The following is a 68,621-nucleotide window of genomic DNA, read 5'->3' on the forward strand; positions in this document are numbered from 1 at the left end:
TATAACTTTGGCAAATGTAGGCTATTTCAATGTATGCGGCACCTCCAGAACCTTTTGCTCGGATATGATTCTATAAGGAAATAAATTATGAAGTGCAACGCTGAAGAGGTGAGAGTTGCAGTCTGATGTCAGTGAGTGAGTGAGAGGCTAATCTCTTACCACAGCAATGGCCACATGTTGGTCTATATACCCTCTAAAAAATAAGGGGTTCAACAAGGTTCTTCTAAGATTCTCAAAGTTCTTCAAAGAAGTTTAGGGTTCTTGGCACTGAAAATTGCCCCCAAAAGGTTCTTCCAAGAACCCCATAGGAGGTGGAGTTCATCGTGGGGGTTCTTGCAGGAACCTAACTGCCCAACTGAAACGTTTGCATTTTAATTTGAAAGGACAGCAGGTGCAGTCACTTAACTGAACATTTTTAACCTGTTAAGCCTATAGGGGCGCTATTTCATTATTGGATAAAAAAACGTGCCCGTTCTAAGCATTATCGTTAACATTTAGCAGGCAACACTTTCACAAAAAAACAGAAAAGCATTCAAATAAAATAATTTACCTTTGAAAACATCTGAAGTTCTTCAATGAGGAGACTCTGTTAGATAGCAAATGTTCAGTTTTTCCTGAAAGATTATTTGTTTAGGAGAAATCGCTCCGTTTGGTGCGTCACGTTTGGCTACCAAAAAAAACTGTATCCAGGAGTGTATTTATCCCGGCAAGCTCATTAGCATAACGCAACGTTAGCATTATCGTTAGCATTTAGCAGGCAACACTTTCACAAAAACCAGAAAAGCATTCAAATAATAATTTACCTTTGAAGAACTTCAGATGTTTTCAATGAGGAGACTCTGTTAGATAGCTAACGCTAAATGCTACGCTAGCTAGCTACTGTTACACAAATGATTGTTTTCCTATGGTTGAGAAGCATATTTTGAAAATCTGAGATGACAGTGTTGTTAACAAAAGGCTAAGCTTGAGAGCTAGCATATTTATTTCATTTCATTTGCGATTTTCATGAATAGTTAACGTTGCGTAATGGTAATGAGCTTGAGTCTGTATTCACGATACCGGATCCGGCTGTGCCATCAGAGTCCCTGGGTTCGCGCCCAGGCTCTGTCGTAACCGGCCGCGACCGGGAGGGCCGTGGGGCGACGCACAATTGGCCTAGCGTCGTCCGGGTTAGGGAGGGCTTGGTCGGTGGGGATGTCCTTGTCTCATCGCGCACCAGTGACTACTGTGGCGGGCCGGGCGCAGTGCGCGCTAACCAAGGTTGCCAGGTGCACGGTGTAGCTGGCTTCCGGGTTGGATGCGCGCTGTGTTAAGAAGCAGTGCGGCTGGTTGGGTTGTGTATCGGAGGACGCATGACTTTCAACCTTCGTCTCTCCCGAGCCCGTACGGGAGTTGTAGCGATGAGACAAGATAGTAGCTACTACAACAATTGGATACCACGAAATTGGGGAGAAAAAAAAAAACATTTATAATGAGTATTTCTGTAAATTTTCAACTCATAGGACTTCATGTTACACAATATGTTTTCATATTTATATCAAAAAATCTCAATCTCGCGCATTATGTTCAGTAGTTCCAAAAACATCCGGTGATTTTGCAGAGAGCCATCACCGGATGTTTTTGGAACTACTGAACATAATGCGCGAGATTGAGATTTTTTGATATAAATATGAACTTTATCGAACAAAACATACATGTATTGTGTAACATGAAGTCCTATGAGTGTTATCTGATGAAGATCATCAAAGGTTAGTGATTCATTCTATCTCTATTTCAGATTTTTGTGACTCCACTCTTTGGCTGGAAAAATGGCTGTGTTTTTCTGTGACGTGGCTCTGACCTAACATAATTGTTTGTGGTGCTTTCGCTGTAAAGCCTCTTTGAAATCGGACACTGTGGTGGGATTAACAACAAGATTACCTTTAAAATGGTATAAGATACTTGTATGTTTGAGGAATTTTAATGAGATTTCTGTTGTTTTGAATTTGGCGCCCTGCACTTTCACTGGCTGTTGTCATATCGATCCCGTTAACGAGATTTCAGCCCTAAGAAGTATTAAGATCTCCTCAATTTAAAGTAAGGTTTGTCCCTTGTATGATCTTTTCATATTTGTGCAAATCTTTCTAAAATGGACACAATTCAATGAATATCAACCAACAGAGGTAAAAATATGTAGGCTATAATAATATGTTGAAGGCTAGCTGTATTGGGTGCAGATGACTGAACTGCTCACCTTGTGTCTGTCTGCAGGTATACATACCAGAAGGCATACAAAGGTATGTTATGCAGATCACATTTACCATCCTCCTCCCTTACCTCTTCAATGAATATCCCATAGGCCTTTACATTATGGACAATGTATGTGTATGAAAACGTATCAAAACAGTTTTTTTCATTCACATTTACCACAGGTATGAATGTTGTCGTGTGCATGTTTTGTTAAACATCTGTATAATTACTATTTCTGGATTCACAGACTTCACCCTCCCTACACCTCTGGATATAACAGGAAACTTGTTCAAACACCATGCACTGCAAAATCGTTCTGGCTATGGAGAACATCAACACTAACATCAACACGCCAGAGGATATACCCATTATACTTGGGGCTTTTACAAAATGTAAAAAATATGAATTTATTTTTACAGTGCATATTTAGATTTTTTAATTCTGCTTTGCCACTAAAATCGTAATAAACACTGACAACTAAACAATTGAGTTATTTTTATGCTGATTAATAATAATAATAAATGGGGCTATTATTAAACTATTAAAGGGGGTTCTTTGAAGAACATATAGAGGTTCTCCCACAGATTCAATTTGAAGAACCCCTAAAAGATCTTCCAGGAACCTTTTCTTTTTACAGTGTAGGCTACAATGTTGCCCAAATCATAAACCTGGGTCGGCCCGACACGAATCAATTATCAGCACGTTTTCACATTACGTTTTTTAGGAGGCAGCCAGGAGAATTACAGAGTCAACTTCAATTAGCCTAACTTATAATTTGCATATTGCAAAAAGTGAAAATGATTTTGCATGCCACAAGAGATAACAGATCCTCGCAAATGGGTTCCGGAAGGACACGGAGGTGCCGGATCCTGTTCCGGTACAAATTAAGCACTGTTACGTTTGTGTGTGTGTCATGGATGTGGCTATTTCATTTTGTATCTGCCATGTCCAAGAAAACAATGGCTAAACATTGATACCCCTCCCTGTTTTTAAATGGTTTTATAATAAACTATATTTTGATCTGTTCCCAAAACTTCCACACTCCACAGACAAATAATTTACTGGAAATAATTTTTCAATCAAACAAATGTGGTGAAATACATAACATTAAATGGTTTATCAGCTTGAAAAAATATGTAAAATTGGGCAGTCAGAATCCCCGTTGTCTGGTTGTCTGGTTACTTGGTGGCATGATGGTAATTTGATACAGACCAAGCGTATAGAGAGATCTCCCTGTCTTCACACCTACCTCTATCCACATCCCTCCCTCTATCCGCCTGTCCCTCACTCCCCATATCCCTCTCTCTCCTCGTGGAGCTACTCTGGCAGATGGGAGATGAAAGGGGGAGCAGGGGGGATGGGAGAACAAGAACAGGTGGGCATGAAGAAAGAAAAGGGCTGAGCGGTCAACAGGGGCTAAAAGAAAGGGGGAGGAAACTCCAACTTGTACTTGCAGAGGAGGAAATAAGCCTCCATTTGAGCTTATTTTTCAAAGTAAATAAGTATTGAACATATTTTCACAATCTAGTTTAACAGAACAAGTCATGAATCTTCCTTTCCCCACTCTGATCCGATGTCTAAAGCAAAGGAAAGGCAGAGAGGTAAAAATCAAACCCAATAAAATTGTATTTTTGGTTGCGGACACATATTTTGTAGATGTTATCGCAGGTGTAGTGAAATGCTTATGTTCCTCACTCCAACAGTGCAGTAATACATAATAATACAATACGATACACGCAAATCCCAAAAATAAAAAATTATCGAATTAAGAAATATAGTAATATTAGAACGAGCAATGTCCAGAATATAAATATACAGTGCCTTCAGAAAGTATTCAAACCCCTTGACTTATTCCACATTTTGTTGTGTTACAGCCTGAATTCAAAAAGGGAATCTCCACACAATACCCCATAATGACAAAATGGAAACATGTTTCTAGAAATGTTTGCACATTTTGTGAACAATGAAATAGAGAAATGTCTCAGTTACATAAGTATTCACAGCCCTGAGTCAATACTTTGTAGAAGCACCTTTGGCAGCGATTACAGCCGTGAGTCTTTCTGGGTAAGTTGCTGAGAGCTTTCCACACCTGGGTTGTGCAACATTTGCACATTTTTCTTTTCAAAATTCTTCAAGTTCTGTCAAATTGGTTATAGAATAGAAACATTAACTCATGTTCTCTGGAATGCTCTTTAGGTTATATCACCCAAAAACATTGTAAATCTCCTCTGTCAGTGTTACCTCATACAGGCCCATCCTCAGTAAAACACACACAAAATAGTTAACAGAATACTCTATTCTGTCGAATAAAACAACCATTATAATGCAATACAAGCATTTTAACATAATCTTGCAATTACCCTCACATTTCCTCCAGACGGGCCACTTGGCATTCAGGCCAAAGAGTTCAATATATTTATTTATTTATTTCACCAGGTAGGCAAGTTGAGAACAAGTTCTCATTTAGAATTGCGACCTGGCCAAGATAAAGCAAAGCAGTTTGACACATACAACGACACAGAGTTACACATGGAGTAAAACAAACATACAGTCAATAATACAGTATAAACAAGTCTATATACGATGTGAGCAAATGAGGTGAGATAAGGGAGGTAAAGGCAAAAAAAGGCCATGGTGGCAAAGTAAATACAAATAGCAAGTAAAACACTGGAATGGTAGATTTGCAATGGAAGACTGTGCAAAGTAGAAATAAAAATAATGGGGTGCAAAGGAGCAAAATAAATAAATAAATTAAATACAGTAGGGAAAGAGGTAGTTGTTTGGGCTAAATTATAGGTGGGCTTGGTACAGCTGCAGTAATCTATGAGCTGCTCTGACAGTTGGTGCTTAAAGCTAGTGATGGAGATAAGTGTTTCCAGTTTCAGAGATTTTTGTAGTTCGTTCCAGTCGTTGGCAGCAGAGAACTGGAAGGAGAGGCGGCCAAAGAAAGAATTGGTTTTGGGGGTGACTAGAGAGATATACCTGCTGGAGCGTGTGCTACAGGTGGGAGATGCTATGGTGACCAGCGAGCTGAGATAAGGGGGGACTTATAGGTGTCATCATACCAGAGAATCTTGTTGGTCTAAGAATCTTTCTATTGGCAAACTCCAAGCCGACTGTCATGTGCCTTTTACTGAGGAGTGGCATCCGCCTGGCCACTCTACCGCAAATGCCTGACTGTTGGAATGCTGCAGAGATGGTTGTCCTTCTGGAAGTTTCTCCCATCTCGACAGAGGAACTCTTGAGCTCTGTCAGAGTGACCATTGGGTTCTTAGTCACTTCCCTGACCAAGGCCGTTCTCCCCTGATTGCTCAGTTTGTCTGGCAGCCAGCTCTAGGAAGAATCTCCAAACTTCTTCCATTTAAAAATGATGGAGGCCAATGTGTTCTTGGGGACCTTCAATGCTGCAGACATTTTTTGTTACCCTTCCCCAGATCTGTGCCTCGGCACAATCCTGTCTCGGAGCTCTATAGACAATTCCTTCGACCTCATGGCTTGGTTTTTGCTCTGACCTGCACTGTCAACTGTGGGACCTTATATAGACAGGTGTGTGCCTTTCCATATTAAGTCAAATCAATTGAATTTACCACAGGTGTATTCCAATCAAGTTGTAGAAACATCTCAAGGATGATCAATGGAAACAGGATGCAACTGAGCTTAATTTCCAGTGTCATAGCAAAGGGTCTGAGTACTTAAGTAAATAAGAGATTTCTGTCCATTATTTTAATACATTTACAAAAATGTCATTATGGGGTATTGTGTGTAGATTGCTGAGGATTTTTTTATTTAATCCATTTTAGAATAAGGCTGTATCGTAAAACAAAATGTGGAACAAGTCAAGGGGTCTGAATACTTTCCGAATGTCGGAAGGTTACATACACCTTAGCCAAATACATTTAAACTCAGTTTTTCACAATTCCTGACATTTAATCCTCGTAACAATTCCCTGTCTTAGGTCAGTTAGGATCACCACTTTATTTTAATAATGTGAAATGCCAGAATAATAGTTGTGATTTATTTCAGCTTTAATTTCTTTCATCACATTCCCAGTGGATCAGAAGTTTACATACACTCAATTAATATTAATATTCTCACACAAATGATCAATGAACCCACCAGGTACAACCCCAAATCCGTAAACACAGGCATCCTCATAGATATCATCCTAACCAACTTGCCCTCCAAATACATCTCTGCTGTTTTCAACCAAGATCTCAGCGATCACTGCCTCATTGCCTGCATCCGTGATGGGTCTGCGGTCAAACGACCACCCCTCATCACTATCAAACGCTAACTAAAACACTTCAGCGACCAGTCTTTCTAACAGACCTGGCCCGGGTATCCTGGCAGGATATTGACCTCATCCCATCAGTAGAGGATGCCTGGTCATTATTTAAAAGTGCCTTCCTCACCATCTTAAATAAGCATGCCCCTTTTAAAAAATGTAGAACCAGGAAAAGATATAGCCCTTGGTTCTCTTCAGACCTGACTGCCCTTGACCAGCATAAAAACATCCTGTGGCGTTCTGCATTAGCATCGAATAGCCCCAGTGACATGCAACCTTTCAGGGAAGTTAGGAACCAATATACACAGGCAGTTAGGAAAGCTTATGTCAATAAGCATTTTTCTACGGCTGGCCATGCTTTACACCCCCCCACAGCAACTTGCCCAAGGCTCCCCATTTCTCCTTCACCCAAATCCAGATAGCTGATGTTCTGAAAGAGCTGCAAAATCTAGCTTGGCTAGGGGTTAAGGTTAGGGATAGAGGTTAAGGTTAGGGTTAGGTTTAGGAGTTAGGGGTTAAGGTTAGGGCTAGATAACATGCTAGCTAAGTAGTTAAAGGGTTAGGTTTAGGAGTTAAGTTAAAGGGTTAAGGTTATGGTTAGGGTTAGGGGAAGGGTTAGCCAACATACAAGTGGTTGCAAATTAGCTCAAAAGTAATATTACTTAATTATTATCAAATTAGCTAATTATTTCAAATTCTAAAGTTTTCCAAATTCGAACACACAACCTTTGGGTTGCTAAATGTTCACGTTACATGCCCACCCACCCATCCTTCCCGACCAACCTCTTTCCTCTCTCCTACCAGGACCCCTATAAATCAGCCGGCTAGACAATCTGGACACTCTCTAAAATTAAATGCTGAAATGTTTGCAACCCCTATCACCAGCCTGTTCAACCTCTCTTTCATATCGTCTGAGATTCCCAGAGATTGTAAAGCTGCCGTGGTCATCCCCCTCTTCAAAGGGGGAGACACTCTAGACCCAAACTGCTACAGACCTATATCTATCCTACCTTGCCTTTCTAAGGTCTTAGAAAGCCAAGTTAACAAACAGATCACAGACCATTTCGAATCCCACCGTACCTTCTCCGCTATGCAATCTGGTTTCCGAGTTGGTCATGGGTGTACCTCAGTCACGCTCAAGGTCCTAAACGATATCATAACCATAACCATAAGAGACATTACTGTGCAGCCGTATTAATCGACCTGGCCAAGGCTTTCGACTCTGTCAATCACCACAATCTTATCTACAGACTCAACAGCTTTGGTTTCTCAAATGATTGCCTCGCCTGGTTCACCAACTACTTCTCTGATAGAGTTCAGTGTGTCAAATCGGAGGGCCAGGGTTCAATTCTCAGGCCGACTCTCTTCTCTGTATACATCAATGATGTCGCTCTTGCTGCTGGTGATTCTCTGATCCACCTCTACGCAGACGACACCATTCTGTATACCTCTGGCCCTTCTCTGGACACTGTGTTAACTAACCTCCAGACAAGCTTCAATGGTATACAACTCTCCTTAAGTGGCCTCCAACTGCTCTTAAATGCAAGTAAAATTAAATGCATGCTCTTCAACCGATCCACTGGCTCCAGGTTAACAAAAAGTCTCTGCTAGGTAAAGCCCCACCTTATCTCAGCTCACTGGTCACCATAGCAGCACCCACCCGTAGCACGCGTGCACATCTACCATTCCAGTGTTTAATTGCTATATTGTAATTACTTCGCCACCAGGGCCTATTTATTGCCTTACCTCATTTGCAGACACTAACCATGACCCAGAAAATACAGTGCCTTGCGAAAGTATTCGGCCCCCTTGAACTTTGCGACCTTTTGCCACATTTCAGGCTTCAAACATAAAGATATAGAACTGTATCTTTTTGTGAAGAATCAACAACAAGTGGGACACAGTCATGAAGTGGAACGACATTTATTGGATATTTCAAACTTTTTTAACAAATCAAAAACTGACAAATTGGGCGTGCAAAATTATTCAGCCCCCTTAAGTTAATACTTTGTAGCGCCACCTTTTGCTGCGATTACAGCTGTAAGTCGCTTGGGGTATGTCTCTATCAGTTTTGCACATCGAGAGACTGACATTTTTTCCCATTCCTCCTTGCAAAACAGCTCGAGCTCAGTGAGGTTGGATGGAGAGCATTTGTGAACAGCAGTTTTCAGTTCTTTCCACAGATTCTCGATTGGATTCAGGTCTGGACTTTGACTTGGCCATTCTAACACCTGGATATGTTTATTTTTGAACCATTCCATTGTAGATTTTGCTTTATGTTTTGGATCATTGTCTTGTTGGAAGACAAATCTCCGTCCCAGTCTCAGGTCTTTTGCAGACTCCATCAGGTTTTCTTCCAGAATGGTCCTGTATTTGGCTCCATCCATCTTCCCATCAATTTTAACCATCTTCCTTGTCCCAGCTGAAGAAAAGCAGGCCCAAACCATGATGCTGCCACCACCATGTTTGACAGTGGGGATGGTGTGTTCAGCTGTGTTGCTTTTACGCCAAACATAACGTTTTGCATTGTTGCCAAAAAGTTCAATTTTGGTTTCATCTGACCAGAGCACCTTCTTCCACATGTTTGGTGTGTCTCCCAGGTGGCTTGTGGCAAACTTTAAACGACACTTTTTATGGATATCTTTAAGAAATGGCTTTCTTCTTGCCACTCTTCCATAAAGGCCAGATTTGTGCCCTATGGACAGAGTCTCCCACCTCAGCTGTAGATCTCTGCAGTTCATCCAGAGTGATCATGGGCCTCTTGGCTGCATCTCTGATCAGTCTTCTCCTTGTATGAGCTGAAAGTTTAGAGGGACGGCCAGGTCTTGGTAGATTTGCAGTGGTCTGATACTCCTTCCATTTCAAAATTATCGCTTGCACAGTGCTCCTTGGGATGTTTAAAGCTTGGGAAATCTTTTTGTATCCAAATCCGGCTTTCATCTTCTTCACAACAGTATCTCGGACCTGCCTGGTGTGTTCCTTGTTCTTCATGATGCTCTCTGCGCTTTTAACGGATCTCTGAGACTATCACAGTGCAGGTGCATTTATACGGAGACTTGATTACACACAGGTGAATTGTATTTATCATCATTAGTCATTTAGGTCAACATTGGATCATTCAGAGATCCTCACTGAACTTCTGGAGAGAGTTTGCTTCACTGAAAGTAAAGGGGCTGAATAATTTTGCACGCCCAATTTTTCAGTTTTTGATTTGTTAAAAAAGTTTGAAATATCCAATAAATGTTGTTCCACTTCATGATTGTGTCCCACTTGTTGTTGATTCTTCACAAAAAAATACAGTTTTATATCTTTATGTTTGAAGCCTGAAATATGGCAAAAGGTCGCAAAGTTCAAGGGGGGCGAATACTTTCGCAAGGCACTGTATAAAAAACTATCGGCCTATATCGAATCTTCCATTCCTCTCAAACATTTTTGAAAAGGCTGCTGCGCAGCAACTCACTGCCTTCCTGAAGACAAACAATGTATACGAAATGCTTCAGTCTGGTTTTAGACCCCATCATAGCACTGAGACGGCACTTGTGAAGGTGGTAAATTACATTTTAATGGCATCGGACCGAGGCTCTACATCTGTCCTGGTGCTCCTAGACCTTAGTGCTGCTTTTGATACCATCGATCACCACATTCTTTTGGAGAGATTGGAAACCCAAATTGGTCTACACGGACAAGTTCTGGCCTGGTTTAGATCTTATCTGTCGGAAAGATATCAGTTTGTCTCTGTGAATGGTTTGTCCTCTGACAAATCAACTGTAAATGTCGGTGTTCCTCAAGGTTCCGTTTTAGGACCACTATTGTTTTCACTATATATTTTACCCCTTGGGGATGTTATTCGAAAACATAATGTTAACTTTCACTGCTATGCGGATGACACACAGCTGTACATTTCAATGAAACATGGTGAAGCCCCAAAATTGCTCTTGCTAGAAGCATGTGTTTCAGACATAAGGAAGTGGATGGCTGCAAACTTTCTACTTTTAAACTCGGACAAAACAGAGATGCTTGTTCTAGGTCCCAAGAAACAAAGAGATCTTCTGTTGAATCTGACAATTAATCTTAATGGTTGTACAGTCGTCTCAAATAAAACTGTGAAGGACCTCGGCGTTACTCTGGACCCTGATCTCTCTTTTAAAGAACATATCAAGACCATTTCAAGGACAGCTTTTTTCCATCTACGTAACATTGCAAAAATCAGAAACTTTCTGTCCAAAAATGATGCAGAAAAATTTATCCATGCTTTTGTCACTTCTAGGTTAGACTACTGCAATGCTCTACTTTCCGGCTACCCGGATAAAGCACTAAATAAACTTCAGTTAGTGCTAAATACGGCTGCTAGAATCCTGACTAGAACCAAAAAAATTGATCATATTACTCCAGTGCTAGACTCCCTACACTGGCTTCCTGTCAAAGCAAGGGCTGATTTCAAGGTTTTACTGCTAACCTACAAAGCATTACATGGGCTTGCTCCTACCTATCTCTCTGATTTGGTCCTGCCGTACATACCTACACGTACGCTACGGTCACAAGACGCAGGCTTCCTAATTGTCCCTAGAATTTCTAAGCAAACAGCTGGAGGCAAGGCTTTCTCCTATAGAGCTCCATTTTTATGGAACGGTCTGCCTACCCATGTCAGAGACGCAAACTCGGTCTCAACCTTTAAGTCTTTACTGAAGACTCATCTCTTCAGTGGGTCATATGATTGAGTGTAGTCTGGCCCAGGAGTGGGAAGGTGAACGGAAAGGCTCTGGAGCAACGAACCAACCTTGCTGTCTCTGCCTGGCCGGTTCCCCTCTTTCCACTGGGATTCTCTGCCTCTAACCCTATTACAGGGGCTGAGTCACTGGCTTACTGGGGCTCTCTCATGCCGTCCCTGGAAGGGGTGCGTCACCTGAGTGGGTTGATTCACTGATGTGGTCATCCTGTCTGGGTTGGCGCCCCCCCTTGGGTTGTGCCATGGCGGAGATCTTTGTGGGCTATACTCGGCCTTGTCTCAGGATGGTAAGTTGGTGGTTGAAGATATCACTCTAGTGGTGTGGGGGCTGTGCTTTGGCAAAGTGGGTGGGGTTATATCCTTCCTGTTTGGCCCTTTCCGGGGTTGTCCTCGGATGGGGCCACAGTGTCTCCTGACCCCTCCTGTCTCAGCCTCCAGTATTTATGCTGCAGTAGTTTGTGTCGGGGGGCTAGGGTCAGTTTGTTATATCTGGAGTACTTCTCCTGTCCTATTCGGTGTCCTGTGTGAATCTAAGTGTGCGTTCTCTAATTCTCTCCTTCTCTCTTTCTTTCTTTCTCTCTCTCGGAGGACCTTAGCCCTAGGACCATGCCCCAGGACTACCTGACATGATGACTCCTTGCTGTCCCCAGTCCATCTGACCGTGCTGCTGCTCCAGTTTAAACTGTTCTGCCTTATTATTATTCGACCATGCTGGTCATTTATGAACATTTGAACATATTTGCCATGTTCTGTTATAATCTCCACCCGGCACAGCCAGAAGAGGACTGGCCACCCCACATAGCCTGGTTCCTCTCTAGGTTTCTTCCTAGGTTTTGGCCTTTCTAGGGAGTTTTTCCTAGCCACCGTGCTTCTACACCTGCATTGCTTGCTGTTTGGGGTTTTAGGCTGGGTTTCTGTACAGCACTTTGAGATATCAGCTGATGTACGAAGGGCTATATAAATAAATTTGATTTGATTTGATTTGTATATATATATTTTTCGTTTTTTCTACTGTATTATTGACTGTATGTTTGTTTATTCCATGTGTAACACTGTGTTGTTGTGTGTGTCAATCTGCTGTGTTTTATCTTGGCCAGGTCGCAGTTGGTAATGAGAACTTGTTCTCAACTAGCCTACCTAGTTAAATAAAAGGGGAAATAAAAAAATATTTGGTAGCATTGGCTTTAAATTGTTTAACTTGGGTCAAACGTTTCAGGTAGCCTTCCCACAATTTGTTGGGTGAATTTTGGCCCAATCCTCCTGACAGAGCTGGTGTAACTGAGTCAGGTTTGTTGGCCTCCTTGCTCGCACACACTTCTTCAGTTCTGCCCACAAATTTTCTATTGGATTGAGGTCAGGGTTTTGTGATGGCCACTCCAATATATTGACTTTGTTGTCCTTAAGCCATTTTGCCACAACTTTGGAAGTATGCTTGGGGTAATTTTCCATTTGGAAGACCCATTTGCGACACAGCTGTAACTTGATGTTGCATCAATATATCCACATAATTTTCCTGCCTCATGATGCCATTTATTTTGTGAACTGCACCAGTCCATCCTGCAGCAAAGCACACCCACAACATGATGCTGCCACCCTGTGCTTCACGGCTGGGATGGTGTTCTTCGGCTTGCAAGCCTCCCCCACTTTCCTCCAAACGTAACGATGGTCATTATTGCCAAACAGTTCTATTTTTGTTTCATCAGACCATAGGACATTTCTCAAAAAAGTACAATCTTTGTCCCCATTGCACAGTTGCAAACCGTAGGCAGGCTTTTTTGGAGCAGTGGCATCTTCCTTGCTGAGCAGCCTTTCAGGTTATGTCGATATAGGACTCGTTTTACTGTGGATATACTATTGTACCTGTTTCTTTCAGCATCTTCACAAGGTCTTTTGCTGTTGTTCTGGGATTGATTTTCACACCAAAGTACGTTTATGTCTAGGAGACAGAACACGTCTCCTTCCTGAGCGGTATGAAGGCTGCATGATCCCATGGTGTTTATACTTGCGTACTATTGTTTGTACAGATGAACGTGGTACCTTCAGGCATTTGTAAATCGCTCCCAAGGATGAACAAAACTTGTGGAGGTCTACAATTTATTTTCTGAGGTCTTGGCTGATTTCCCCATGATGTCAAGCAAAGAGGCACTGAGTTTGAAGGTAAGCCTTGAAATACAGTGCCTTGCGAAAGTATTCGGCCCCCTTGAACTTTGCGACCTTTTGCCACATTTCATGCTTCAAACATATAAAAAAATAAAACTGTATTTTTTTGTGAAGAATCAACAACAAGTGGGACACAATCATGAAGTGGAACAACATTTATTGGATATTTCAAACTTTTTTAACAAATCAAAAACTGAAAAATTGGGAATGCAAAATTATTCAGCCCCTTTACTTTCAGTGCAGCAAACTCTCTCCAGAAGTTCAGTGAGGATCTCTGAATGATCCAATGTTGACCTAAATGACTAATGATGATAAATACAATCCACCTGTGCGTAATCAAGTCTCCGTATAAATGCACCTGCGCTGTGATAGTCTCAGAGGTCCGTCAAAAGCGCAGAGAGCATCATGAAGAACAAGGAACACACCAGGCAGGTCCGAGATACTGTTGTGAAGAAGTTTAAAGCCGGATTTGGATACAAAAAGATTTCCCAAGCTTTAAACATCCCAAGGAGCACTGTGCAAGCGATAATATTGAAATGGAAGGAGTATCAGACCACTGCAAATCTAACAAGACCTGGCCGTCCCTCTAAACTTTCAGCTCATACAAGGAGAAGACTGATCAGAGATGCAGCCAAGAGGCCCATGATCACTCAGGATGAACTGCAGAGATCTACAGCTGAGGTGGGAGACTCTGTCCATAGGACAACAATCAGTCGTATATTGCACAAATCTGGCCTTTATGGAAGAGTGGCAAGAAGAAAGCCATTTCTTAAAGATATCCATAAAAAGTGTTGTTTAAAGTTTGCCACAAGCCACCTGGGAGACACACCAAACATGTGGAAGAAGTTGCTCTGGTCAGATGAAACCAAAATTGAACTTTTTGGCAACAATGCAAAGCGTTATGTTTGGCGTAAAAGCAACACAGCTGAACCACCATCCCCACTGTCAAACATGGTGGTGGCAGCATCATGGTTTGGGCCTGCTTTTCTTCAGCAGGGACAGGGAAGATGGTTAAAATTGATGGGAAGATGGATGGAGCCAAATACAGGACCATTCTGGAAGAAAACCTGATGGAGAATGCAAAAGACATGAGACTGGGACGGAGATTTGTCTTCCAACAAGACAATGATCCAAAACATAAAGCAAAATCTACAATGGAATGGTTCAAAAATAAACATATCCAGGTGTTAGAATGGCCAAGTCAAAGTCCAGACCTGAATCCAATCGAGAATCTGTGGAAAGAACTGAAAACTGCTGTTCACAAATGCTCTCCATCCAACCTCACTGAGCTCGAGCTGTTTTGCAAGGAGGAATGGGAAAACATTTCAGTCTCTCGATGTGCAAAACTGATAGAGACATACCCCAAGCGACTTACAGCTGTAATCGCAGCAAAAGGTGGCGCTACAAAGTATTAACTTAAGGGGGCTGAATAATTTTGCACGCCCAATTTGTCAGTTTTTGATTTGTTAAAAAAGTTTGAAATATCCAATAAATGTCGTTCCACTTCATGATTGTGTCCCACTTGTTGTTGATTCTTCACAAAAAAATACAGTTTTATATCTTTATGTTTGAAGCCTGAAATGTGGCAAAAGGTCGCAAAGTTCAAGGGGGCCGAATACTTTCGCAAGGCACTGTACATCCAGAGGTACACCTCCAATTGACTCAAATTACGTCAATTAGCCTATCAGAAGCTTCTAAAGCCATGACATTTTCTGGAATTGTCCAAGCTGTTTAAAGGCAAAGTCAACTTAGTGTATGTAAATGTCTTACCCACAGGAACTGTGATACAGTGAATTATAAGTGAAATAATCTGTCTGTAAACAATTGTTGGAAAAATTGCTTGTGTCATGCACAAAGTAGATGTCCTAACCGACTTGCCAAAACTATAGTTTGTTAACAAGAAATTTGTGGAGTGGTTGTAAAACGAGTTTTAATGACTTCAACCTAAGTGTATGTAAACTTCCGACTTCAACTGTATATATAAATATACATGTTTGTATATGGGGGATTGGAATTGATGCAGACAATTACATTGATGGAAGCTACGATCTATCTACAATATTAAAGCTTATCTACCACCTAAAAAAAAAATAACATTAGGCTCCTTAATTAAGAGCACATCTCGGACTGAGCTGCATATAAAGGTGAACTTTTTTGTTGGTTGGTATTAATTGGGGCCAATGTGTGTTAAAATGCTGGTGTAAAGGCTACAACGTTCTACACTCTTTTGGAATTCTTGATCTCGTTTCTTAATCGTTTGATGGGGTGATTGAAATGAAAAGACAGTTTTGCAGAACAGCCTACACTGCAGCTCAGGCAAGGCTGCCCTCTAGTGACAACATTGTCACGTTCATCCCTGCCTTGACTTGCTTGGTTAAAGCTACAATATACAACTTTTGGGGGACCTGACCAAATTCACATAAAAATGTGAGATACAGATCTGTCGAGCTCATTGAAAGCAAGACTAAGAAGCGGTAGACCTGTTCTATTTATGCTATTTCTATGCTTCCCTTCTTTTGTGTGTGTGCATATTTTACAAATTTTTGTACACCAGCTTCAAACAGCTGAAAATACAATATTTACAATATAAAAGGACTATGAGAAACAAGATTCTTTGGTATGATGAAACCAAGATTGAACTCTTTGGTCTGAATGCCAAGCGTCATATCTGGAGGAGACCTGGCACCATCCCTACGGTGAAGCATGGTGTTGGCAACATCATGCTGGGGGAATGTTTTTCAGCGGGAGGAACTGGGAGACTAGTCAGGACCCAGGAAAAGATGAATGGATCTTTTATGAATACCTGCTACAGAGCGCTCAGAACCGCAGACTGGGTTAAAAGTTCCCCTTCCAACAGTTTAACAACCAGAAGCAAACAGCAAAGGCAACGCCAGAGTGGCCTGGGGACAAGTCTCTGAATGTCTTTGAGTGGCCCAGCCAGAGCCCGGACTGGAACCCACTCTAACATCTCTGGAGAGACCTGAAAATATATGTGCAGTGACGCTCCCCATCCAACCTGACAGAGCTTGAGAGGGGCTGCACCAAATACAGGTGTGCTAAGCTTGTAGCGTCATACCTAACAAGACTTCAGGCTGTAATCGCAGCCAAGGGTGCTTTAACAAAGTACTGAGTAAAGGGTCTGAATACTTATGTAAATGTGATATCCATTTTTAATAAATGTGTATTCATTGAAGTGAGGCAGACATCTGACATCAGACAAATGTGTATCCATCTCGTGGTCTGCTTTCTCTCTGGTCTCGACCTTCCCAAAACAATTCTCAGTACATCACTGGACCTATATCAAATAGACAGCATACAACTAAAAGAAGATGCATTTGAAAAATTATAGAATTCTGATTACAGTATAAGCTGGATAAAAATCGGCAGGTGGGCGTGCTAAAGAGGCGCATCAAAAATGAGGTAAAGTGAAGTGTCCACGAATGCGCATTTATATTCTATTTGGTTCCCGTTACATTGCATGAAAGAAAAATAATTACAAGCCCTGCAACCTATTTAAGTAGCTACATTAGTTAGTTACCCTTTCGAAAAAAATGCATGACTTGCTAGCTAACGTTAATGTACACAGCGGTAAACCCTGTTGGTATGGCAAATGGTAGCATATTAACACTTTAAAAAGCACAATGCCTCAATCAAATGTCGTTTTTCAAATTTGCCCATGTTTATCCACAAATAACGCTAGCTAAACTCATGTTAAAGAGTCACGGCTTTACAAAATTGTAGCTAGCTACACAACGTTTACCACGCATTGTCGCCTCTTCATTCTTTTTACAAGACCGACAAATACCAACAATAAACTTGATATTTCTAATATTACTATGCATGATAGTGTTTACCTTTAAAGGAAATGAAGGTTGTGTAATTTCTGACTAGTGGGAAAACATTGTAGTTGGCTAGCTAGCTAACCAGTCAGATTTCTCACGCCTGTTTGTACGCAAGCTCAGTAGCTAGTTACGTGGTTTACTTTTCTGTGAAAGGAGAAGTACCTGGACTGACCAAAATATATGAGCTAGAGCACTGTGTTGGATGCACATCTGAACTATAATTTTTAAAAAAAATACATTTATCATTCCAGCCATTAGGTAAATGCATCAACCCTTAATGATTGAATGGTCGAAAAGTAGGCTTGAAGTGTTCAAATAACACATGCAATAAATACATTAAGATTTATTTAATTCCATACATTTCAAAGTAATAACAGCTCAATGACTTATGGCAACATTTACCCAATCATTAAATGGCATCTGTTGGCTTCATGAAGCAATGGCACAAGACAATGTTGTGAGACATGACAAAAACTAGCATTGTATTGGCGTTGTGTACCTACATATGTGACAGGCTATTTCATAACTGGCTTAAATAATTGTTAAATGACTACTATTTGAGAGAGCTCTTTGAAAAGTTTTCTTGAATTCAAAAGGAAAACAAGCAGATAGTCGTGGGCGAGTGCAAGACTAGCATTGGTATTGAGCAGCCCAAAGAACACCGTGTGCAGGTTTTTGCTACCACAATAGTCTACAAATATGGGAAAATGCTATATTCACATAGTGTAGGTTGCAAAGCATGTAGGGAAACCTGCATAAATTGGGGGGCTGGTTGTCTGACATAGGGGGTCCCTGGAGTGGTCTAAAGCACAGCGCCATGTAGAAAGAGTGGTTTTGTTTTGTAAACACGTGTAGCCATTTAATGTGCTTAGGAGTACATTGTCAACTGGAGCCACTGCAGAGAGAAAGAAAAACAATTGATTGATCAACCCTGTACAATGGTGGGTTTTTGACCTTGTGTGATATCGTCGGCATTACTCTACAATGTTGTTCCTAAAGTAGTTCTGCTAGGCTAATTACATTCATAAAACCGTCTAATTGTTACAGCTTGTAAGTGTGACATGCTTACCTCTTGAACGTTGACCTTGATAGTTCCATTGTTATCCTTGTCTAAGGTTTTGAAGGCACCTGAATCAAGAAGATACTACTTTTAGTGACAAAACAACTGCCAATTTTCACAATGATTATGTATGTACCCCATTATTTTCAAAGTACCATTAGTTGTGCTGACACACAACAAATGTAACAAAGGTTAATGCGTATGTTTTGATTTTTTACATCGAATACCTACAGATCTAAAATAACCCTTGCCATGGTGATGAGATCGGAAAGAGCAGGGAATCGGACTTACGGCACATAGCGTCCAGTCTCACAAGGCAGCCAATGCAGTTGTCAAAGTCCATGTTCCCGTTCTCATCGCTGTATCTGCGAATGATCATCTGGAACAGCTCATCATTGAGGGGAAAGCCTGTGTCCAAACCATAGACATACATGTTTAGGTTTAATGTACATCCTTGGTCCACACTGAAAAGCTGATAGCTATAAAGTTGTAAAGAATAACAGAATTGCTGGGTCAAACACAACTTTACTTAAGAACTTAAGAGATTCAAAATGTATTCATATCAAAAAGTGCAATGTTTCAAGATGTATGCTGTAAAAAGTGTCTGGCAAACAGCCAAAATGTTTCTGTGCTACATGATAGCTCTTACCTGCCGCCCTGAAAGCATTGGGAAGCTCATCTGCACCAATAACCCCAGAGCCATCAGTATCATAAGTCTTATACACACCCTGAAAAAAAACAGTGAAATACATCTATGATTAAATCTCCATGGTTCCAAATTTGTATTATACTTTCTAATACAAAAATAAAATGTATATTAGTGCCAATACTCTCAAACTACTTTTACTCTCACCTGCCATTTCTTGATATTGTTCCAGAGGTGTTTGAACTCATGGAATCCGAGCTTCCCAGTACTGTCACACTGCAACAGCGTTAAGGTTAACAAAAACATGACACCTATAACAATGCTGTGTGCACAAAACATTAAGAACACCCGTTCCTTCCCTGACAGACTGACCAGGTGAATCCAGATGAAAGCTATGATCCTTTATTGATGTTACTTGTTAAATCCACTTCAAAATCAATGAAGGGGAGGAGACGGGTTACAGAAGGATTTTTCAGACAATAGGGACATGTATTGTGTATATGTGCCATTCATAGGGTAATTGGGCAAGACAAAAAAGATTGAAGTGCCTTTGAACAGGGTATGGTAGTAGGTACCAAGCACACCTGTTTGAGTTTGTCAAGAACTGCAACGCTGCTGGGTTTTTCAACTTCAACAGTTTCCTGTGTGTATCAAGAACAGTCCACCACCCAAAATGACATCAAGCCAACTTGAGAACTGTGGGAAGCATTGGAGTCAATATGGGCCAGCATCCCAGTGGAATGCTTTTGACACCTTGTAGAGTCCATGCCCCGATGAATTAAGGCTGCTCAATATTAGGAAGGTGTAAGTTACCTCATTGGATTGGTGGAGGCATGGGCTAATGGGAGTTTCCACCATATTTCTTATACGAGTAATTTCCTTTCAAATCAGTAAAGGGAAGTAAACAAGTGCACACTACAAATCTAAAAGCATTGGATTGGTGGAGGCATGGGCTAGGTGGAGTTTCCACTTTATTTCTTATACCAGTCATTGGGAGATTCTCAATTTGTTTTGCTCGACTCGTTGCTTCCACCACTCGTCTCCTTTGAAAAAAGGCCAAAGGTAAATCGAGGAGCGGAAGAAAGGAAACAAATACGCAGTATGAAATTAGACTCCACCACACACATCAGGCTAATTACGTTTACAGAGGAGGAATCCCAAAATACATGTGTAAAGTGGTAAAAAGAAATGTAGCCAGACATTTCATATATAAAAGATAAGTAGTGTATTGACTTTAAACATGTGCAGGGTTCTTCTCATTCGAGAAAACAACAAATGATTCAAAGGGGGTGTGGGCAGATTTCAAAACACTTCTGTGATAGGAAACATCAGAATGTCCTTGGCTGGAGGAGGCTATCAGAGGTGCAAACTCTTCCGTTCGCCTATTAACAAATCGACATCCCTACATATGGTGACCACTTATCGGTTTCCGGGTCACAGAAAAGAGGATGGAGTAGTCGAGGGGAGGACAAACATTACCAATTGAGAATTCCCCCATTTCCTTTCAAATCAGAGAAGTGAAGTGAACATGTGCACAACTACTTCTCACAACTCGAAAAGCATTGGATTGGTGGAGTGAGAGTTTCCACCATATTTTTTTTAACCAGTAATTTCCTTTCAAAAATCACTGAAGGGACGTGAACAAATACTCACTTAGGAAGGTATTTCCACATAGACCTTTTTTCTATGGCTAAGAACAAGGGGGAGGTTATGAACAACCTATGCTTTCCAAGAGTTTAGGTCAATTTAAATAATCCATGTGTTATATGATGGATAATTTTAATTGACCTAAACTCAAGAAACATGGCTTGAGAAACATGGGTTGTCAATAAACCTTCCCCTGCTGAGACTTTTTATATGGCTATGTCTGAATTATCTCTCCATCCTTATGGCCCTAAATTCTGGAAATGATATTTTTGCATCAACATCAGATGCATTACCACAAACAGGTAATAACAGGAAGGATACATCCATGACTGCAACCATGCTCCTGCAGGACTCAATGCTAAACCCGTCTGTCTTCAGGTCACCATCTGAAATTCAAAAGCAGCCAGTTCACTCACTGGATTACCATGCCCTTAATGAGTCACAAACAAAAATCAATCTCACTGAGAAATTAATCACAAATATTACATCTCAAACATGGCTTTCTGAGAGAGGGATTGAACAGGTATACACTTAATGCACACAAGCACAGGCAAAGCCACATGAACAGAGACAGAAACATAGCTTACGTTTGGAAATAATTCTGTTCAAGATGTTCATCAATTCAGTTGGGCTCACCTCCATGTCCTTAGGGAAAAGTTATTCCGTTTAATTAATCCAACATCGAAGAATACCACGTATAAAGTGTCTTAACAATATTCAATAGTGAATTTGAGCCATACTTAAAAGCAGAAATAATTACATGAAGATCAAACTGCTATGTTGCATCAATTTCAGCAGTCACAGTGCCTTTTTAATGGCATTGCCACAAGGGGTTTACATTTACAGGGGTATTATGAAGGTAAACTAGAATAGGAATGTGTGAGAAGTGACAGGGACCTATCGTACTCACATCTCCAGCCAACTGCTGGAAGACTTTGCGAAACTGTCTTTCCTCGTCACTCTCATTCTGCTCTGCGTACGCAAGTGGCCTTCGTGGTGCGGGCTGCACGATAACATTTGCACTTCAGGTTACTATTATCCATAACAAATGCACATTTTCAGCAAAACAGTATGCTCTAGTGATAACTTGAATGATAAAATAGCGATGCCACTCACTGGGTCAGAGGGCACAAACACAGCTGGATCAATATTGCTGAAAAGAACACAGGAAATTAACAGGTTAGTCACTTGGTAGCATTCCTAAGAGATAGATAGGGGACACACACTTGTGGACACCCCTTCAAATTAGTGCATTCGGCTATTTCAGCCACACCCGTTCCTGCAGCCATGGAATCGCCATAGACAAACATTGGCAGTAGAATGACCTTACTGAAGAGCTTTGAACGTGGCACTGTCATTGGATGCCACCTCTCCAACAAGTCAGTTTGTAAAATGTCTGCCCTGCTAAACTAAGTGCTGTTATTGTAAAGCCTTGGTTTCATGCATGTTAACATCAGAAGCCTCCTCCCTAAGTTTGTTCTATTCGCTGCTTTAGCACACTCCGCTAACCCTGATGTCCTAGCCGTATCTGAATCCTGGCTTAGGAAGGCCACCAAAAGTTCTGAAGTTTCCATCCCCAACTACAAAATGTTCTGTCAAGATAGAACTGCCAAAGAGTTGCAATCTACTGCAGAGATAGCCTGCAGAGTTCTGTCATACTATCCAGGTCTGTGCCCAATCAGTTCGAGCTTCTACTTTTAAAAATCCACCTTTGCAAAAATATGACTCACTGTTGCCGCTTGTTATAGACCCCCCTCAGCCCCCAGCTGGGCCCTGGACACCACATGTGAATTGATTGCCCCCCATCCATCTTCAGAGCTCGTACACTTAGGTGACCTAAACTGGGATATGCTTAACACCCCAGCCGTCCTACAATCTAAGCTAGATGTCCTCAATCTAACACAAATTATCAAGGAACCTACCAGGTACAACCCGAAATCCGTAAACAAGGGCACCCTCATAGATATCATCCTGACCAACCTGCCCTCTAAATACACCTTTGCTGTCTTCAACCAGGATCTCAGCGATCACTGCTTCATTGCCTGCTTCTGCTATGGGTCCGCGGTCAAACAAACACCCCTCATCACTGTCAAACGCTCCCTAAAACACTTCAGTGAGCAGGCCTTTCTAATCGACCTGGCCCAGGTATCCTGGAAGGATATTGACCTTATCCCATCAGTAGAGGATGCTTGGTTGTTCTTTAAAAGTGCTTTCCTCACCATCTTAAATAAGCATGCCCCATTCAAAAAAATGTAGACCTAAGAACAGATACAGCCCTTGGTTCACTAAAGACTTGACTGCCCTTGATCAGCACAAAAACATCCTGTGGCGTACTGCATTAGCATCGAACAGGCCCCTCGATATGCAACTTTTCAGGAACCAATATACACAGTCAGGAGAGCAAAGGCTAGCTTTTTCAAACAGAAATTTGCATCCTGTAGCACTAATTCCAAAAGGGTTTGGGACACTAAAGTCCATGGAGAATAAGAACACCTCCTCCCAGCTGCCCACTGCAGAGGCTAGGAAAAACTGTCACCACCGATAAATCTACAATAATCGAGTTTCAATAAGCATTTTTCTACAGCTGGCCATGCTTTACACCCCCCCCCCCCACCCCACCCCACAGCAACTTGCCCAAGCCTCCCCCATTTCTCCTTCACCCAAATCCAGATAGCTGATGTTCTGAAAGAGCGGCAAAATCTGGACACCTACAAATCAGCTGGGCTAGACAATCTGGACCCTCTCTTTCTAAAATGATCAGCCGAAATTGTTGCAACCCCTATTACTAGCCTGTTCAACCTCTCTTTCGTATCATCTGAGATCCCTAAATATTGGAAAGCTGCTGCGGTCATCCCCCTCTTCAAAGGGGGAGACACTCTAGACCCAAACTGTTACAGACCTATATCCATCCTGCCATGCCATTCTAAAATCAAGTTAACAAACAGATCACCGACCATTTCGAATCCCACGTACCTTCTCCACTATGCAATCTGGTTTCTGAGCTGGTCATGGGTGTACCTCAGTCACGCTCAAGGTCCTAAACGATATCATAACCGCCATCGATAACCGCCATTCGACTCTGTCAATCACTGTATTCTCATCGGCACACTTGATAGCCTTGGTTTCTCAAATGACTGCCTCACCTGGTTCACCAACTACTTCTCGGATAGAGTTCAGTGTGTCAAATCGGAGGGCCTGTCGTCCGGACCTCTGGCAGTCTCTATGGGGGTGCCACAGGGTTCAATTCTCGGGCAGACTCTTTTCTCTGTATATAAATCAATGATGTTGCTCTTGCTGCTGGTGATTCTCTGATCCACCTCTACGCAGACGACACCATTCTGTATACATCTGGCCCTTCCTTGGACACTGTGCTAACAAACCTCCAAATGAGCTTCAATGCCATACAACACTAGCATTTAAAAGCAGTAAAACTAAATGCATGCTCTTCAACCGATTGCTGCCCGCACCTGCCCGACTAGCATCACTACTCTGGACAGTTCTGACTTAGAATATGTGGACAACTACAAATACCTAGGTGTCTGGTTAGACTGTAAACTCTCCAGACTCTCATTAAGCATTCCAAAATCAAATATAGAATCAGCTTCCTATTTCGCAACAAAGCCACCTTCACTTATGAAGCCAAACATACCCTGGTAAAACTGACAATCCTTCCGATCCTTAACATTGGCGATGTCATTTACAAATTAGCCTTCAACACTACTCAGCAAATTGGATGTAGTCTATCACAATGCCATCCATTTTATCACCAAAGCCCCATATACAACCCACCACTGCAACCTGTATGCTCGTTGGCTGGCCATCACTACATATTCGTCGCCAAACCCATCGGCTCCAGGTCATCTATAAGTCTTTGCTAGGTAAAGCCCCTCCTTAGCTCACTGGTCACCATAGCAACACCCACCCGTAGCACGCGGTCCAGCAGGTATATTTCACTGGTCATCCCCAAAGCCAACACCTCGTTTGGCTGCCTTTCCTTCCAGGTCTCCGCAGTCAATGACTGGAACGAATTGCAAAAATCACTTAAGCTGGAGACTTATCTCCCTCACTAACTTTAAGCATCAGCTGTCAGAGCTGCTTACCGATCACTGCACCTGTACACAGCCCATCTGTAAATAACCCACCCAACTACCTCATCCCCATATTGTTTTTTTTTTCTTTCACCCAAGTATCTCAACTTGCACATCATCATCTGCACATCTATCACTCCAGTTTTAATGATAAATTGTAATTATTTCATCACCATGGCCTATTTATTGCCTTACCTCCCTAATTTTACTACAAATGCACAAAGCTTTTTCTATTGTGTTATTTACTGTACGTTTGTTTACCCCTTGTGTAACTCTTGTTTTTGTCGCACTGCTTTGCTTTATCTTGGCCAGGTCGCAGTTGTAAATGAGAACTTGTTCTTAACTGGCCTACCTGGTTAAATAAAGGTGAGAAATTAAATAAATAAATAGGAGCAAAAACAGCTCAGCCGCGAAATGGTAAGCCACACAAGCTCACAGAACTGGACCGCCAAGTGCTAGAGCGTAAAAATCAACTGTCCTCAGTTGCAACACTCACTACAGAGTTCCAAACTGCCTCTGGAAGCAACGTCAGCACAAGAACTGTTTGTTGGGAGCTTCATGAACTGGATTTCCATGGCTGAGCAGCCACTCACAAGCCTAAGATCACTGTGTGCAAAGTTTGGTGGAGGAGGAATAATGGTCTGGGGCTGTTTTTCATGGTTCAGGCTAGGCCCCTTAGTTCCAGTGAAGGGAAATCTTAACGCTACTGTATACATACATACATACTAGACAACTTCTTGGCAACAGTTTGGGGAAGGCCCTTTCCTGTTGCAGCATGACAATCCCCCGTGCACAAAGCAAGGGCCATACAGAAATTATTTGTTGAGATCGGTGTGGAAGAACTTGACTGGCCTGCACAGAGCCCTGACCTCAACCACATTGAACACCTTTGGAATAAATTGGAACGCCGACCGTGAGCCAGGCTTAATTGCCCAACATCAGTGCCTGACCTCACTAATGCTTGTGGCTGAATGGACGCAAGTCCCCACAGCAATGTTCCATCATCTAGTGGAAAGCCTTCTCAGAAGAGAAGAGGCTGTTATAGAAGTGAAGGGGGGAGAGAGATTCCATATTAATGCCCATGATTTTGGAATGAGATGTTCAACAAGCATGTGTCCACATACGTTTGATAATATAGTGTATGATGAGCGATTGATTTATGGTCTGAGGTTACTATCTGAAGAATCATGCTCCTATCCGACATAGCTTGGCTGTTGCAACGGTACAATCAGTTTTAAGAGTGGCAGTGTCCTAAAATTAGACTACTTTCATTGCCCTTCCTCCCCCACAACCTATACAGCCTCCTCAACCACCTTCCCATCTGACATTTTTTATTTTTTTTAGCCAGAAACATGTAGAGACTAAATTCCTGTGGTGATCATAAGAGATGATGATTTAGAAGATCCCTACCTTACGACATCAAGAATGCCACCGATGAGTCTTTTGGCCAGAAACATGTTTAATCAATTGAAATGTGTCAACCTGTGAGAAAGAAAAAAACATTCAAAACGTTAGTCGTTTTTAAACGTAGTTTATATTTAAAAAACACACCTGAGTCAAATACATCATGGAAATCATACGGCCATTACAAGAATAATGAAAGCCTACTAAGTCAGCTAGGATAGGCCAATGACTATGGGGATAGGCTAATTACTCAAGTTGACACATGCCATGGGAGGCACACCCGCTGCAAATGTTTCGCCCTAAGTAAGACGCCTTTGGCAACAAAAAAACACCCCTTTCAGAGTGGTCTGCTAAAAAGGACAAAATTAATCAATATTAGCCCTGCGAATGATAAATTGATGTTTAACTCACGACAACTAGTTAGGGGGCTAATTTGCCGACCACATCGACGTTAACTAGCGAAGTTAACTTAATCAATGCTACGAATACATTTAATGGGAAGGCTGAACAGTCAGTACGTTTAAATAATGTTACGATTACAACCTAAAACTGTATGGCCTTTTTCGCAAGCCTACAAACCCACTACTAGACAGGCTAGCTACTAGCTAGCTTGCCCGGACAGGAAGAGGATGGCTAGCAGTGTGTTAAACTGTACTAACTAGTTAACGTTAGCTAGCTAAGAATGCTGACGGTAGTACGCAAACGAGGCTACAATAACACTATAGTCAAATCGACAAAAGTATTCAACATGTTAGTAGTAGCTACTTACCAGACTTAGAGGGGCCAGTGATATTGTAAAAAAAAAATAGCAAGGAGGCTGTCACGCACATTATTTTAGTAAGCCAATGAGGAGTGATGCCGTGCACATGTCATGTCTGAAACTGGGGACCTCTTAGTTAAAGTGAACGTAAGTTATTTGCGTAGAGCTTGCTGCTTCTTTGATGAGGTGTAACAGCGGTTAGCATCCAATGTTGCATTACAGCCACATACTACACTGGAGTACAACTAACTAACTCCCTTATACTTTGCTTGAATTTTTCTTTATTTTATATTTTTAAAAATAAACTACCCTCTAACACTACACTCACAAAAAATAACACTACTCTACTCCACAATTTAAATATATTTAGTCCTACCTCAGGCCAACAATCTGAAAGGATGAGACCACCACTTAACACACCCTGTAAATCTTCTAATGTCATGTCTCCCACACCCAACTACCTCTCTGCAGCTGCCACCACAACCTACATTTTCTTATGTTATTTTCTTATGTTCTATCCCTCCAGTACGGTTGATAACCATTGCTATAAATGCTAAAAATCAAATTTTACTCTAACATATCACTTTTTGGCCTATCCCTCTGTACTGGTACATATCTACCTCACACCCCTCCTCTCAGGATCCCTCCCCCTTGACCCATCTTCCTCCACTTTCTTCACTGTCTCAGCATATGACAACTTTTGCACTAGTCTAACCATGAAAACATCAACCTGCCTCTCTCGCACGGGCCATTTCTGATCCCCAGCCCCATGAGTACCCCTACAATTAACACATACTACTACTTTCCCCAACGCTACACATTCCTTTGTCTCATGCCCTTCTGCAAGCTTCTCACATCTAGGAACCTCCCTCCTACACACTGCTGCTACATGCCCATAAGCTTGACAACTGTAATAACGTAAAGTATTTGGCACAAAAGCTCGTACAGGATAACTTATATATCCCAACATCACTCTGTCAGGCAGACTCAACATCAAAACAACAAACAATGACTCTTCTATTTCACCACTCACACCACCCTGCCTGCGTCACACCAAACGACGAGCATCAAACACCGGGAATCTTCCCCTTCAGTTGGTCAACTTTTACATTTACTGTTACCCCAGTAAATCACTCCTTTCAATGGCGCTATTTTATTGAGAGCAAAACAATTCAAATGTCTTGCCCCCATTGGTTTACCTTCGTACCTATGACCAGCAGAAACACAAACAATTATCACAAGACCACTTCTGGTTAACCTCACTGATTCTACAGCACCCAACTCTGTTTTCACTGACCCTAAAAAAACAAATGGATCAGCCAAAGAGCAAGGGTCCACATCTTCCAAAAACTTCAGTCCTACTGTCACAGACTCATCTTTATCCTGACCCTTGGTGCAAGCCTCAGGCTCCGGGAAATTCACCACAAATTCACCACACCTACCACCTCCGATACTTCGACCTCATTCACTTCCATTTCTCCTCCTGTCTTCAGCTCACTCTGCTTACAATTTCTACCATTCTTCTTTAACAAACCATCTCCATTTTTCCCGCCATTTTTAACCGACTGAAGCTTGCCCTCTTCCTCGCTCTCTCTCTCTGCCTATCTTTTTCTTCCATTTCAAGTAATGTATATGTCTCCTTATGATAATACTGCACTTCTCCTGACATACATTTTGTTCTTGCCTTCAAGGGACACCATCTAACCGGCTGTCACAATCTCCTTACAATGTAGCGCTCAACAGTGCATCCCACTTATAAAGCAGCTGCTTCATCTTGATGTTCTTTTTTTATAAAAAGCTACCTCAACGCCTTTCCATTTCAAACAAACTCACTCTTACAACCAGCATCTACATGACCTTAACCCTTTTTATAATCTTAACCTAATCTTAATAAACCAATAGCAAGCATAGAGCAGATACATACTGTTGTTCCCAAATGGGAAACTCTGGTATCATCTTTCTACGCGTAAGCAAATTGAAAATGTCCGTGATTCCATTGTGAGTTGATCATGGCATAAACAAAACCACTGACACTGTCAATCAAACTCACTAGCTGTGTCCCCTGAAGGAAGTCTTTACCGCCAAACAAAATTTGACCACAAATAGAAAATATTTGCCACAATCCTGATAAAACCACACATGAAATACTATCATCTAACATCTGTGTGTACAGTTTTCTGTTCTGGTCTGGTTTCTCCTCATTACACACTGTGCAGTGGAGATTTTCCGGGGTTGTGTCCCTCTATACCTTTTCTCCATCTTCTATTTTATTTTGATGGACAAGGGGATAGCGCTAGTAACAGTGACTTGACCACGGCTATGGCTGTTCCCCAAGTTCACGGACCCCTCAGACACCTGAAAGACTGGGGAAGAAGGAAAGCTACTGTAAGTGTCTTGACAGCGGTCTGACCTGACTCCACGGACAATCCTGGACTCCCCCAGCCACAACCAGCCAACCGCCTGAAGCAGTTTCCGAACAGGAGAAACCAGGCTGGACACAGAAAACACCATCTCAACCAGGGCACAGAGTAAGGAATCCCCTAAAGATACCAACCTACGCCCGGAGCGAGCAGGCCACAGGGGAGTACCATCACTTCTGTCTCTGTGTAACAGTATAGCTTCCATCCCTCTCCTCGCCCCTATCTGGGCTCGAACCAGGGACCCTCTGTACACATCAACAACTGACACCCGCCAAGCATCGTTACCCATCGCGCCATAAAAGCCGCGGCCCTTGCAGGGCAAGGGGAACAGCTACTTCAAGGTCTCCGAGCGAGTGATGTCACCGGTTGAAAAACTATTAGCGTGCACCACCGCTAACTAGCTTGCCATTTCACATTGGTTACACTCACCCCCCTTTTGACCTCCTTTTCCGCAGGAACCAGTGATCCGGGTCAACAGCATCAATGTAACAGTATAGCTTCCTTCCCTCTCCTTGCCCCGAACCAGGGACCTTCTGCACACAGCAACAACTGACACCCACGAATCATCGTTACCCATCGCGCCACAAATGCCTCGGCCCTTGCAGAGCAAGGGGAACAACTACTTCAAGGTCTCAGAGTGAGTGACGTTACCGGTTGAAACGCTATTAGCGTGCACCACCGCTAACTAGCTAGCCATTTCACATTGGTTACATCTGCTCGCTCCTTAGGTTGTCCCAGCTCCAGCAACAGACCCAGTACTAGAACCAGTCCCAGACACCAGACGAGGTGCAGAGGATGGACCAGAAATCTAACCTTCACCTGAAGCAAGCAGACCACAGGGGAGTGCCACCGTTGACCACTGGGTCTAGGGCTTCCTTGTGTGTCTTTGCTTGCTCCTCAGGTTGCCCTTCCTCCTGTCTACAGACCCAGTCCCAGCACTAGAACCAGCACCTACCCCAGGTTTCCAGTCCTGGTACCAGCACGACTTCCAGACCCGGACCAAACACAGGTACAAACCAATGATTTACAGCAGGGATCATCCACTAGATTCATCCACTGGTCAATTTCTTCTTGAGCGGATGGTCGGGGGGCCGGAACATAATTACAAATAATTTGGAGACTGCAAAAAGCCTAAACAGATATAATATTTGACTAAAACTTAATCATTTCAAACCTTGCTTACATTTTTATATGATCTCTCTATTTTGCGTGGAAATGCATTTTTACATTTACATTTTCGTAGACAGATTTCCCAAATTAAAATCACTTGGAGCTGATTTACTGGTGTTTTAACAGTTTATGTCCAACAATGAAAATTCAACAGAAACTTGAGGGGCCAAATAAAACGGGCCGGTAGTTGGGGAACCCTGATTTACAGTATATACACTGAGTATACAAAATACTAAGAACATCTGCTCTTTCCATGACATAGACTGCAAGGTGAATCCAGGTGAAAGCTATGATCCCTTATTGATGTCACGTGTTAAATCCACTTCATACAGTGTAGATGAAGGGGAGGAGACAGGTTAAAAGAAGATTTTAAGACAATTGAGACATGGATTGCATATGTGTGCCGTTCAGAGGGTGAATGGGCAAGACAAAAGATTTAAGTGCCTTTGAACGGGTGCCAAGTTCACCGGTTTGTGTCAAGAACTGCCATTTAGCAGTTTTTTGGGGATCACACTCAACAGTTTCCCATGTGTATCAATAATTGTCCACCACACAAAGGACATCCAGGAGGGGTGCAACTCAACATTAGGAAGGTGTTCGTAAAGTTTGGTATACTTAGTGTACATACATACACACACATATACACTGCACCCGCACGCCTGACCAGCATCACCACCCTGGATGGTTCCGACCTTGAATATGTGGACATCTATAAGTACCTAGGTGTCTGGCTAGACTCTAAACTCTCCTTCCAGACCCATATCAAACATCTCCAATCGAAAATCAAATCAAGAGTCGGCTTTCTATTCCGCAACAAAGCCTCCTTCACTCACGCCGCCAAACTTACCCTAGTAAAACTGACTATCCTACCGATCCTCGACTTCGGCGACGTCATCTACAAAATTGCTTCCAACACTCTACTCAGCAAACTGGATGCAGTTTATCACAGTGCCATCCGTTTTGTCACCAAAGCACCTTATACCACCCACCACTGCGACTTGTATGCTCTAGTCGGCTGGCCCTCGCTACATATTCGTCGCCAGACCCACTGGCTCCAGGTCATCTACAAGTCCATGCTAGGTAAAGCTCCGCCTTATCTCAGTTCACTGGTTACGATGGCAACACCCATCCGTAGCACGCGCTCCAGCAGGTGTATCTCACTGATCATCCCTAAAGCCAACACCTCATTTGGCCGCCTTTCGTTCCAGTTCTCTGCTGCCTGTGACTGGAACGAATTGCAAAAATCGCTGAAGTTGGAGACTTTTATCTCCCTCACCAACTTCAAACATCTGCTATCTGAGCAGCTAACCGATCGCTGCAGCTGTACATAGTCTATTGGTAAATAGCCCACCCATTTTCACCTACCTCATCCCCATACTGTTTTTATTTATTTATTTTTATTTTTCTGCTCTTTTGCACACCAATATCTCTACCTGTACATAACCATCTGATCATTTATCACTCCAGTGTTAATCTGCATAATTGTAATTATTTGCCTACCTTCTCATGCCTTTTGCACACAATGTATATATAGACTCCCCTTTTTTCTACTGTGTTATTGACTTGTTAATTGTTTACTCCATGTGTAACTCTGTGTTGTCTGTTCACACTGCTATGCCTTATCTTGGCCAGGTCGCAGTTGCAAATGAGAACTTGTTCTCAACTAGCCTACCTGGTTAAATAAAGGTGAAATAAAAAAAAAATAAAAAAATACAGTGGGGCAAAAAAGTATTTAGTCAGCCACCAATTGTGCAAGTTCTCCCACTTAAAAATATGAGAGGCCTGTAATTTGCATCATAGGTACACTTCAACTATGACAGACAAAATGGGGAAAAAAAATCCAGAAAATCACATTGTAGCATTTTTTATGAATTTATTTGCAAATTACAGGCCTCTCTCATCTTTTTAAGTGGGAAAACTTGCTCAATTGGTGGCTGACTAAATACTTTTTTGCCCCACTGTTTAAATACACACACACATAAATATACATATATATATATATATATATATATATATATATATATATATATATATGTATATATATATATACGTACATACATACACACACACACACACACACACACACACACACACACACACACACACACACACACACACACACACACACACACTACACTACAGACACCTTACTTACGCATACTTTTAAATTATATTATAAAAGTGAAGACATCAAAACTATGAAATAACACATATGGAATCATGTAGTAACCAAAAAAGTGTTACAAATGTTTTTATATTTAAGATTCTTCAAAGTAGCCAACCTTTGCCTTGATGACAGCTTTGCACACTCTTGGCATTATCTCAACCAGCTTCATGAGGTAGTCATCAGGAATGCATTTCAATTAACAGGTGTGCCTTGTTAATAGTTAATTTGAGGAATTTATTTTCTTCTTAATGCGTTTGAGCCAATAAGTTGTGTTCTGACAAGTTAGGGGTGGTCTACAAGACCAAAGTCCATATTATGGCAAGAACAGCTCGAATAAGCAAAGAGAAACGGCAGTCCATCATTACTTTAAGACATGAAGGCCAGTCAATTCGGAAATTTTCAACAACTTTGAACGTTTCTTCAAGTACAGTCGCAAAAACTGTCAAGTGCTATGATGAAACGGGCTCCCATGAAGACCGCCACAGGAAAGGAAGACCCAGAGTTAACTCTAATGAACTTATCCTCTACAGCAGAGTTAACAGCCTCAGAAATTGCAGCCCAAATAAATGCTTCACAGAGTTCAAGTAACAGACACATCAACATCACATATATCATATGTCCTGTGTGAATTTAAGTATGCTCTCTCTAATTCTCTCTTTCTCTCTTTCTTTCTCTCGCTCGGAGGACCTGAGCACTAGGACCATGCCTCAGGACTACCTGGCATGATGACTCCTTGCTGTCCCCAGTCCACCTGGCTGTGCTGCTGCTCCAGTTTCAACTGTTCTGCCTGTGATTATTATTATTTGATCATGCTGGTTATTTATAAACATTTGAACATCTTGGCCATGTTCTGTTATAATCTCCACCCGGCACAGCCAGAAGAGGACTGGCCACCCCACATAGCCTGGTTCCTCTCTAGGTTTCTTCCTAGGTTTTGGTCTTTCTAGGGAGTTTTTCCTAGCCACCGTGCTTCTACACCTGCATTGCTTGCTGTTTGAGGTTTTAGGCTGGGTTTCTGTACAGCACTTTGTGATATCAGCAGATGTACGAAGTGCTATATAAATACATTTGATTTGATTTTGATCAAATGTTCAAAGGAGACTGCGTGAATCAGGCCTTCATGGTCAAATTTCTGCAAAGAAACCACTACTAAAGGACACTAAGAAGAAGAGACTTGCTTGGGCAAAGAAACATGAGGAATGGACATTAGACCGATGGAAATATGTCCTTTGGTCTGATGAGTCTAAATTTGAGATTTTTGGTTCCAACCGCCACGTCTGTGTGAGACGCAGAGTAGGTGAACGGATGATCTCTGCATGTTTGGTTCCCACAGTAAAGCATGGAGGAGGTGATTTATTTAAAATTCAAGGCACACTTAACCACCATGGCTACTACAGCATTCTGCAGCGATACACCATCCAATCTGGTTTGCGCTTAGTGGGATTATCATTTGTTTTTCAACAGGACAATGACCCAGCACACCTCCAGGCTGTGTAAGGGCTATGTTACCAAGAAGGAGAGTGATGGAGTGCTGCATCAGATGACTTGGTCACCACAATCACCTGACCTCAACCCAATTGAGATGGTTTGGGATGAGTCGGACCACAGAATGAAGGAAATCAGCCAACAAGCGCTCAGCATATGTGGGAACTCCTTCAAGTCTGTTGAAAAAGCATTCCAACTGAAGCTGGTTGAGAGAATGCCAAGAGTGTGCAAACTGTCATCAAGGCATAGGGTGGCTGCTTTATCTCAAATATATTTAGATTTGTTTAACACATGATTGCATATGTGTTATGTCTTAGTTTTGATGTCTTCACTATTAATTTTGCAATGTAGAAAATAGTAAAAAATAAAATAAAAACCCTTGAATGAGTAGGTGTGTCCAAACTTTTGACTGGTACTGTAAACATTTTCCTTAAATTATAATTTAAAAAAAAGATTGTCCAGACTACAAAAGAAAAGGTTATTGTCCAGACTAAAAAAATAAATACATGGAATTTTGGCCTCGAATAATTTAATTGAAATACTGTAGAATTTCATTAATACCTGTGGAGGACTGCTCCTCCTGGGGAATGCCAATATGGCCGACAGGTGGCTTCAAAGCCTCTCATTGGCCAAGACATAGCATCAGCCATGCAGGGATTATAAACATCATTGAAAGCATGTCTAAGAAGAGTTAGAATATATATATATATATGTATATATATATATATATGAGCTATTTCTATGCTTCAGTTCTTAAATTTATTATTATTACTTTTTTTAACCTTTCACCAAGGAATCATAACCTTAGTATTAAGTTACTGGCTCTGGCCCAACCTATCGGTTTCTGGACCAATCAGACAGCCCCGAATGTGTTGCCATTCTGTTAAGGGTCAGGGAGGTGCTCAGATCCACGACCTCTGGGGGCCCATGTGCCCGTCCTTTAAAACTGTACAAATAATTGACAATAAGCATTTAAAAAGTAATTCATAAACCTTTATAATTTCAATACTAGGATTCTAAGTGCTTGTTTCTTGGGCTTCAGGAATGACTGAAAAAGTTCCTCAGGAAAAAAGTAACTGATTGAAAGTATATTGGTGAACAAATGCCATGGTCAAGGCTATGTCCACACCAGTGCAATGAGTGGAGCTTATTCCGGTGGTCTGATTTAGGCTCTCGTTCAAAAGTGTATTTCTTATATTTCCCATTTAGCAGACGCTTTTATCCAACGTGAATTACAGTCATGCATGCATACATACTACATATGGGTGGTCCCGCGAATCGAACTCACTACCCTGACATTACAAGCACCATGTTCTAACAACTGAGCTACAAACAGCAGACAACAAAAAAAGCGGTTTGCGGTTTCATTCCTACCACTGAACCAGTGTTTGAGTTCTGTGGTAGCAAATATCAAGTCCCTTATCTCTGGTATATCTTGGCATGTGTCAATCAAGACTAAGTTTAAATTGTGTGCAGTGGAATGGACATATAATGCACAATGTCTCAGGAAAGACTGTCTGGGTTGGCAATACTCACTATAGAAAACAGTCGGGCCCGCACCCTGGACCTACAGGCCGTGGTGACTTCAGGAGTTTCAAATTGGATTAAATTTGATTTCATTTATTTTTAATATTGCAGCCTATTTGTGTAGGCTATTAGCCACATTATTCCAAATGTGAAACAGTGAGGAAGTATTCTACATGTACATAAAGGCTTCAGCGCATGAAGCCTCGGATAAAAACGTGCCTGTTCCGAACTGTATCAAAACATACTGTACATACAATGGGTTTCCAAAATTCAAAGTTTACCAAAGTGAATCCTCGCTTGCATTTTGTAGTGTCTCTTGGCATTATGGTTAGTGCTATCCGGGATCCTTGTGACCACCCTACCCTAAACAGGGCGGTGGAGGTCATGAAATTTTGTCTGGTTATGGTCATGAAAAAGACTGCTGGTCCCACAGAAATTGACCGATAATGAACATAAACACGTTTAGCATCTCCAGACCTCCACACATACAAGCTGCTGATGCACACCTTTGAAACATCCACATAAAAAAGTATAATAAGTCAATTTAACATAGTGCCTTCAGGAAGTATTCACACCCCTTGACCTTTTCCACATTTTGGTGTGTTACTGCCTGAATGGAGAATGGATTAAATTTAAGAAAAAATGTTTCTGCCCTACACACACACACAATACCCCATAATATTTTCAATTTTTTTTTTTACAAATGAATAAAAAATGAAAAGCAGAAATGTCTTGCAAACCTAAATGAATTCAGGAGTAGAAATTTGCTACAAGTCACATACTGTACGTTTCATGGACTCTGTGTGCAATAATAGTGTTGAACATGATTTTTGAATGACATCATACCCCACACATACAATTATCTGTAAGGTCCCACAGTCTAGTACTGAATTACACTTTGGATGGTGTATCAATACACCCAGTCACTACAAAGATACAGGCGTCCTTCCTAACTCGGGTGCCGGAGAGAAAGAAAACTGCTCAGGGATTTCACTGTGAAGCCAATGGTGACTTTAAAACAGCTACAGAGTTTAATGGCTGTGATAGGAGAAAACTGAGGATGGATCAACAACATTGTAGTTACTCCACAATACTAACCTCATTAACAGAGTGAAAAGGAAGCCTGTACAGAATAAAAACATTCCAAAACATGCATCCTGTTTGCAACAAGGCACTAAAGTAACACTGCAAAAAAAATGAGCCAAAGCAATTCACTTTTTGTTCTGAATATAAAAGTGTTATATTTGGTGTAAATCCAATACAACACATTACCGAGTACCACTCTCCATATTTTCAAGCATAGTGGTGGCTGCATTATGTTATGGGTATGCTTGTAATCGTTAAGAACGGGGGAGTTTTTCAGGATAAAAAAAGAAACGTAAATGGAGCTAAGCACAGACAAAATCCTACAGGAAAACCTGGTTCAGTCTGCTTCCCAACAGACACTGGGAGATTAATTCACATTTCAGCAGGACAATAATCTAATACACAAGGCCAAATCTACACTGGAGTTGCTTACCAAGAAGACAAATGTTCCTGAGTGGCCGAGTTATAGTTCTGACTTAAATCTACTTGAAAATCTATGGCATGACCTGAAAATGGTTGTCTAGCAATGATCAACAACCAATTTGACAGAGCTAAAAGAATAATGGACAGATGTTGCACAATCCAGGTGTGGAAAGCTATTAGATACTTAACCAGAAAGACTCACAGCTGTAATTGCTGCCAACGGTGCTTCAAAGTATCGACTCAAAGGTTAAACAACAAATGTGGAATAAGGATATTTTTCCCATTCGGGAGTGAGTGCGATTATGAAGTGGCTATGTTGTGCGTAAAATCAAATCAAAGTTTATTTGTCACGTGCACCGAATACAACAGATGTAGGTAGACCTTACAGTGAAATGCTTACTTACAGGCTCTGCCCCAGTGATGTACTGGGCCGTACGCACTACCCTCTGTAGTGCCTTGCGGTTGGAGGCCGAGCAATTACTGTACCAGGCAGTAATGCAACCGGTCAGGATGCTCTCGATGTTGCAGCTGTAGAACCTTTTGAGGATCTCAGGACCCATGCCAAATCTTTTTAGTTTCCTGAGGGGGAATAGGCTTTGTCGTGCCCTCTTCATGATTGTCTTGGTGTGTTTGGACCAATCTAGTTTGTTATTGATGTGGTCACCAAGGAAATTGAAGCTCTCAACCTGCTCCACTACAGCCCCGTCGATGAGAATGGGGACATGCTCGGTACTCCTTTTCCTGTAGTCCACAATCATCTCCTTAGTCTTGGTTACGTTGAGGGATAGGTTGTTATTCTGGCACCACCCGGCCAGGTCTCTGACCTCCTCCCTATATAGGCTGTCTCGTCGTTGTCGGTGATCAGGCCTACCACAGTTGTGTCGTCAGCAAACTTAATGATGGTATTGGAGTCATGCCTGGGCATGCAGTCATGGGTGAACAGGGAGTACAGGAGGGGACTGAGCACGCACCCCTGGGGAGCTCCAGTGTTGAGGATCAGCGTGGCAGATGTGTTGCTACCTACCCTCACCACCTGGGGACGGCCTGTCAGGAAGTCCAGGATCCAGTTGCAGAGGGAGGTGTTTAGTCCCAGGATCCTTAGCCTGGTGATGAGCTTTGAGGGTACTATGGTGTTGAACGCTGAGCTGTAGTCAATGAACAGAATTCTCACATAGGTGTTCCACATCCGACGAGTGTCGGAGCCGTCGGATGTGATCATATGAAACAGTTCATATTCGCTAGATTGAGTAATTTGGCAACAATTGTGAATGATACAAACCTTAAAAATGTCCCAAGAAAAAATATATGGGCTGCATGATGCAACTACAGGCTACTGATGAGAGTCGCAAAAAATGCTTGCGCTCTGTTCCTTGCCTTAGGCTGCACAGCTGTTCTCTCATCAAGTGATCATATTTTCACCAATCATACTTTTCTCAATTGAATCTTTAATGTGCAAAACTAGTTTTGATTTAAGAAGGGCCAGTTATCAAATGGGCAAGAACAGGGGCAGGGGAAAGAAGACATCATCCGTATGTACTCCAATAGCGAATGGAGGCCACTTTTCAATATATTTTTTTTCTCCAATGATGCTGGGTAGGCTACTTCAGTTTTCTAGCAGAGCATGTGCTTAATATGAGCAGCTAAGAAATAAATATAGTAGCAGCAGGGATCCTCTTTTTAGTGGCAACCACAAAAACTTTGCTTTCACACGGGGTTGCATATAGAAATGTCTGGGCTTATAAGAACCCTTACTTCACTCCACGCATCAATCACTGTTTGAGGAGCATGCACTCGCAGTGTGACAGGTGATATTCCGCCCAAACTGTATGCCATGGGCTCTCCAACCCTGCTCCTGCAGCAACCCATTGCTTAATTTGGGAAACCAAGTAAAATCTGTTGGGGAACATCGATACTAACATGTTTTCACAACAAAACATTTAATTCAACCGTTGACAGCCCCTCTCTCTGCATGGCTGAGAAAGGAATGTAGGAGAGAAGAGCTGTAGTGGTGAGATTCTCTATAGCTAAAAGGTCATGTGTAAGCCTAATAAATAATGAAAATATAAAGAATGCACTAGGTTTTTCAAAAATCAAATACAACATCACTATAATTGTAGGCTAACTCCGTAAGCCGCCCTGCACAATCAATGAACCAACAGCATCGCCTAAGCCTATACGTTCTCTCCTAGACTCGTGGACAAAGTTTGGTGTGTAGCACAAGGCAACCAGTCCATCCAGTATGCATAATAATACAGTCCACACTCAAAAGGCAATTACTAGAATTTGTTTCATTTTGAAGTGTAGGCTAGACCAATTACATCTGAAATCAGTTTTGTTTTATGTTTTTCTGCCATGCATAATATGTGGTAGGCTATATATTGTATAACGGCACAATCATTTTAATTTGTTTTTTAAACCTTTTTAGCCTTGCATATGCGTAAGCTTGAATATGTGTATGTATGTTTTGAATTAACCATCACCTTAGAAAGTGCTGTCCATTTCATTGTGTTGGGCTTTGAAACGACGACCATGTTTTCCACTCAGTTTCAACCTGTTGTTGAAATTCTTTCTTCAAATTGATCATCACAGTGAGGTGAGTTTTAAAAGCACAATACTGTTTTGAAGATAAGTGTTTGTGATTTTCAACTGCATTTGCATTGATGTCAGAGTGGTTAGAAGGACAATAGAGCCCTGAGTACCAGGCCATTGGTTACCTGAAGGTCATTAGCAATTTGGGTACTACCAACCAAGGCCTAAAACAAACTTTTCTGTATACCAGCCACTGTGGCAGGTATAATTATTATTATTTTTAAATCTACTAGCCACTCAGATTTTTTACCAGACAAAATATAGCTTTGCATAATTACACACAAAAAAAACATGAGCATGCTTAGTAATGTTTCTAAAACAAATGTATTACTAGTAAGAATGTTATATATTGACTGAGTTAATATTCTGTGACCTTTGAACCAAAATAGCAGAAAAAATAATTCTGCTGCCCATTTAAGGTTACCTTGGTAACAGGGCCACTCAAGTCATGTGTGCCTGTGAGAATCTCACTAGTAGAATCTGACAATGTCTGTTTTTGCTAGCAGTGGAAGCAAACTCCAACATTAAAAATAAACCTTGTTTGTGAACAAAACAATGTCAATAGCCAAGAAAAACGGGGACCGTCTCACTGTAGTTGAATTGAGTAAATTAGACCAACTTTTATTCCTGTGCGCATTGCTTCTAAAAACAAACCTTTTAGCACTTCACACATGGTGCTCATAGCCCCCTAGACAGGCAGCATTGCTGTGCGAGGTGGGATAGCTATAACGTTAGGATTCAGATTTCATTGTGCATTACCAGATATAAAACAAAATGGCATTTATTTTGGTATAAATCACAACTGGCACTTGTGCCCATACTTAACTATTTTTATGAAATGCTCACACTGTAGAGCCCTGAGTATTACCACCTGCCAACGTGGCTAGTGAATTACACATTTAAGGCCCTGCTACCAACACATGTCCAGAACACAGAGGAGATTACCGTGACCGTTGCCATGTGAAACTTTACTGCAGCCATGACTAATGACTGCCGGTGTGGCGGTAATATATCCACTGCAACAACCCTACCCGTTTGAAATTTGGGACATCCCAAGGATCCCATTTAAACTTTTCCTTGGCAGACAATGAATTACATAATCAAGTCAGTCTGTATCATGGTGTCAATTTTTTCCCAAGTCCTCAAATGTCACTTCCTCTTGTCATTTCCTGCCCAGGAGCAGATTGGCCCTCATGACTATGGGCACGTGACGCACGGTGAGGGACACCCTGGTGCCTCGGGTTAATGTGGCCCCTGGCAGGACCCCGGCAGCGAGCAGGTTGGCCACCCTTTCAGTGAGAGAGTCGTGGTGCGTCCCCTGGATGCCGTGGAGGAGGCGCTGGTACATGTCGTCCTGGAGGATGAGGAGGCTCCGCGGCCGCACCAGCAGAGACAGGAGGTAGCGGCTCTCCTCAGTCTGTGGCACCTCATCCAGCTGGGGATGAAGTGAGTGACAAGACGTTAGTAAACAAGTTCCACCAATTCGGTGCCTTTTGAGAAGTGTAACTTATTTTGAGAAGTGTAAATTATTATAATAAATCACCTCATAACATTGTCAAGAAGAGCACATGTTCAACTTCATAAAAACAATTTCCCTTTTTAAGAGGTTAAATAAACTATAGTAAGAGTCTATTGAGTGCCAAATAAAGTAACAGGGTTGACAATTTATTCTTAAAAATCAGCCCTGAATCCCTTTATGACATGGGGACTAGAATCTTGTTGTGTGCAACAGCGAGTGGAAATTGAACGCGCTCTACACCCCCAAAAATGTAATTGTTGAAACATTTCTAGCCTGTCTATCCATGGATAGATAACAGGGTTGATGTGTTATGCTCGAACCGCTCAGTTTTCCAATACAAAACACAAGAAACTGTCCAAAAAGAGAACCAGCTCATCTGCTTTTACTCCATTTTTTATTTAACGTTTATTTAACTAGGCAAGTCAGTTAAGAAAAAAATCTTATTTTCAATGAAAGAACAGTGGGTTAACTGCCTTGGAAATAAGCAAACAGGAAACCACTCACCTAGAGGCGGCGCTCCTAGTGGCCGGAGACTAATGCATGGAAACTTAAATCAGTTCAACCTCATTTCTATCAACATGTTAAATGTGCAACCAGAGGAAAAAAAAATTTGAGTTCACCTGTACTCCACACACAGAGAAGCGTACAAAGCTCTCCCTCCATTTGGTAAATCCGACCACAACCCTATCCTCCTGATTCCTGCTTACAAGCTAAATTTAAGCAGGAACACCAGTGACTCGGTCTATAAAAAAATGGTCAGATGCTAAACTACAAGACTGTTTTGCTTCCACATACTGGAACATGTTCCGGGATTCTTCCGATGGCATTGAGTACACCACAAATGTCACTGGCTTTATCAATAAGTGCATCGAGGAAGTCCTCCCCACAGTGACTGTACGTACATACCCCAACCAGAAGCCATGGATTATAGGCAAAATTAGCACTGAGCTAAAGGGTAGAGCTGCTGCTTTCAAGGAGCGGGATTCTAACCCGGAAGATTATAAGAAATCCTGCTATGCCCTGCGGCGAACCATATACAGGCAAAGCGTCAATACAGGGCTAAGATTGATTCATACTACACCAGCTCCGACGCTCGTCTTATGTGGCAGGGCTTGCAAACGATTACAGACTACAAAGGGAAGCACAGCCACGAGCTGCCCAGTGACACGAGCTTAATCACTTCTATGCTCGCTTCGAGGCAAGCAACACTGAGGTATGCATTAAAGCATCAGCTGTTCCCAGACGACTGTGTGATCACGCTCTCCGTAGCCGACGTGAATAAGACCTTTAAACAGGTCAACATTCACAAGGCTGCGGGGCCAGACGGATTACCAGGACGTGTGCTGACCAACTGGCAGGTGTCTTCACTGACATTTTCAACATGTCCCTAATTGAGTCTGTAATACCAACATGTTTCAAGCAGACCACCATAGTCCCTGTGCCCAAGAACACGAAGGCAACCTGCCTAAATGACTACAGTCCCATAGCACTCAAGTCGTTAGCCATGAAGTGCATTGAAAGGCTGGTAATGGCTCACAACACCATTATCCCAGAAACCTTAGACCCACTCCAATTTGCATACCGCCCAAACAGATCCACAGATGATGCAATCTCTATTGCACTCCACACTGCCCTTTTCCACCTGGACAAAAGGAACACTTATGTGAGAATGCTATTAATTGACTACAACTCAGCGTTCAACACCATAGTACCCTCAAAGATCATCACTAAGCTAAGGATCCTGGGACTAAACACCTCCCTCTGCAACTGGATCCTGGACTTCCTGACGGGTCACCCCCAGGTGTTGAGGGTAGGTAGCAACACATCTGCCACGCTGACCCTCAACACTGGAACCCCCAGGGGTGTGTGCTCAGTCCTCTCCTGTACTCCCTGTTCACCCACGACTGCATGGCCAGGCACGACTCCAACACCATCATTAAGTTTGCAGATGACACAACAGTGGTAGGCCTGATCACCGATAACGATGGAGACAGCCTATAGGGAGGTGGTCAGAGACCTGGCCGGGTGGTGCCAGAATAACAACCTAACCCTCAACGTAACCAAGACTAAGGAGATGATTGTGGACTACAGGAAAAGGAGGACCAAGTACGCCCCCACCGGGCTGTAGCGGAGCAGGTTGAGAGCTTCAAGTTCCTTGGTGTCCACATCACCAACAAACTAGAATGGTCCAAACACACCAAAACAGTCGTGAAGAGGGCACGATAAAGCCTATTCCCCCTCAGGAAACTAAAAAGATTTGGCATGGGTCCTGAGATCCTCAAAAGGTTCTACAGCTGCAACATCGAGAACATCCTGACCGGTTGCTTCACTGCCTGGTACGGCAAATGCTCAGCCGCCGACCGCAAGGCACTACAGAGGGTAGTGCTATTGGCCCAGTATATCACTGGGGCAAAGCTGCCTGCCATCCAGGACCTCTACACCAGGCGGTGTCAGAGGAAGGCCCTAAAAATTGTCAAAGAAAGCAGCCAACCCAGTCATAGACTGTTCTCTCTACTACCGCATGGCAAGCGGTGCCGGAGTGCCAAGTCTAGGACAAAAAGTAATCAACAGTTTTTACCCCCAAGCCATAAGACCCCATGAATAGGTATTCAAATTGCTACCCGGTGTATTTGTATTGTGTGTTCCCCCCAATCCCTCTTTTAAGCTGATGCGACTCTCTGCTTATCATATATGCTTAGTCACTTTAACTATACATTCATGTACATACTACCTCATTTGGCCCGACCAACCAATGTTCCCACACATTAAGTAACCGGGTTATCTGCATTCTCTCCCACCACCCAACAACCCCTCTTTTACGCTACTGCTAGTCTCTGTTCATCATGTATGCATAGCCATATCTACATGTGCATACTACCTCAATCAGCCCGACTAACCGGTGTCTGTATGTAGCCTCGTCACTTTTATAGCCTCACTACTGTATATAGCCTCGCTACTGTTATTTTTCACTGTCGTTTCACTGTTGTTTTTATTTCTTTACTTACCTGTTGTTCACCTAATACCTTTTTTGCACTATTGGTTAGAGCCTGTAAGTAAGCATTTCACTCTAAGGTTGTATTCGGCGCACGTGACAAATAAACTTTGATTTGACTTGATTGTTCAGGGGCAGAACGACAGATCTTTTTACCTTGTCAAGCTTTCGGTTACTAGTCCAACGCTATAACCACTAAGCTATCTGCCACTCCTATATGATGAGCATTACATTTTGACGGTTTCTGTTGAATTTTTTTCCCAAATGGAAGAATTTCACCATATTAAAACAAGAGTTCAGTTCACGTAACAGGGTTGACCTTAAAGATAGATGCCTCACAAGTCCTCAACTGGCAGCTTCATTAAATAATACCCGCAAAACACCAGTCTCAACGTCAACAGTGAAGAAGCGATTCTGGGATGCTGGCCTTCGAGGCAGAGTTGCAAAGAAAAAGCCATCTCTCAGACTGGCCAATAAAAATAAAAGATTAAGATGGGCAAAAGAACATAGGCACTGGACAGAGGAACTCTGCCAAGAAGGCTAGCATCACGGAGTCGCTTCTTCACTGTTGACGTTGAGACTTGTGTTTTGCGGGTACTATTTAATAAAGCTGCCAGTTGAGGACTTGTGAGGTGTCTGTTTCTCAAACTAGACACTAATGTACTTGTCCTCTTGCTCAGTTGTGCACCGTAGCCTCCCACTCCTTTTTCTATTCTGGTTAGAGAGTTTCTAGGCTATTCTGTGAAGGGAGTAGTACACAGCGTTGTATGAGATCTTCAGTTTTGGCAATTTCTCGCATGGAATGGCCCTCATTTCTCAGAACAAGAATAGACTGACGAGTTTCAAAAAAAAGGTATTTGTTTCTGGACATTTTGAGCCTGTAATTGAACCCACAAATGCTGATGCTCCAGATACTCAACTAGTCTAAAGAAAGCCAGTTCTATTGCTTCTTTAATCAGACCAACAGTTTTCAGCTGTGCTAACATAATTGCAAAAGGGTTTTCTAATGATCAATTATCCTTGTCAAATGATAAACTTGGATTAGCTAACACGTCGTGCCATTGGAACACAGGAGTGATGGTTGCTGATAATGGGCCGCCTATGTAGATATTCAGCTACACTACCTTTTGAACGGTAGTGTAGCGGAGTCTACCTTTAAAACGAGGGACAGACGTAAATTAATCACATTAAATAAATTCTTAAAAAATGACTGTCAAAGCAACAAAATAACTATGGCTTTACAATGATGGAGACGCTTGGGGATTCGTTGGGCTAAAGTCTTCCAAGAAGTGACAGGGTTGATGGAGGGACGTGTCAAAATGCTGCATTTTGGCACTTTAGCAAGCCATTATTCATATAAAAAAAGATTTTGAATTCTCCATGTGGTCTATATATTAATTGGGGTGCCATTTAATAACAGGCTTTTAAAAATTCTGTTGAAAGAAATATAAATGCCTTCTTTTTGTAGGCACTAACTCTGCCACGGTTCGTTGGACAAAGCCTATGAGGAAAATGAATGGCATTTTTGTAGAGTTTTGGAAATAAAGGTCTGTGGTAAACACAGGCTGAGGAGATCTTACATGTTTTGTTCTATAAGATCATCTTCATCAGCGAACTTTGTGAATTGAATCATTTTTAGTAATAATATATATTTTTTTAAATCACAAAAACGCTTCATAATTCATAAAAGGTAATGTTAACTGACTATCATCTCATAGATTTAAAAAAATAATAATATCTCCTAAGCCTGTGTTAATCTCAGACATTTTCTGCGCTTATTCCAAAACACCTATTCTTTCCCCATTCATTTTTTCCGATAAGGATGGCGGAACGAACCAGAGGTAACGTTTAAACGTATTTTAGGACTACAAACTGGCAAGCTCTATTGGTGCACAATTTCTTCTTAAAATATATAAAGGACGCAACAGGCACTCTTGTCGTGGAATGACCCAGTAATACTGTCGTGTAATACTATAAGTCTGCATGCCATCTAGTGTCTGTATAAACAGTGCATTCGGAAAGTATTCAGACATGTTGACTTTTTTCACATTAAAGCATTATTCTAAAATTGATTCAAAACTTTTTTTCCTCAATCTACAAACAATACAACATGACAGAAAAACTTTTTTTTTGTAAATGTATATAAAATTTAACTGAAATATGACATTTACGTAAGTATTCAGACCCTTGATTCAGTACCTTGTTGAAACTCCTTTGGCACCGATTACAGCATCAAGTCTTGTGTATAACACTACAAGCTTGGCAGACCTGTATTTGGGGAGTGACTCCCCTTCTCTTCAGATCCTCTCATGCTCTGTCAGGTTGGATGGGGAGCGGCGCTGCACAGCTATGTTCAGGTCTCTCCAGAGATGTTCGATCGGGTTCAAGTCCGGGCGACCCTCAAACCTGCCTAGTCTCCCAGTCCCTGCCACTGAAAAATATCCCCACAGCATGATGCTGGCACCATCATGCTTCACTGTAGGGATGGTGCCAGGTTTCCTCCAGACGTGAGACCAAAGAGTTCAATCTTGGTGTCATCCAGAGAAGCTGGTCTGACCAGAGAAGCTAACTCCATGCAGGCCGTCATGTGCCTTTTACTGAAGAGTGGCTTCCAGCTAGCCACTCTACCATAAAGGCCTGAGTGGTGGAATGCTGCAGAGATGGTTGTCCTTCTGAAAGGTTCTCCCATCTCCACAGAGGAACTCTAGAGCTCTGTCTGAGTGACCATTGGGTTCTTGGTCACCTCCCTTTTCCTCCGATTGCTCAGTTTGGCCAGGCGGCCAGCTCTAATAAGAGTCTTGGTTTTTCCAAACATCTTCCATTTAAGAATGATGGAGTCCACTGTGTTCTTGAATGATGCAGACATTTTTTTTGTACCCTTCCCCAGATCTGTGCCTCAACACAATCCTGTCTCGGAGCTCGTTTGACCTCATGGCTTGGATTTTGCTCTGACATGCACAGTCAACTGTGGGACCTTATTAGAGGTCGACCAATTAATCGGAATGGACGATTAATTAGGGCTGATTTCAAGTTTTCATAACAAATCGGTAATCATCATTTTTTGGACACCGATCATGGCCGATTACATTGCACTCCACGAGGAGACTGCGTGGCAGGCTGACTACCTGTTATGCGAGTGCAGCAAGGAGCCAAGGTAAGTTGCTAGCTAGAATTAAACGTATCTTATAAAAAATCTAACTACACATGGTGATGATATTACTAGTTTATCTAGCTTGTCCTGCGTTGCATATAATCGATGCGGTGCCTGTTAATTTATCATTGAATCACAGCTTACTTCGCCAAACAGGTGATTTAACAAGCGCATTCACAAAAAAAAGCACTGTCGTTGCACCAATGTACCCAACCATAAACATCAACCATAAACATCAACGCCTTTCTTAAAATCAATACACAAGTATATATTTTTAAACCTGCATATTTAGTTAATATTACCTGCTAACATGAATTTCTATTAACAAGGGAAATTGTGTCACTTCTCTTGCGTTCTGTGCAAGCAGTCAGGCTATATGCAACAGTTTGGGCCTCCTGGCTCGTTGTAAACTGTCAGAAGACTATTTCTTCCTAACAAAGACAGCCAACTTTGTCAAACGGGGGATGATTTAACAAAAGCGCATTTGCAAAAAAAGCACAATTGTTGCACGAATGTACCTAACCATAAACATCAATGCCTTTTTAAAATCAATATACAGAAGGATATTTTTTAAACCTGCATATTTAGTTAAAAGAAATTCATGTTAGCGGGCAATATTAAACTAGGGAAATTGTGTCACTTCTCATGCGTTCATTGCACGCAGAGTCAGGGTATATGCAACAGTTTGGGCCGCCTGGCTCGTTGCGAACCAATTTGCCAGAATTTTACGGAATTATGACATAACATTGAAGGTTATGCAATGTAACAGCAATATTTAGACTTATGGATGCCACCCGTCAATAAAGTACGGAACGGTTCCATATTTCACTGAAAGAATAAACGTTTTGTTTTCGAAATGATAGTTTCCAGATTTGACCATATTAATGACCTAAGGCTCATATTTCTGTGTGTTATTATATTACAATTAAGTATATGATTTGATAGAGCAGTCTGACTGAGCGGTGGTAGGCAACAGCAGCAGACTCGTAAGCATTCATTCAAACAGCCCTTTCCTGCGTTTGCCAGCAGCTCTTCGCAATGCTTCAAGCATTGCGCTGTTTATGACTTCAAGCCTATCAACTCCCGAGATTAGGCTGGCAATACTAAAGTACCTATTAGAACATCCAATAGTCAAAGGTATATGAAATACAAATGGTATAGAGAGAAATAGTCCTATAATAACTACAACCTAAAACTTCTTAGCTGGGAATATTGAAGACTCATGTTAAAAGGAACCACCAGCTTTCATGTTCTGAGCAAGGAACTTAAGCATTAGTTTTTTTACATGGCACATATTGCACTTTTTACTTTCTTCTCCAACACTTTGTTTTTGCATTATTTAAACCAAATTGAACATGTTTCATTATTTATTTGAAACTAAATTGATTTTATTGATGTATTATACTAAGTTAAAATAAAAGTGTTCGTTGTCCATTCAGTATTGTTGTAATTGTCATTATTACACACACACACACACACACATATATATATATACAATTTTGTTTTTAAATTAAAATGTAAACAAAATAAAAAAATAAAAAGACGATTAATCGGTATCGGCTTTTTTTTGGGTCCTCCAATAATCGGTATCGGCGTTGAAAAATCATAATCGGTCGACCTCTAGACCTTATATAGACAGGTGTGTGCCTTTCCAAATCATGTCCAATGAATTGAATTTATCACAGGTGGACTCCAATCAAGTTGCAGAAACATCTCAAGGATGACCAATGGAAACAGGATGCACCTGAGCTGATTATTTGTATTTAGTCCATTTTAGAAGGCTGTAACATAACAAAATGTGGAAAAAGTCAAGGGGTCCAAATACTTTCCGAATGCACTGCATCTGTATATTGCACGTGTGAAATGTGCTCCATAGATGAATTATTATTACATGTTAGCATCTATTCACATATTTATTAATGAGAGCAGACAGTGCTGTGTTGGGAGCTTACCTCCTGGGCGCTAATGGGCCTGTAGAAGTCCAGCAATGTGTGGGAGCCCAGGCTAATGGTCGTCACTGTGGGATGGTACAGAGGCCCGTCCTCATGGGGCTGTGACAACACACACACAACCAACCCCCCGCAGTAAGCAGTAGCCAAATCACCACCTACCAGGTGCTGGTCATATACAGTACCAGTGAAAAGTTTGGAAACACCTACTCACTCAAAGGGTTTGATTTATTTTCACTATTATCTACATTGTAAAAGAATAGTGAAGACATCAAAACTATGAACTAACACATGGAATCATGTAGTAACCAAAAAAAGTGTTAAACAAAACTAAATGTATTTTATAGTTGAGATTAGTCAAAGTAGTCACCCTTTGCCTTGACAGCCTTGCACACTCTTGGCATTCTCTCAACCAGCTTCATGAGGTAGTCACCTGGAATGCATTTCAATTAACAGGTGTGCCCTGGTAAAAGTTAATTTGTGGAATTTCTTTCCTTCTTACTGCGTTTGAGCAAATCAGTTGTTAACCTCTTGAAGCTAGGGGGCACTATTTTTATGTTTGGAAAAATAACGTTCCCAAAGTAAACGGCCTATTTCTCAGGACCAGAGGCTAGAATATGCATATAATTGACAGATTAGGATAGAAAACACTAAAGTTTCCAAAACTGTCAAAATATTGTCTGTGAGTATAACAGAACTGATGTTGCAGGCGAAACCCTGAGAAAAATCAAACCAGGAAGTGGCTTCTATTTTGAAAGCTCCATGTTCCATAGCCTCCCATTGCTCCATTTAAAGGGATATCAACCAGATTCCTTTTCCTATCGCTTCCTCAAGGTGTCAACAGTCTTCAGACATAGTTTCAGGCTTTTATTTTGAAAAATGAGCCAGAAAGATAACATCGCGTCAGGTGGTCACACAGGCAGTGATCACTGAGATCCTGGTTGAAGACAGCAGAGGTATATTTAGAGGGCAGGTTGGTCAGGATGATATCTATGATGGTGCTCGTGTTTACGGATTTGGGGTTGCACCTGGTAGGTTCCTTGATAATTTGTGTGAGATTCAGGGCATCTAGCTTAGACTGTAGGATGGCCAGGGTGTTAAGCATGTCCCAGTTTAGGTCACCTAAGAGTACAAGCTCTGAAGATAGATGCGGGGCAATCAATTCACATATGGTGTCCAGGGCACAGCTCGGGGCTGAAGGTGGTCTTTAACAAACGGCAACAGTGAGGGAGTTGTTTCTGGAAAGGTGTTTCTGGAAAGGATACGGCTAAAGGCTTTAAGAACTGGTCGTCTAGGGCATTTGGAACAGAGAGTAAAAGGAGCAGGTTTCTGGGAGCGGAAGAATAGATTCAAGGCATAATGTTAAGACAAGGGTATGGTGGCATGTGAATACAGTAGAGGTAAACCTAGGCATTGAGTGACGAGAGGGGTTTTGTCTCTAGAGACATCATTTAAACCAAATGAGGTCCCCACGTGTGGGAGGTGGAACAAAGAGGCTAGCTAAGGCATATTGAGCAGGGCTGGAGGCTCTACAGTGAAATAAGACAATCACTAACCAAAACAGCAATGGACAAGGCATATTGACCCTTAGGGAGAGGCATGCGTAGCCGAGTGATCATAGGGTCCAGTGAATAGCTAGGCGAGCTGGACACAGCAATTCAGACAGCTAGCGGGCCGGAGCTAGCAGGTGGGGCTTCAGGGGACGTCGCGACTGAGGAGCCTGTTGAAACCCCCTCGGGCGGATTACGTCAGTAGGATCTTGATGGATCGGCGGGGCTCCGTGTCGGCAGTAAAAGGGGTCCAGGCCAATTGGCAAAATAGGTATTGTAGCCCAAGAAGTTGCTGATGGACCTCTTCAGCTAGCTGGGAGATGGGCCTAGCACGAGGCTAGCTCCAGGGTAACTGGTGCTTGCTTCGGGACAGAGACGTTAGCCAGGAGTAGCCTCTCGGATAGCAGCTTGCTAGCTGCGATAAGCCAGGTGAAAAGGTTCAGAGCTTACGGTAGGAATCCGGAGATGTGGTAGAGAAAAAGCAGTCTGATATGCTCTGGGTTGAATAGCGCTGTGCAGATTGGCAGGAGTTGACCGGGCTGAGGTTAGCTGATAACCGCTAGCAGTGGCTAACTGACTACTAGCTAGTTAGCTGGCTAGCTTCTGTTGGGGGTTCCGGTTCTAAAGCATAGAAAATTTCAGATCCATATCACATTGGTATTGGGTGAGGAGAGTATGTTGAAATTGAGGTTAAAAATATAAAATATATATATATGGATTCTGATGATAGACACATCTCAACATCAACTGTTCAGAGGATACTGCGTGAATCAGGCCTTGATGGTTGAATTGCTGCAAAGAAACAACGACTAAAGGACACCAACAAGAAGAAGAGACTTGCTTGGGCCAAGAAACACGAGCAATGGACATTAGAAGGTGGAAATCTGTCCTTTGATCTGTTGAGTCTAAATTTGAGATTTTTGGTTCCAAACGCTGTGTCTTTGTGAGAGTAGGTGAACGGATGCTCTCCGCATGTGTGGTTCCCACCGTGACGCATGGGGGAGGTGGTGTGATGGTGCTTTGCTGGTGACACGGATTTATTTAGAAATCAAGGCACAGTTAACCAGCACAGCTACCACAGCATAATGCAGTGATACGCCATCCCATCTGGTTTGTGCTTAGTGGGGCTAACATTTGTTTTTCAACAGGACAATGACCTAAAACACACCTCCAGACTGTGTAAGGGCAATTTGACCAAGGAGAGTGATGTAGTGCTGCATCATATGACCTGGCCTCCACAATCACCTGACGTCAACCCAATTGAGATGGTTATGGTTTGGGATGAGTAGGACCGCAGTGAAGGAAAAGCAGGCAACAAGCGCTCAGCATATGTGAGAACTCCTTTAAGACTTTTGGAAAAGCATTGAATGTCAAGAGTGTTCAAAGCTGTCATCAAGGCAAAGGGTGGCTACTTTGAAGAATCTAAGATATATTTTGATTTGTTTAACACTTTTTTGGTTAGTACATGATTCCATATGTGTTATTTCATAGTTTGAAGTCTTCAGTATTATTCTACAATGTAGAAAATAGTAAAAATAAAGTAGGTATCCAAACTTTTGACTGGTACTGTACAAAATTAACAATGACACAAAAGCAGAGAAGTACCACACCCGATGGAATGTATTGAACGCTTATTTTCACACACACACAAAAGTGCACAAGAATATTGGTGTTATCACACAGTGCTAATGACTGAAGCTGATGTGAGGACCATACCATTATTCCCTCCCCTGGCTTGTATTCATTCACCAGCACATGATTGGCAGTCTTCCCAGCAAATGCACCAAGAGCAGATATTCTCTCGCAGTACTTCAGGAGCCAATCAGGAAGCTTCTCTCCAAGCATCCCTTTCGGACGAGGCAGCCCACCTGTATTAAAAGTACATACTTGTAAGAATAGCATTTCACCCAGCAGTCATCATTTCCAGTTCACCTCACATTCAGTTATAAATCACTGACATACCCCAGTTCTGGAGCCTTCTGTTGGATAACTGTGTCCATTTCGTTTTTGGTGCCTTATACACCTGGAACAGCATTAGAATAAAGGCATTTCATGATGTCATGTCTAGTTGATGTTATACCTAAACATGTGTAGTGCATCTGTCACCCCCTTCCCTTGTATTCCATTACCTGTTGTAATAGTTGAGACTCCTCATCCTCTGTTATGAAATCTGGAATGTAGTAAACCGTTGGTGGAGCCTAAAAATGTAAATATCCATACTCAGATTAATATCCATTGCACATTTGAACCTTTTCATATAATGTATGCCTACCTAGAGCTAGACTAGTTAGTAGCAAAGATATGATAATGATATAATGTTTTCCCTTTCATCTGTCCTAGCATAAGATGCAAGCTAGTAAAATAATGGCCAAGTAGCTAAATCTATTAGCATCCTATCTAGCTAGATAGCATTTTTTACACTGAACAATTTTTAAAACACATGCTAAATGTTTCATGAACTGAAATAAAAATCCCTGGAATTTTCAATACCCACAAAAGCATATTTCTACAGATGCACAATCGAGAGCATCCTGGCGGGCTGTATCACCGCCTGGTATGGCAACTGCACCGCCCTCAACCGTAAGGCTCTCCAGAGGGTAGTGAGGTCTGCACAACGCATCACCGGGGGCAAACTACCTGCCCTCCAGGACACCTACACCACCCGATGTCACAGGAAGGCCATAAAGATCATCAAGGACATCAACCACCCGAGCCACTGCCTGTTCACCCCGCTATCATCCAGAAGGCGAGGTCAGTACAGGTGCATCAAAGCTGGGACCGAGAGACTGAAAAACAGCTTCTATCTCAAGGCCATCAGACTGTTAAACAGCCACCACTAACACTGAGTGGCTGCTGCCAACACACTGACACTGACTCAACTCCAGCCACTTTAATAATGGGAATTGATGGGAAATGATGTAAATATATCACTAGCCACTTTAAACAATGCTACCTTATATAAATGTTACTTACCCTACATTATTCATCTCATATGCATACATATGCATACGTCCTGTCTCAGCCTCCAGTATTTATGCTGCAGTAGTTTATGTGTCGGGGGGCTAGGGTCAGTTTGTTATATCTGGAGTACTTCTCCTGTCCTATTCGGTGTCCTGTGTGAATCTAAGTGTGCGTTCTCTAATTCTCTCCTTCTCTCTTTCTCTCTCTCGGAGGACCTGAGCCCTAGGACCATGCCCCAGGACTACCTGACATGATGACTCCTTGCTGTCCCCAGTCCACCTGGCTGTGCTGCTGCTCCAGTTTCAACTGTTCTGCCTTATTATTATTCGACCATGCTGGTCATTTATGAACATTTGAACATCTTGGCCATGTTCTGTTATAATCTCCACCCGGCACAGCCAGAAGAGGACTGGCCATCCCACATATGCTCTCTCTAATTCTCTCTTTCTTTCTCTCTCTCGGAGGACCTGAGCCATAGGACCATGCCCCAGGAATACCTGACATGATGACTCCTTGCTGTCCCCAGTCCACCTGACTGTGCTGCTGCTCCAGTTTCAACTATTCTGCCTTATTATTATTCGACCATGCTGGTCATTTATGAACATTTGAACATCTTGACCATGTTTTGTTATAATCTCCACCCGGCACAGCCAGAAGAGGACTGGCCACCCCTCAGAGCCTGGTTCCTCTCTAGGTTTCTTCCTAGGTTTTGGCCTTTCTAGGGAGTTTTTCCTAGCCACCGTGCTTCTACACCTGCATTGCTTGCTGTTTGGGGTTTTAGGCTGGGTTTCTGTACAGCACTTTGAGATATCAGCTGATGTACGAAGGGCTATATAAATAAATTTGATTTGATTTGTATATACTGTACTCTATATCATCGACGGTATCCTTATGTAATACATGTATCACTAGCCACTTTATACTATGCCACTTTGTTTACATACTCATCTCATTTGTACATACTGTACTCGATACCATCTACTGTATCTTGCCTATGCTGCTCTGTACCATCACTCATTCATATATCCTTATGTACATATTCTTTATCCCCTTACACTGTGTACAAGACAGTAGTTTTGGAATTGTTAGTTAGATACTTGTTATTACTGCATTGTCGGAATTAGAAGCACAAGCATTTCGCTACACTCGCATTAACATCTGCTAACCATGTGTATGTGACAAATAAAATTTGATTTGATTTGATATTTCTCTCACAGTTTGTGCATACATTTGTTTACATCACTATTAGTTAGCATTTTTCCAATGCCAAGATAATCCATCCACCTGAGAGGTGTGGCATATCAAGATGATTAAACAGCATGATTATTAGACAGGTGCACCTTGTCCTGGGGACAATGAGAGGTCACTTTAAACTGTGCAGTTTCGTCACATGACACAGATGTCAAGTTGACGGAGCATGCAATTTGCATGGTGATTGCAGGAATGTCCACCAGAGCTGGTGCTAGAGAACTGGATGTGAATTTCTCTACCATAAACTGCCTCCGTCATTATATGGAATTTGGCAGTATGTCCACCTGGCCTCAACCACAGACCGCGTGTAACCACGCTAGCCATATGAACAATAACTCAACATATTTGAAATTGTGTTTATTTTTGTTCAGTATGTTTAAATTCAGAGAAGCTCAACCTCAACTTGCTCTCGAAAACAATCGTTTTCAGCCATTAGCTTTGCCCACAACAATCTCTACCCTGTGTTTTAACGTTTAGAAACGTCAATATTCACCACTTGTGATATGGCTTTAAGAAACTGATCTTTCATCAGCGACAAAGAATCATTCAAAATGAAAAATATATACTTTTGCACAGATCTATACAGCTCTATGGGTGCCTCAATCTGACGAAACTACATTTCGAGTTATGCTCACACACAGGTGCTAATTAGCACAGGTGGTAGGTTGCCTCGTCTTCCGTAAACAAGCGCAGTAACATGGAGATATGGCGTGTGGGAACAGTACATCAAGGTGTGTATCAACGTAAACCTTAAACCCCTCAGATTGAGCGTCAGATTCCCCGTAAAGAACACGCCTTCGCCCAACGATTTGTGTAAAGTTAATGTAATGGAGTCATGCGCAAGGGCTAACCCTCAACTAGCTGACAAACACTGACACCAGAAGTACATGGAGAGGGGTGGTAAAGCTTTTCTTACGTCTTTCACGACATATCGTTCCAAATCCTCAAAAATACTGCATGGGTGTTCCATATCTACTCGTGAAAGTTGACATGGAATGCCTGCTAAACGTAGCTGTGATAGTTGGAAGGCGCTAAATTAGCAGCTTGCTAGCTAGTAACCAAACGTGCACCTATACCAGCCTTTTCCCTGAATATAAAAAAACTTAACCGTAGCTACTATGAACTCAAAACAAAGTCATGTGATATGACAAACAAGATTCATCAATAGCTAATTGTTATCGAAGCACTTCTCCTGATACGTTTATTAGAATCTTCTTCTAAACCTTGAACAGTTGACTAGAATCAATATGTAGTGCAATACTGCCACCTACTGCACTGGAGTATATCGCAAAGCAGAGGGCCCTTGGTTCAATCAGATATGTGATCATTGGTTCACTCAGAGATGCGGTCATTTCTGTCTAGCTCCCGCCCATCTTTTCTTTTGATTGGTGGATACTTATACGATAAAGCCCGAGAAGCCAGTATTATGGCACCGGTGTTGTTAGGCCTAAAACGAAGTCGAGGGCCGGCAAACCGTGCCAATATATCCTCCAAACACTGGCTTCGAGAGCATTATCACTTTTATTCAACGGGTTACCAACACATGATTGACATATTTTCACATTTTTGTTGTTGATTTTATTCATTCTATTTCATACTTCCACAAGATATAGTCCCGACACAAATCTAGAGTTGTTTCACGAGACGCTTGGTCGTTCCTTCTATCGGTTTGGTTGCCAAGAGACGCGTCCCTGTCAAGTCTTTTTGTTCTGTATCAATGGACGAAACCCAGTTCTTTCTAAATGTCCCATTGTCATACTGGCTGGCAACGTTCTAATCCCTTACTTGCTAGCTAGAAGACTACGGCTAATTTACAGTCACGTCAAACAGTGCAGACAGAATAACAACAGTAGCTGCATTTGTTTAAACTGTATTGTAGTGACATTTGTTTGGATACAGCCATAACAATGAGCTAATGAGGCGCGATTTTGCCTGGCATAGAAAATGTGCTCACTTTTAACAGACAGCAATGTTTGTACAATTCTCTGCTGTTGAAAACTAAATGTTATTCTAAAATAAATGTGAGATAATGTGTAGATCAAGTGTATAACTTCCCTGCCTGGGTTGATGAGACAGTGGATTGTGTGGTCAAATGGAACAGAGTAAATAGGCATTTTCATGTCATAGATTTAACTGGTGGTAATTTGTGGAATAGACACTGGCTGAAACACGGTTTTAACCAATCAGCATTCAGGATTAGACCCACTCTTTGTATAACTCTCATTATAAACTGGGTGGTTCAAGCCCTGAATTTTTGTTGCCTGACAGCCATGGTATATCAGATCGTATACCACAGGTACAACAAAACATTTATTTTTACTGCTCTAATTACGTTTGTAACCAGTTTATAGTTTATAATAGCAATAAAGCACAGGGGTTTGTTGTATATTGACAATATAGCACGGCTAAGGGCTGTGTCCAGGCACTCCGCATTGCCCTTAAGAACAGCCCATAGCCGTGGTATATTGGCCATATACCACACCTCCTCAGGCCTTATTGCTTAATTATTGTAATCCTTTTTTTAATATTGACGTCAACCGTTTGTATTCAATGGAGAGAGATGATATGCTAATAGCCTCAAATCCTGAATATGCAGAGCCATCTCCCGACAACTTCAATATGTGTTTTTTTCTCAAAGTTTCAGGGCTGTCATGTGTCCTACTTATCAGTACACTCGTAACAACTTAAGCATTACGAAAATTATATTTTATCAAAGAAACCTCACATTTGTTTTTTTGTTGAACAAATTCGACACTCTCTCATTGACCTCCATACAAAAACTCCTTGCTTGTGGGTGAAACAATGCCACCTGCTGGAGAGAGAAATGTTTTCAGCCGTGTTGGGCCTCGCTCTGCTGGTACCCAAACTAGTGGTTCCGTGTAATACTGTAGTCTGTTTTAGGCTGTTACCTACCTAGAACGAGACTACAGTGTTTTTAAAAATCTCATTATTGATTTGTCTGAAACTGACCAAACTAACATAATGTGCAACACACACACATCATATATTGAGAATCTTACATAGCTAGTTCATATTAAACAATCCAAATGATTGAATAAATTCAAGACTAGTTTGGATGTATAAAGACAATTAGGGATCATAGTATGATACTTTACAGTATCTGTACAGTAGTTCATGTTTTAATAATTATTATAAGACTTGGTATATTATGAAGAACCATACAAATGTATTACAAAGGCTCTGCAGAGATATCTACTCATTCAATCCCACTCCAGCGAGATTCACTCCATGAAATATAGGTTTCCATGGTTACATTAGGAGCTATGTTAAGGGGTGCCTCAATGCCTCTTGATTCTGCAGTAGTCTCCACCTTTATTTTTCATTCACCATGTTGCAAGACAGTGCCATTTTAGGAATAGGGCTGTGCTGCAGTTCTAGTGTTTGAAATCACACCAATAGGGGAACTAAGTATTTTTTTGCAACAGCATTGACCTGAGTCACCTTGCTGTGGGTTTCAAACATTGTGATTTATTGAATCAAAAAATATCAGCACAGCTCGCACTTACCTGGTCATCCTGATGGGGGTGCATTGCAGATCTGGAGTTGTTCAGGAGTTGCCAGGGCTACAGATTTAATCCTTGCAAGAGCATCCCCAGTGTGACATATTGTTCTCGATACAACCTGTTACCTTGACAACATGATTTGATCATTCTAGTCCACCACTACCTTTTCCCACTAAGGGGATCAAATGCTTTCACAAAGCCGGATAAGACTGAGGTTTGCCGGGAATGTCTTGAAATATATGGTACCAACACACTTGCTTCCAGGGTTTTTTCTGGGTCAAAATGGGGCTTAGGTGGTGGGCGTGGCGGAGGCTTGCCCAGTGGTGTGTCACTAACCGCAAATTGTAGAGGCAACCTTGTTGGCCACCGTGACAGGATTTAGCTGTTTTAAAGCTAATTTCCTGCAATTCTTAACATTTTGCCATGGCTTATGCTATCTGAGACTCAAATATTATAAGAAATCAATGGAGGCCCATGGCATGACAAAAATACTCCTGAATGCATAATCATTGGAATTTTTTATTTAGGTGTTTTTTTGTTCTCTTTTCTGCATACTTTTTATATTTTCTTTACAATCCAAACATTTTCTTAAAGTTTATGTATGTATATATACACACACTGAGTGTACAACACATTAGGAACACCTTCCTAATATTGCGTTGCACCACCTTTTGCCCTCAGAACAGCCTCAATTCATCAGGGTTGACTCCAATGCTTCCTGCAGTTGTGTCAAGTTGGCTGGATGTCCTTTGGGTGGTGGACCATTCTTGAGACACACAGGAAACTGTTAAGCGAGAAAAACTCAGCAGCATTGCAGTTCTTGACACACTCAAAACAGTGTGCCTAGCACCCCGTTCAAAGGCACTTACATATTTTGTCTTGTCCAATTACCCTATGAATGGCACACATACACAATCCATGTCTCAATTATCTCAAGCCTTAAAAATCTTCTTTAACCTGTCTCCTTCCCTTCATCTACACTGATTGAAGTGGATTTAACAAGTGCTATCAATAAGGGGTCATAGCTTTCACCTGGATTCACCTGGTTCAGGTCTGGAGATTGGGCTGGCCATGACAGGGTCTTGATCTGGTGGTCCTCCATACATACCTTGATTGACTTGGCCGTGTGGCATGGAACATTGCCCTGCTGGAAAAAACAATCCTCAGAGTTGGAGAACATTGTCAGAGCAGAAGGAAGCAAGTTTTCTTCCAGGACAACCTTGTTCATGGCTTGATTCATGCGTCCTTCACAAATCTGCCCGATTCCAGCCTTACTGAAGCACCCCCAGATCATCACCGATCCTCCACCAAATTTCACAGTGGGTGCGAGACACTGTGGCTTGTTGGCCTCTCCAGGTCTTGCACTCACTGTGAAATTTGGTGGAGGATCGGCCATCGATTGCTTGGCCCAATCTCGTGACCTGAACCCCATTGAAAACCTCTGGAATGTGATCAAGAGGCAGATGGATGGTCACGAGCTACTTTAATTTTTACGCCAGGCGTTGCATAAAGTCCCCAAACATCAATGTGAAAGACTGGTGGAGAGCATGACAAGACGCATGAAAGCTGTGATTGAAAATCAGGGTTCTTCCACCAAATATTGATTTCTGAACTCTTCCTAAGCCATGCTGGTTAAGTGTGCCTTGAATTCTAAATAAATCACTGACAGCGTCACAAGCAAAGCATCCCCACCCATCATACCTCCTCTTCCATGCTTCATGGTGGGAACCACACATGCTGAGATCATCCGTTCACCTACTCTGCATCTCACAAAGACACGGCGGTTGGATCCAAAAATCGCACATTTGGACTCATCAGACCAAAGGACAGATTTCCACCGGTCTAATGTCCATTGCTCGTTTTTCTTGGCCCAAGCAAGTCTCTTCTTCTTATTGGTCCTTTAGTAGTGGTTTCTTTGCAGCAATTAGTCCATGAAGGCCTGATTCACGCAGTGTCCTCTGAACAGTTGATGTTGAGATGTGTCTGTTAGTTGAACTCTGTGAAACATTTATTTGAGCTGCAATCTGAGGCTGGTAACTCTAATGAACATATCCTCTGCAGCAGAGGTAACTCTGGTCTTCCTTTCCTGTGGCGGTCTTCATGAGAGCCAGTTTCATCACAGCGCTTGATGGTTTATGCGACTGCACTTGAAGAAACTTTCAAAGTTCTTGAAATTTTACGGATTGACTGACCTTAATGTAATTTTACAGATTCATGTCTTAATGTAATGATGGACAGTCATTTTTCTTTGCTTATTTGAGCTGTTCTTGCCATAATATGGACTTGATCTTTTACCAAATAGGGCTATCTTCTGTATACCACCCCTACTTTGTCACAACACAACTGATTGGTTCAAATGCATTTAGAAGGCACACCTGTTCATTGAAATGCATTCCAGATGACTACCTCATGAAGCTGGTTGAGAGAATTCCAAGAGTGTGCAAAGCTGTCGTCAAGGCAAAGGTTGACTACTTTGAACATTCTCAAATATAACATATTTTGATTTGTTTAACATGTTTTTGGTTATTACATGATTCCATGTGTTATTTCATAGTTTTGATGTCTTCACTATTATTCTACAATGTAGAAAATAGTAAAAATAAAGAAAAACCCTGGAATGAGTAGGTGTGTCCGAAGTTTTGACTGGTACTGTGGAGCAAAAAAGTATTTAGTCAGCCACCAATTGTGCAAGTTCTCCCACTTAAAAAGATGAAGTGTACCTATGATGACAATTACAGGCCTCTCTCATCTTTTTAAGTGGGAGAACTTGCACAATTGGTGGCTGACTAAATACTTTTTTTGCCCCACTGTATATATATTTTACTGTTTGGACATAGGCGGCCCGAAAAAAACACTTAAACGGCCTGCCCAAGACTTTTCTATGAAGAAAAAAACCTGTCTTCCTTTACCATTGTGCAGTGTAGGGTGGGGAGTTGGTGAGACCTTATCCTTGATATTATGCACAAAGCACAGATGAGAATAGATTACATTTATTGTTGAATGTATACGCTCAGCCAGATATTGCTGTATTGGTTTTGCCGGCTATTTGCTAGTCTTCACACATGGTGAACCCATCTGTTGGCGCGTCTGTTTCAGTGTTTTCTGTTATCACTACCATCCCATGTTACTGAATGACTTTCCAATAACACCCTAAACAAATGCTTAATTTACTCAGGGAAACCCATATCTGTTAATAATGTAACTTCAGAGATTGTAACGTTTCTGTGTGTCATCCAAAGTCAACGGAACAGCCAATATCTTTCATCTATGAGGTTGCTCAGCCACCTGTCTGTATACACTCATTGGGTCACTAAATGAGAACATTCAAAGGGTAGGAGAAACCAAGCAGCTTCACATGGTAGGCCTACTGTGGGTGTATTGCAGTGTTGAGAGCCCTTACACTGTTTTAACCTCTCTCATTCCACAGAAATATGAAACATTATATTATATATTATTATAACTTCCTTAGATTCATATATTTCGCAGTGGCGGCGACATGGTTGAGCAGCATCCCATATCCTCATTTCTGGAATGTACTCCCCGCCATCTAACTCAAGGCACCTCAGACTCTAGGCTCTATCAAATCTGGCCTCAAAACGCACCTAAAGTGCCTTGCAAAAGTATTCAAGCCCCAGTGGATTTCTTAACCTTTCATTGTGTCGCAAAGTGGGATTAAAATGGATTTAGTTGTCATTTTCTGTCAACAATCTACACAAAATACTCTGTAATGTCAGCGGAAGGAAAATTCTTACAAATATATATTTAAATAACTCAAATATAATCATTGCCTATATATTCAGCCCCTTTGTTTAGGCAAGCCTAAATAAGTTCAGGATAAAAATGTGGCTTAACAAATTACATAAATTATATGGACTCACTCTGTGTGAAATAATAGGGGTTGACATGATTTTTAACCACTAACTGTTTTGCTGTCCCCCATACATACAAGATCTGTAAGGTCCCCGAGTCAAGTATTGAATTTCAAGCACAGATTCAACTTTCGATACTACGACGGTCCTCCGATACCATGACGGCCCTCAAGGAACTACACTGGACTTTGTGGAAACTGGAACCTACATATCCTGAGGCCGCATTTATTGGAGCTGGGGACTTTAACAAAGCAAATTTGATGAAAAAAAACTACAAGCATTTCACTACACCCACATTAACATCTGCTAAATATGTGTATGCAACCAATAAAAATTTATTTTATTTACAAAGACCAGGAAACTTTTAAAATGCCTCATAAAGAAGGGTAGTGATTGGTAGATGGGTAACAGTAACACATCAGACATTGAATATCTCTTGAAACATGGTCAAGTTAATAATTATGCTGTAGATTACATATATGAAACCACCCAGATACATCAAAGATACAGTCGTCCTTGTGAACTGAGCTGCAGGAAAGAAATTAAACTTCCATGAGGGTGATTGGTGATTTTAAAACAGTGACAGAGTTCAGTGTCCGTGATAGTTGAAAACTGAGGATGGATCAACAGCCTTGTAGTGACTCCACAACAATGACCTAAATGACAGTGAAAAGAAGAAAACAATATACATAATAAAAATATTCAAAAACTTGTATCTTGTATGCAACAAGGCACTAAAGTAATACTGCAAAGGGATACACTTTTTTGACCTAAATGCAAAGCCTTCCGTTTGTGACAAATCCCAAACATCACTGAGTAAACACAGATATGATGCAGCCACCACCATGCTTGAAAATAAGGAGGCAGTTTGACATCGACAAATACTAGGGAGTTTTTCAGGATAAAAACATATGGCAAAAATCCTAGAGGAAAATCTGCTTCAGTCTGCTTTACACCAGAAACTGGGAGAGGAATTCACCTTTGAACGGGACGACAGCAACCTACAACACAAGACCAAATCTACACTGGAGTTGCTTACCAATAAGACAGTGAACGTTCCTGAGTGGCCAATTTAGATTTTTGACTTAAGTCTATGGCAAGACTTGAAAATGTTGAGCCATGATCCCCAATCACCTTTGGCAGCGATTACAGAGTCCTTCTGGTTAAGTCTCTAAAAGCTTTCCACACCTGGATTGTGCAACATTTGCCCATTATTGTTTTCAAAATTCTTCAAACTGTATGTATCAAATTGGTTGTTGATCATTGCTAGACAACCATTTTCAGGCCATGCTGTAGATTTAAGTCAAAACTGTAACTCAGCATTTTTTGTCTTCTTGGTAAGCAACTCTAGTGTAGATTTGGCCCTGTGTATTAGATTATTGTCCTGCTGAAATATGAATTCATCTCCCAGTGTCTGTTGGGAAGCAGACTGAACCAGGTTTTCCTGTAGGATTTTGTCTGTGCTTAGCTCCAATAGGTTTCTTTTTTTATCCTGAAAAACTCCCCAGTCCTTAATGATTACAAGCATACCTATAATATAATGCAGCCACCACTATATGCCACCATATGCTTGAAATATGGAGAGTGGTACTCGGTAATGTGTTGTATTGGATTTGCCCCCAAAATAACACTTTCTATTCAGAACAAAAAGTGAATTGCTTTGGCAAATTTTTTTTGCAGTATTACTTTAGTGCTTTGTTGCAAACAGGATGCATGTTTTGGAATATTTTTTATTCTATCCAGGCTTCCTTCTTTTCACTCTGTCAATTAGATTATTATTGTGGAGTAACTACAATGTTGTTGATCCATCCTCAGTTTTCTCCTATCACAGCCATTAAACTCCGTAGCTGTTTTAAAGTCACCATTGGCCTCATGGTGAAATCCCTGAGCAGTTTCTTTCCTCTCTGGCAACTGAGTTAGGAAGGACACCTGTATCTTTGTCGTGACCGGGTGTATTGATACACCATAAAAATAATAACTTCACCATGCTCAAAGGGATATTCAATGTGTGCTTTTTTTTTTTAACCCATTTACCAATAGGTGCCCCTCTTTGCAAGGCATTGAAAAACCTCCCTTGTCTTTATGGTTGAATCTGTTTTTGAAATTCACTGCTCGACTGATGGAGCTTACAGGTAATTGTGTGGGTACAAAGATGAGGAAGTCATTCAATAATAATGTTCAACACTATTATTGCACACAGAGTGAGTCCATGCAATTTATGTGACTTGTTAAGCAAATGTTTACTCCTGAACTTATTTAGGCTTGCCATAACATAGGGATTTAATACTTATTGACTCAAGACATTTCAGTGTTTCCTTTTTAATGAATTATGTAACATTTCTAAAAACATAATTCCACTTATGGGGTATTGTGTGTAGGCCAGTGACACAACATCTAAATGTAATAAAATAAAAAATCACACTGTAACACAACAAAATGTGGAAAAAGTAAAGGGGTGTGAATACTTTCTAAAGGCACTGTAGATCAAGGTAACTTCAACAGGTTCTGGCCTATTTGAAGAACTTCACAGGTTCACAAAATAGATACAGGTGTAGGATATACATTTTACCAGTTTCTCACAGCAGGAAAATAATCCTGCATCAATAGAAAATGTGAATTATTGTGTGGATTATAATTAATGGATATGTTTAGTTAGGGCAAATCAAGTCTGACATTTTGAAGTGGAAATGACTAACTTTAGAAGTCTTTTCAAACCTTGAATACACTACAAGTTTGCATTTCCTGCTGTGCAGGGAATTTCCTGCAACAACAGGGTGATCAAATTAAGATCTCAGCTATATCTGTAATGCTCCAACATTCTGCCCACACACCACTGTACTAGAACTACCCACTGGGCACACAATGGTTGAATCAACATTGTCTCCACATAATTTCATTGAAATAGACGTTGTCTACCGTCTGTGCCAGGTAGACACTAATTAGCTTAGACGCTCACTTTGGCTTTCACCAAGACCTTGAACAACGATTAGGAACATGCACAATAAAACCACAGTTATGATTTGGAGATATAGAGTGGCTCAGCGTTTAAAGGCACTGCATCACAGTGCCAGAGTCGTCACTACAGACCCTGGTTAGATTCCAGGCTGTTTCACAACCGGCCGTGATTGGGAGTCCCATAGGGCGGAGCGCAATTGGCCCAATGTCGTCCGGGTTAGGGTTTGCTTGGGGTAGGCCGTCATTGTAAATAATAATTTGTTCTTAACTGACTTGCCTAGTTAAATAAAGGTTAAATAGAAATATGTACATTTTTCATGATCTACTTCATAAGCGAAGTTTCAGCACTCCATTTAGAAAACAAACATGTTGGTGAGCATATTGCATGCAGTTTTATCAACTCAAGACCTTTCACTCCAATGAGGCAGAGAGTAGAGGTGGAGGAGAATAAAGGAACAGAAGACAAGTGATGCTAAAATGAACATTTATAATGACTCTTTGTTGCTGTTGCCGTCGCAAAAATAATCTTTAAAAAACAATTCAATATATTAACACTGAAATGCTGACTTCACTGGTAGTCCACGAGTCATAAAACACAACTCACAGATTTTTTTTTACAAACACAATACTACAGTTACATTATATAGTCATTACCCTTAAATCTATTAATGAATGATGTTCAGATAATTTATAATAATAATTAAAAAAAGTTCACAAAAATGACACTTTAAAAATCCTTTCATTCCCTTTTCATAGTTGCTGTTGTCATTAATCAACAGTGTATCGTTATAAAAGGAACTGCTTCTGAGATGTTTCACTGAGGAAAGCAGTAAATAGACTGGCAGCATATAAAAATAGTGGCATGTCATGTCAAATGTCAAACAATGAAGTGTTTTCTGGGAGAAATGGGATTGGGAAGTGAACCATCCCAGTGCTACCACAGCTTCAGTGTGTAGGCTGGCTGGCTTTTGGCTTAATGGAGATTTCATTTGGCACTCGTATTGGCAAATATCTTGATTAAAAAGCTCCCATCCGTACTTCACTGAAATGGCTCAAGGAAAGACAGTATTGCCCTTGCATCTTTCAGATTGAGACTGTGTCTGTGTAAAGGCATCCAAGCAAATGCTTAAGTCAAAGGACAAGTGAGGCCTAAACTTTCAAATGGTATCTTCTCTGTCTTAATATAGAGACACTAGTCATTCAGATTGACAAAACTATTTTTCGTTTTGAATAACATTTAACTTATGCTGACAGTCCATTTCTTGAAATGGAAAAACAAAGAGTTTTACAAAATTAAAAACCTAACCCAAAATAATATTTGCAATGGAGCCAAAGAGGTGTGCAAGGCATTGTCATGCTTTTTTCAATCAACATTTTAGTTAACTTTCAACCCTTCAGAATGATCCGGATGACAAGAAAACAAACAAACAAAATGAAAATTCATACAGTTGTAGTCTCAGCAAAGTTTGGCAATAAACCTGGGGTCAAAACAATAAAAACACACAAAGGGTGGATAAGGTCAACTAAGATCATGGGAGGGTCAAAAAAGGGTCAAAGATAAGGTGCCAGACAACACCACACATAATCGTAATGTCATGTAGGCTGAAAAGATGATGAAGAGAGTTGAGGAGAAGCGGGGGCAAGCAGCCTGAACCGTCTTAGTCCTGTGTCTGATAGTTCAAAGGAATCCCCCCCGAGGAGGAACATTGGGAGGGTTAGGTGAATATCCAGATGATTATTTGTTTTAAATAATATATATATATACTTAGTTTGGCACTCAGTAGTGGAGAGGTTAGAACATTGGTGGGGGTTAGTAGGCGTGTATGACAGAAGAATGAGACAGACACTCAAATCATGCATGTGGTAAATTAGTTAGGCCATCTTAGGTTACATAGGGTTCTAAAATGTTGTTGTCGTCAAATACACCAACACTGACAGCGGTATGACCGAAGCGATCACATTTTTCCGGTGCTGTATTTGTCTCTGATCTAATATTATATCAGCGAGACCTTGGGATAGCATTCTGTAACGTAACAAACATGGACTCTGATAACAGAACATAGAGACATTGTATGAGGTTTACCATGCTTTCAATGCCAATTTGTTCATAAAAATACTCCCACCGCTAGATTTCAAGTGAGCAGAATGCAACATGACAAGGTGGAACAGTTCCACTCTTAAGGTTCCCTCTCCCTCTTTTAAATCTAGAATCCTTCATTGAAAAAATGACAAAGCTGAGGGATAGGCCTGGAGAAATGTAACAACTCAAATTCATAGACAGAGCAATGGATGCAAGGACTGACCATGCATGATATTAACATTTTAGTTTTAACCATGTTTTGAGGCCATAACGCGTTTGTTTACATCTACATTGTTAACAAATGTAGATGGAGTAAAACAAGCGTATATTTGGGGTTCTGCTGTGATACGACAGTTGAACTAAGCTTATGAAGCTTATAAGTTATATTCTTCAAGGATCAATGGGTATATATTATTAATTTATAAGTAAAAAAAATGTATGTAGCAACAAAGGATTCTATCTTCAAAGAGAGATTTGCTCATTGCGATTAACACAAATCTTTGCTAAAAGGAAATGAGAATCGATATTGTGAGGACTCGGACCTTTTCAGAGAAGTCTGATACACAAAACCCTCTCATCATTCACAAAAAGTTTCATTTTTTTGTTTGTTTGTTTGTTTTTTTACTAAAACAATAACATCAGAGCAACAGCAAAGAATGACAAAAACGGCAGAAAATGAACATTGTTTGCTTTGTTTCACATCCAATAATAGGAGATGTAATTTGTAAAAAGTAAAGTGCATTTATGCAACACCAAACATACAGGATAATGTTTACAGCGAATCTGAAGTGTTGTTGAAACATATCTGGATTATGACTATGGCCATGTCAGGCCTACCTGACTATAGCTGAAATTGGTTCTTGACACAATATGTTAACGCTACATGTAGTTGACATTCCAGCCTTGAATTCACATTTAAAGACTGATAAACATTCAACAGAAATAATGAGCAAATGGTAGTACATTCATAGATTAGATCTGGGAATTCAAGCTGTAGTATAAAAAATCGTAAAAAATATTACGCAGGTTTTGTGAGGTTTAACCTGATCCTAAAAAATGCATGCCTGGTATTCTAGAAAGCAAAACACAAGAATAACACTGACTAA

The 68,621-nt window shown here is 41.4% G+C and overlaps 2 protein-coding genes across 3 annotated transcripts; both read right to left on the reverse strand.

The window, feature by feature from the left end:
• Positions 1–17,558: 17,558 nt before the first annotated feature.
• Positions 17,559–26,990, reverse strand: LOC139423255 (calpain small subunit 1-like). Of its 2 annotated transcripts, XM_071175065.1 has the most exons (11): positions 26,857–26,990; positions 26,094–26,165; positions 21,712–21,748; positions 21,506–21,598; positions 21,183–21,240; positions 20,917–20,981; positions 19,156–19,224; positions 18,952–19,030; positions 18,594–18,710; positions 18,312–18,370; positions 17,559–18,137 (listed from the first exon to the last, which is right to left on the reverse strand). In XM_071175065.1, exons 2-11 carry the CDS (start codon positions 26,138–26,140, stop codon positions 18,111–18,113), a joined length of 651 nt encoding a protein of 216 aa, XP_071031166.1. In that variant the 5' UTR covers positions 26,141–26,165; positions 26,857–26,990; the 3' UTR covers positions 17,559–18,110. The 2 variants fall into 2 exon arrangements, with proteins under 2 accessions (XP_071031166.1, XP_071031165.1); XM_071175064.1 differs by lacking the exon at positions 17,559–18,137 and having other exon boundaries at positions 18,255–18,370; positions 26,857–26,972.
• Positions 26,991–39,501: 12,511 nt separating this feature from the next.
• LOC139423253 (alpha-ketoglutarate-dependent dioxygenase alkB homolog 6-like) lies at positions 39,502–56,304 on the reverse strand. The gene is made up of 6 exons (XM_071175063.1): positions 56,004–56,304; positions 53,005–53,073; positions 52,838–52,898; positions 52,592–52,743; positions 49,329–49,427; positions 39,502–41,149 (listed from the first exon to the last, which is right to left on the reverse strand). The coding sequence occupies exons 1-6, from the start codon at positions 56,055–56,057 to the stop codon at positions 40,877–40,879; spliced, it is 708 nt and encodes a 235-aa protein (XP_071031164.1). The 5' UTR covers positions 56,058–56,304; the 3' UTR covers positions 39,502–40,876.
• Between the last annotated feature and the right edge of the window lie 12,317 nt (positions 56,305–68,621).

This window comes from Oncorhynchus clarkii, chromosome 12 (genome assembly GCF_045791955.1).
Source record: "Oncorhynchus clarkii lewisi isolate Uvic-CL-2024 chromosome 12, UVic_Ocla_1.0, whole genome shotgun sequence".
Classification (NCBI taxonomy): domain Eukaryota; kingdom Metazoa; phylum Chordata; class Actinopteri; order Salmoniformes; family Salmonidae; genus Oncorhynchus; species Oncorhynchus clarkii.

What these genes read in the sequence shown, in the direction of transcription:
- LOC139423255 (XM_071175064.1), bottom strand. Translation starts at nt 26,140, where the DNA reads ATGTTTCTGGCCAAAAGACTCATCGGTGGCATTCTTGATGTCGTAAG. An exon ending in GGCATTCTTGATGTCGTAAG is followed by an intron (nt 21,749 to 26,093) that starts GTAGGGATCTTC and finishes TGTTCTTTTCAG; the next exon opens with CAATATTGATCCAGCTGTGT. An exon ending in GAACAGAATTATTTCCAAAC is followed by an intron (nt 20,982 to 21,182) that starts GTAAGCTATGTT and finishes TTTGAATTTCAG; the next exon opens with ATGGTGACCTGAAGACAGAC.
- LOC139423253 (XM_071175063.1), bottom strand. Translation starts at nt 56,057, where the DNA reads ATGGAACACCCATGCAGTATTTTTGAGGATTTGGAACGATATGTCGTG. An exon ending in CAGAAGGCTCCAGAACTGGG is followed by an intron (nt 52,744 to 52,837) that starts GTATGTCAGTGA and finishes CTTTTAATACAG; the next exon opens with GTGGGCTGCCTCGTCCGAAA. An exon ending in AGCCAGGGGAGGGAATAATG is followed by an intron (nt 49,428 to 52,591) that starts GTATGGTCCTCA and finishes GTGTTGTCACAG; the next exon opens with CCCCATGAGGACGGGCCTCT.